We start from the raw sequence: 70,313 nt of genomic DNA, 5'->3' as shown, positions 1-70,313 counted from the left end.
TGGAGCGGTTTGGCTGGGTACCAAACAGCTCGGAGCATCCAAGAGCGGATGAAAGCATCTCGCGTTGGGAGGAGGAAGAAGGGGCTGACATCGGGAGGGATCTAGGAGTGTGGGCAGAGTTCCCACAAAAGGGGCCGGGCTTGCTGGTTGCCCCAGCATTGCCCCAGGAAGAGGGACAAAGACAACGCTGGTACCTTCTGGGGCGGCGGCCATAACTGTCTTTAGCATCGGAACCAGGAAAAAACCGATTCCCTTATTTGAGAATATAGAGGGGAGCAGACATCGATACCGGCAGGTGTGCAGTCCCAGAACAACTCCACAGAGATCGAAGTGTGGACCAGAGATAGCCACTGTGTGCGCACAGAGCAAGGACCTGAGAGTTGGCTATGGCATGAACCAGTGGCCGGTGGGACTCAAAGACAATCTACCATCCCAGGACAGAGGGAGTTGGTTTCCATGGTTACCTCAGCCTGGCTGTTGCTTTCCAAGGCAATTTCTTCGAGTTACTCTGGGTCCTACAGACAGTTTCTCCAAATCTTTCCGAGACCCGGGTAAACTGAGTCAGCCTTGCACATCTTCATTACCAACATAGTTGGGCAGCTTGGCCATATCAAGATAATTATCAAGATAATTTACACATTCTTTATATCCCCTGGAGGAATCTTCATCCAGGTCACATCCACCAACTCTCGGACCATGGATGTCCCAGAGGGTTCTGCTCTGGGTCCTCTTCTCCCTCTAGACTGCTTCACTTGTGGAACTCATTATGTGCCGTGGACTTTATGAACATCTGTATGTGAAGGGTCCTCTAATCTATGCATCCAGGTCTGCTGACCTTCAGTCTCTTGTCTTTGAAGTGCCTGTTGGACATCTCTAATTGGATGTCCCGTTACCATCTTAAACTCATGTCCAAAACTGAACTCATCCTATTTTCCCCAAACCATCCCTTCTTCTGAACTTCCCTATTGCCACCATCCTTCCTTGGGTGCCATCCTCAACTCCTCACTCTTCTCTGCCCTCCCCCCCCCATCCTTGCCTTGTATGCAAGCTATTTTCCATGCCTGTCCACTTCAGCTCCTCAGCATTTCTCCAGTAGCCTCCTTGTGTCCCCTTACTCTGAGTTCAGGCCCTCATGACTTCACACCAGGACCATTGCTATAGCTGCTGGGGAGTCTGTCTGCCTCCACTCTCTCCCCTCTCCAGTCCATCCTCCAGTGTCAAAACCATCTTTGGAAAACATCTGTCACCACCCTATGCAACAGTGACCTCCTATTGCCTATAGGAGCAAGTACTAAATCAGTTTGGCATTCAAAGCCCTTTGTGACCCCCTCTTTCTTTCCAGGCCCAGCCCTCTTACCCCAATGTAGTTTTTGACCCACTGAAATTGGGGACCTGACTTTTCCTCATTCAGCATCCTCCATCTTCCAACTCTAGGCATTTTCTCTGCTCATCCCCCTTGCCTGAAACACTCTCCTTCATCTTTGCCTCCTGACTTCCTTCAAGGTAATATTCCACCTTCTGCAGGACCCCTTTCCTGATGCCTTATAATTCCAGGGCTTTCTTTTTCTTGGTTATCTCCAGTTATATATAGCAAATGTCACAACAGAAATGAACAATGAAAGTCATTATATCTAAGAAATGGAATGTCTTCAAAATTGGCAAACAAGAAAAAAAAAACTACCAATATTTGTCTTTTTATTTTAAAATGTACAACCATGAAAAACAATGAGCACATTTATACATATATGCACATACACACATGCATATATATGCACATACACACATATATAAATCATAAATATGAAGAGAATTGAAGGTGAAATCATTTCTAGTACTTACTGCTCAATTTTCTTTTCCAGATAGTAAAAATTTAATGTCACTTTGAGAAGTGACTTTCCTTCTGGTCTTTCTGCTGTTCTGTTTTCTGAGTATTGAAAACAGCCAACAATTTCCTTTTCTTTTTTGTGTAGGGATGTGGGACAGAAGGACAATTATATTCCAAATGTCCTCAAAATGCCAACTTCCCTCTCTGATCTGACATCCCCTGGGTGAAAAGGAGAATACATAGTTACATATATGCCCACACATGACTCTTGAAACTTATGTCCAGTCAAAGTAAATAAGTTCCCTAAATTATTTGACAGTGTTGAAAATGATGCATTGTAAGAAATGATGATGGTAAGGGTTGCAGAGAAACCTGTGAAGACTTCTATGGACTAATAAAAAGAGAAGTCTGCAGAACAAGAACACTTTACAAAGAAAAACAACATCAAAATAAAAAATAAGTCCAAAAACACTTAATTGAAATGATGTCCCGGGAAGGGTCTGAGTGATAATGTCAGGAGGGATACAGATTGGCTTTCTAGACAGAGTCTGCCTTTTGGCTCACCCGGCTCTTCTGCATCGCCATCTCTCTGCTCACTCTGTTTTGCCACTTACTAAAAGATCCCGTAGACAATGAAGTAAAAAAAAATTATGGCAAATTTTATCATCAAATACATAAGAAACAGAGTCAAATGTATAAAAACAGGAGCCATTCTCTAATCAATCAATTGTCAAGAAATATGAACAAGTAGCTTTTACCACTATTACATGAAATTGCAAATTAAAGCAACTCTGACTTACTGAGCCAGTACAATTAAAAATGCCAAGAGACAGTAATCCCAGGTTTTAAGTCAATGACTGATCAATACAAATTAATTTGATCAAATGGTCCTCTCAAGAATCAAAGGACTTTGGGTTCCCACATGATATATACAATGAATGAGTGTACTCTTTGCCCTCCCCTAGCTTTTTCCAAGATATGTCTAACTGGTGAATAGCCAATGGGAAGGTGGTCCGTGAAGCCCTTCTCCTCTTCTGGAAGAGGTTGGCAGGCATCCTTTTGTTCCCATGTTCCCCAACTGGGCTGAGAAAGAGAGTTTTGCCCAGCCAAGTTTGACCTCTGTAATGATTCTTAATGAGGAATTGAAAGTCATTGTGCTAAATGTAAGTGCATCTGGCATAAGCTGGTTCTACTGGAGTAGATCAGACCTTATATACTTTCTCTTCTATACTTAAAATTCATAGGCATGAAGAATCAGAGGTCACTTAAATGATGGGAGCCTTTACCTTGAAGCCTGGGAACAGAAGTCATTCCATATATTAAAAATAAGTCCTTTCAACCTCTTACGTATCTGAAATGACACACTGCAGGGAATGGGGAGAAACAGATCCACTAAGGAATTGTTGGTGGAGTAGTGAGCTGGTTCAAACATCCTCAGAAACTATCCGGATTTATGCCCAAAGGGCTATAAAACTTCATACCCTGTGACCCAGGAATAGTACTACTCGGTCTATGATGTTGAAAAGTTCAAAGACAAAGGAAAAGGATCCATGGGTACAAAACTATTTTTGGCAATCCTTTTTGTGGTGACAAAGAATTGGGCTTGAGGAGATGCCTATCACTTGGGAATTGGCTGAACAAGTTGTAAAACAAAATTTGAATGGAGTGCTATTGTATTCCGTTACATTGTGTGGAATGTAATGACAAGGAACAATGAAGGGAATGTTTCAGAAAAACATGGAAAGACCTACATAAACGGAAGCAAAGTGAAGTGTGCAGAACCAGGAGAACACAGTACCCCATAACAGCAACACTATAATAATGTGATGATCGATGCAATGATGCAAGAAAATTCTGAAGGACTCATGATGAAAAATGTTATCCACCTCCTGAGAAAGAAATGCAAATTCCAGTACAGTTTGCTTCCTTTTTTCACTTTGCTTCCTTTTTTTTTGTCCTATGGCTAATATAGAAATGTTTTGCATCAATTCATATGTGTAACTGATATGTTTCTTGACTTCTTTGGGGGGGAAGGAGAAAAGAAGAAAATTTGGAATTCAAAAAAGGCTTTAAGTGCAAAGAAAAAAATGAAAAAGATCTAAAAGCTGATGGCAGCACCAAGCTCATGAAGTGAACATCTCCATCATGCAAAAGATGAAATGACTGTAGAAACAGTGTTCCATCTCCTGAGCATGTTGAGTTGTAAAGCAATGCATGGCAACTGCCCCACAAATCGGGACCAAGTTCCTTTCTCCATTAGGAATCAGACCCTGAATACAAGGGAGACAGAGATTTATACAGTGGAAAGAATGGATCAAATACGAGCCGTAATGATTGACATTGTCTAGAAACAGCATTTCTTAATTTTAAAAGACTTTATTTGATCAGTTGAGATATCATAATTGAGGGGAAATGACTCTTTCAACCATCATAAGACAAATGGAAACTCCTGGATGGATTTGGTGAAAGGGGAGTTGTTTGGGCCAGGAAGTGTAGATAGGAAGACTGCAGTGGTCATGGGGATAAGAGAATCTTGTACTCCATGTGTCTGTTTGGTGGTGGGAGTGGGAGGGAGTTGGAGGAAGAGACAAGACCTAGGCCTTTCAAAGCTATGTTATTTCTTGATCTTCTTCCCTCCCTCCCTCCCTCCCTCCCTCCCTCCCTCCCTCCCTCCCTCCCTCCCCCCCTCCCTCCCTCCTTCTCTCCCTCCCTCCCTTCCTCTCTCCCTCCCTCCTTTCCCTTACCTTCTGTCTTGGAATCAATACTGTGTATTGGTTCCAAGGCAGAAGAGTGGTAAGGGCTAGGCAATGGGGGGGAGGGGGTGTCAAGTGACTTGGCCAGGGTCACACAGCTGGGAAATGTCTGAGGCCAGATTTGAACCTAGGACATTCCATCTTTAGGCCTGGCTTTCCATCCACTGAGCCACCCAGCTGCCCCCTTGATCATCCTTTCTTATGAGGGTCCAGAGAAAAGACAATGGACCAGTGTCCCAGGGATCAGACTATCTCAAGCACTTGGAACTAGTCTGACTCAGTCTCCTCCTCTCAATCCATACATCTCCTTGTCCAACTTCCTTCATCTGCTCAAGCAGGGTTTCAGGGCTGGCCAGTTCCAGACTGACCATGATTGCCCTGAGCAAAGCCATCCTGGATAGGGTGCCCTAAGAGCTCCCCAAGGACTCCCAGAAGGGAGCAGGGGCTGGCCAGGACAGGAGTAGAGAAGAGACGTCTCAGGACATTGGCACAAAGTGGAGATCCAGACCTTGTGTGCTGACCAAGTATGGCCTCCACATGGATGAACAGCCTCAGAGCCCCTGAAAGGGTTCCAAGGAGTGAGCCCTCATTGGCCAGGGCTTGCCATGCCCCCTCCCCCACCACACTCTCTAGAGTGACCTCAGGGGCTGTGAAGAGGAAAGTGAGGCAGTCCCTGGGCCAGGAGCTGTCCTGGTCTCTGCCTGCACAGTCCTCTCTGCTTTCAGCTGTCCTGGCTGTTCTCCTCCCTGGTGGCAGGGTGGGCAGAGGGTCGGGGCAAGCCTGTGAGTCAGGGGGAGGGAGACAAAGCAGAAGCCCAAGGGAGGAAGGGAGGCCGGACCAGGTGCCAGGGGCCGGGGTGACCCCTCTGGTGTTGGCAGAGCCATTTCCTCCAGACTGGTGACTGCTGGGGGTCAGCATTCCCTGAACTCCAGCTCTGCCTTCCTGTCTATCTAGACTGGCTGCTTAGACAGGGTCTCCCCAGGGGGGTTTCTCAGGGTCCCCTCCGGCTGGTCCAGGCTTCAGCCAGCAGGACACCCAGGAGGAGGAGCACCAGGCCAGCCAGACTGAGGCGGATCACGTTGCCCACAGTGTAATCCTGGGAGGCAGCACCTGAGGGACAGAGGCTGTCACTGAGATGGAGGCGGGGCCTCCCTTTCCCAGGCCTCCCCTCCCTGAGTCCCAGGATGCCACTCCCAGGTTCCTCAGACCCCCAGGCCAGGCTGCTGACCTGAGAAGCCTTCAGTGCTCATTAGTCTGGAGATATGGGTGAGCGCTGGGTCCCCCCAGGCTCCAGGGGCCCAAGTGGGCTCTCCCAGCCCCATCCCTCAGGCCTTCCTCTCCCCTAGCCTGGCTGCCCTGTGACTTGTGGCTTCCAACACTCTGTGGCTCTCCTATGTGTGCAATACTGCTTCCCATCCCCTCCACTGACCTGGGGGTTCCTGGGAACCAGGATTTCTGCCCTTCTGTGTATCTGCAGCACTGAGCACAGTGTAGGAGCCTGCACATAGTAGGAGCTTCAGTCAAAGAGGGAACTGACTGTGCTCTGACACTTGGTGGCTCTGCCATTGTGACTCTTCCTGTTGTTTCACAGGGGAGGGAAGAGGCTGAGAGCACCCAGGAGGAGCTGGGGGGGAGGAGGGGGAAGGGGGACCCTCTGAATCCTCCTCAGGGCCTCTTCCCTGGCTCCAGAGAGCTGAGGGCCAGTCAGGGCCTCAGGACCCGAGCTCAGCATCCTGGATGGGTCCCTGGGACCCGGCGCTAGACAGAGGAGGGGGGGGGGCACATCTCTCCAGCGCGTCCAGCTCCTGGAAATTGGGCTGAGAGGAGCGCAGAGTTCCCTCTCCTGCCAGCCAAGCCTGGAGGACGGGAGGGAAGGGATGGCAGGAACAGGGGCTCTTCATCCGGGCCAAGGCCTGGGATCCCTCCGGGGCCTCTGCTGGGAAAGAGTCAGAAAGCGCGGGGGCTCCTGGGGAAGGGGAGAGAAGGGGCTGCGGCTCCCTCCCGCCTTCTTCCCTGGGCAGCGGCCGCCCCCCTTCCACGTCCCCTGCCCACCATCCTCACCTTCTTCCCTAGAGGGAGACGGGAGGGACGGGAGGGAGGAAAGCTGTGGCTCTCGGAGGGTCCCCAGAAGAGCCAGCAGGGAGGGATCTGTAGGGACCCTGGAGAGGGCCGGGGGAGGGAGAGGCACCAGCCCCGAGACCGCAGCCTTCCCGGGCCCTTCTCCGGGCTCCCCCTTCTAGGACGCAGCTGAGGGAGGACTGACCCGGGGCTGACGGCGGGGAAGCAGAGAGGTCGGGGGAGGGGAGGGTCTCTGCGTTTGTCCCCGGCCTCAGCGTCCCTGCCCTGCCCATCCCATCAGCCTCGCCGGCCTTCACTTACCCATGAGCCCGAGCGCCAGGGGCTCGCTGGGGGCTGACCACTCATAGGGAGAGCCGCTGTGGAAGCTGTAGCAGCTGTAAGTCCCTCCGCGGGCCGCGGAGCCGGCGGGGAGGGAGAAGTTGGTCTGAGACCCCGTTTCCCGCCTCCGGGCCACGCCGAAGGCCACCGGGCCTCCGTCCTTGTACAGAACCGCCCTGTCGTGCCGCTGCTCCGACTGACACTGGAGCGTCACCTCGTGCCCCGAGGCCTCCTCAGGGCTGGGCAGTGCCCACAAGGAGGGTTTGCCGAATCGGCCTGGGGAAGGAGACGCTGGGTCACGGCGGAGAGCCTCCCTGCCCTCCCTGTGCCCAGGCCAGTGCCGCGCCCTTCTCTTGGCTCGGAGCGGGGCAGACACGAGGAGAGCCGCCGCCCGCCCCAGCCCCAGGGAGCCACCGCGTGCCGGTCCCCTGAGATCAGAGCCGGCTCTCCCGCCTCCCGAGGGGGAAGCAGCCCCAGAGGAAGCACGCGAGGGAGGGGAGGCAGGGAGGACCGAGGAGTCGCCGCCGCCTCTGGCCGCCTGCCTGCTCTCACCTGTCACCACCAGCTGCAGGGGCTCACTGTCCTCGGAGCCGCCCGATGGGCTCCTATAGCAGCACTTATAAAGCCCCCCATCGCTGGCCGTGACAGACGAGAGGAGGAACTCGGCCTCCATTCCAGAGTCTGGAGGAATGACCACGTATATGTCCGCGTACCCGCCGGGTCCTGCCTTCCTCAAAGTGAAGAGATGAGCTGTGGGAGACCCCCGACACCACAGCCGCACAGGGGTTCCCTGGGGGACCACAGAGGAGGGCTCAGCCCTGAGGGAGGGTCTGAGGAAGGTGCCTGGGAGGGAAGAAGAGACCAGAGTCCCGGAGGGTCCCCCTGCCTAGCTGACCGGCCCCTCCACACCCGCACTCGAACCCCTGGGCCCTCTCAGAGTCTTTGCATCTCACCAGCCCACACTCTCCCTCCCACACCTGTGCTCCCCCACGGCTGCCTTGGAGGCAGTTGGCCGTGCTGGGTGGGTTTGGTGGGGAAAGGACTCACCCTCTTGAGCCTGGGCCCTCTCTTGCAGACACAGCCCTAGAGGAGAGGCTCTGGGTTAGACGCAGCCCTTTAGAACCCTCATCCTTACCATGAAAGTGGAGGGGCCACAGCCAGACCCCAGGAGCCCCAGCTGCCTTCCCTCTGGCCTTAGTGCTCTTTTCTGTAAAGTGGGCTGAGGGGGCTGGACTCAGTTTGCCTAAGGTTGCCTCCAGCTTTGAGAATCTTCTAAAAGGCCTTGAACCTCTTCCCCCAGGACTCACACAGATACAGCAGGACAGAGAGTGTGGAGGCCATGGTGTCCCAGGTGCTGGTGGGAGAGCAGACCCAATGCCAGAGGCAGAATGAGGCCAGGGCCAGCCCAAACCAGTCTCCAGCCTCTGGTCAAGGGGGCAGCCCCTTCCTCCTTGTGGTTTTCACATCATCCCAGGGGTGGAGGGTGGAGTTCCTTGGGAGTTGGAAGGGGAAGTAAAGTCAGAAAAATCCCAAAAAGGAGATGGAGGAAGCCTCAATTTGAAGGCAACCTCTACCCCCTACTAGTCTTGTGACCAAGCCCAGTCTCTGCACCTCCCTAGTTCTCAGTTTCTTCTCTGTATAATGGGCAGGAGGTGGCTTCATTGACTCTGTCTCTCTCTGGCTCTGTCTCTCTCTATCTCTCTGTCTCTCCATCTGTCTCTCTCTTCCTCCCTCTCTCCCTCTCTTTATATCTGTCTGAAGTAAATTTCTCTCTTTTCTGTGTCACTCTTGTGATGTCATCTCTCATCACCTGGAGTGGAGGCCAGATACCACCAAGTAAATTGAGGCTGGACCAGCCATTGGAAAGGAGTCAAGAAATTCACAAGATCAGGAGGGCAGGACGATCTTCCCTGTAATACCCCTTTGACTGCCTCCATTGGTGGCCTAGACAAATTAAGAAACTGTGGATGACATGTAAGAGTTAGTGGCTGGAGAAAAGACTGTAATAAAGTGAGACAAGGAGGAAATGGGGATCTGGGATGTGCTGTGGATGGTGCTGACTGGACCATGGTGGAATGTAGTGTGGAGGCTCCACAATGTGGAGGCCACAGATTTACCAGCTGAGTACCTATTTTCCCCTCTCCTGCCTCCTCCTCCTCCTCCTCCTCCTTTTGAATTAATAAAATTATTAAGCTACAAACAGCCTCACAATTTTTCATTCTTACATATCTGTTCATCTTCTCTAGCTCTCTGACCCACAAACTCCCCATTGCCTCCAGGATCAAAGATAACTTCTTGGTTGAGCTTTGAAGCCTCTCAGAAAGCCTCCTTCCCTCCCTCCCTTCTCATACTCTCCTCTCCTTCACATATGCATCTTACCTGCTCTGACCTCCTTAGACTTCCTTGCAAGGAGGCTCCATTTCCCATCATTCTATATTCTCACTGACTACCCTCTATGCCTGAGAATCTCTTCCTCCTCTTCTCTCCTGCCTCACTTCCTCAAGACTCAGCTAAAATGCAGGAAGGAGGCCTTTCCACTTCCCCACCTGCTAGTCTCTTTATCCAAATCAATATGGGATAATGAGACTGAGGCCCAAAAGGTCCACCTTTGTCTGTTTACTGGCAAGGCTAGCAATCACCAAGGATGGAAATCAATGGTCCCTCAGTAATGAAAGGTCCGTGACACAGACTGGCTCTTCTAGACAGTTGAGGGATTTGACAAGGTCCAGAAATGTGCCCCCCCCCCCCCCAGCTAAGATTGTGATTGATTCTTAATTTTGCTTAACTACAACTGATCATGAGTCTTCACCAGTCATGGAGACCATAGAACTCGTATTAGGCCAATGTCCTTTTTATATTTAATTTTTAATTTTGATTGTCATGCCAAACACCCTTCCATATTAGTCATTGTTGTAAGAACACACTCAGACATAGACAAAATCCCAAAGTAGAAGCATAAATACACTGATGTGAAAGACGATTCCAACAATCTTTCTCTGGAGGTGGATAGCATTCCTTGGTGTAAGTCTTTCAGCAATCATCCCAAGTCATGGCTTTGTCCAGAGTAGCCAAGTTTTCACACATAATCATAGCCACATATTGCTGTTATTGTGTACAATGTTCTAGTTCTGCTTATTTCATTGCATCGGTCCTTGCATATTTTTCCGGCTTTTTTTGAAATCATCTTGCTCATTATTCCTTTGAGCACAGTAGTATTTCATCACCAACATGCACCACAATTTGTTCAGCCATTCCCCAATTGAAGGGCATCTCCTCATTTTCCAATTTTTGGCCACCACAAAGAGCTGTGACAAAAAAATCACTTTAAAAGACTGATATATATATATATATATATATATATATATAGTAATTTAAGGTCGCCAAGAAATTCAGCTATGTAATTCCTAAATGAAAACTCAAGTCAGCAGTCATCCTTTTATGGAGTTTAATTACAAACAGGAGGACGAAAGGTATTAGAGATAGAGAGAGGGAGAGAGAGAGAGAGAGAGAGAGAGAGAGAGAGAGAGAGAGAGAGAGAGAGAGAGAGAGAGAGAGAGAGAGAGAGAGAGAGAGAGAGAGAGAGAGAGAGAAAGAAAGGGGAGAGAAGGGAATAGGGCTTAAATAGCCCTTCTGTTTAGGCTGGGCCAAAAGGCCCAAGCCCTTAGATAGCTGAGGCAAAGAAAAGAGATCAGTCCCTATCACTCACGTGACCAAAATGGAGAAACAGTCTCAGGGGCCTCCACCTCCAGCTTCCTTCAGAGCAAACTTCTCAAAGCACCACCTCTCAGAGCAAAAACCTCTCCAACCAACCCCTCCTCAGTCCTCAGACCCCTCTATCTTTAAGGAAACCATCCAAGTTCCCTCCCCTCAGTTCTCACATCTACCAATCACTGTCCATGTCTTTCCTGTGCCAATGGTGGCTGTAGCTTAACCCAGGACTGCCCAGAGGTCTGTGGCTTTGCACATATCTGTTGAAGGTCATACTCTCAAATAATTAAATCTTGATCCTTTGCTGCAGCCCTTTCCTAAATCCTGTTAGGGCTGAGTGGGGTGGAAATTGTATTTTCCAAGACCTGGTTCTGTCATTCCAAGTATCTCTATTGTATCAATTCTAAAATCAATCATGACTCAAAGAACTTCCTGTTCTATGCTTAAGCATAGGCCAAAGCCCTTTCCATTGTTCAGAAAAAGGTTTCTGTCCTAAAGTAATCTTAAGAAAGGAGGAGGAGGAACCTCCCATGCCAATGGGGTTTACATTCCAATAGAGTTCCCACTATCAATAGGAAATTTTTCAAGTATGAAATTTCCCAATGGTGAAATTTCCAACATTTATAAGTCTAAGAAATTTTAAGGTTTACAGAGCGCAGCTATGAATATTCTTGTACAAGTTTTTTTCCTTATTATCTCTTTGGGGTACAAACACAGCAGTGCTATGGCCGGATCAAAGGGCAGACACTCTTTTATCACCCTTTGGTCATAGTTCCAAATTGCCCTCCAGAATGATTGGATCAATTCACAACTCCACCAGCAATGAATTAGTGTCCCTACTTTGCAGCATCCCCTCCAGCATTCATTACTTTCCATAGCTGTCATGTTGAATAATCTGCTAGGTGTGAGGTGATACCTCAGAGTTGTTTTGATTTGCATTTCTCTGATTATAAGAGATTTAGAACACTTTTTCATGTGCATATTAATAGTCTTGATTTCTTTAACTGAAAATTGCCTATTCATGTCCCTTGCCCATTTTTCAATTGGAGAATGGCTTGATTTTTTGTACAACTGGTTTAGCTCTTTATAGATTTGAGTAATTAGACCTTTGTCAGAGGTTTTTGTTATGAAGATTGTTTCCCAATTTGTTGCTTTCCTTCTAATTTTAGTTACATTGATTTTGTTTGTACAAAAACTTTTTAGTTTGATGTAGTCAAAATTATTTATTTTGCATTTTGTGACTCTTTCTAAGTCTTGCTTGGTTTTAAAATCTTTCCCCTCCCAAAGGTCTGACATGTATACTAATATATGTTTACCCAATTTACTTATGGTTTTTTTCTTTATGTTTAAGTCATTCACCCATTTTGAATTTATCTTGGTGTAGGGTGTGAGATGTTGATCTATTCCTAGTCTCTCCCACACTGTCTTCCAATTTTCCCAGCAGTTTTTATCGAATAGTCTATTTTTGTCCCAAAAGCTGGGATCTTTGGGTTTATTGTATACTGTCTTGCTGAGGCCGCTTTCCCCGAGTCTATTCCACTGATCTTCCTTTCTGTCTCTTAGCCAGTACCAAATTGTTTTGATGACTGCTGCTTTGTAATATAGTTTAAGGTCAGGGACTGCAAGGCCCCCATCATGTGTTTTTTTTTCATTATTTCCCTGGATATCCTTGATCTTTTGTTATTCCAAATGAATTTTGTTATGTTTTTTCCTAAATCAGTAAAGAAATATTTTGGGAGTTCAATGGGTATGGCACTAAATAGATAAATAAGTTTGGGTAGGATGGTCATTTTTATTATATTGGCTCGTCCTATCCATGAGCAGTTAATGTTTTTCCAATTGTTCAAGTCTAGTTTTAGTTGTGTGGAGAGTGTTTTGTAGTTGTGTTCATATAGTTCCTGTGTTTGTCTCGGGAGGTAGATTCCTAGGTATTTTATTTTGTCTAAGGTGATTTTGAATGGGATTTCTCTTTCTAGTTTTTGCTGCCGAGCTGTGTTGGAGATATATAGAAAAGCTGATGACTTATGTGGGTTTATTTTGTATCCTGCAACTTTGCTAAAGTTGTTGATTATTTCAATTAGCTTTTTGGTTGAATCTCTAGGATTCTTTAAGTAGACCATCATGTCATCTGCAAAGAGTGATAACTTGGTCTCCTCCTTGCCTATTTTGATGCCTTCAATTTCTTTTTCTTTTCTAATTGCTACTGCTAGTGTTTCTAGTACAATGTCAAATAGTAGAGGTGATAATGGGCATCCTTGTTTGACTCCTGATCTTATTGGGAATGCATATCTAGTGTATCCCCATTGCAGATGGTATTAGCTAATGGTTTTAGATATATACTGTTTATTATTTTTAGGAACGACCCTTCTATTCCTATGCTTTCTAGTGTTTTTAATAGAAATGGGTATTGTATTTTATCAACGGCTTTTTCTGCGTCTATTGAGATAATCATGTGATTCTTGTTGGTTTGTTTGTTGATGTGGTCAATTATGTGGATGGTTTTTCTAATATTGAACCAGCCCTGCATCCCTGGTATAAATCCTACTTGATCATGGTGGATGACCCTTCTGATCACTTGCTGGAGTCTTTTTGCTAGTATCCTATTTAAGATGTTTGCATCTATTTTCATTAGGGAGATTGGTCTATAGTTTTCTTTCTCTGTTTTTGACCTACCTGGTTTTGGAATCAGTACCATGTTTGTGTCATAAAAGGAGTTTAGTAGAACTCCCTCTTTGCTTATTATGTCAAATAGTTTGTATAGTATTGGGATTAACTGTTCTCTGAATGTTTGATAGAATTCACTGGTGAATCCATCAGGCCGTGGGGATTTTTTCTTAGGAAGTTCTTTGATGGCTTGTTGGATTTCATTTTCTGATATGGGATTATTTAAGAATTCTATTTCTTCTTCTGTTAGTCTAGGCAGTTTGTATTTTTGTATATATTCATCCATATGACCTAAATTGGTGTATTTATTGCCATATAATTGGGCAAAGTAATTTTTAATGATTGCCTTAATTTCCTCTTCATCAGAGGTGCTGTCCCCCTTTTCATCTTTGATGCTGTTAATTTGCTTTTCTTCCTTCCTTTTTTTAATTAGATTGACCAGTACTTTGTCTATTTTGTTTGTTTTTTCAAAGTACCAGCTTCTTGTCTTATTTATTAAATCAATAGTTCTATCACTTTTGATTTTATTAATTTCTCCCTTAATTTTTAGGTTTTCTAGTTTGCTTTTCTGCTGGGGGTTTTTAATTTGATCTCTTTTGAGTTTTTTTATTTGCATTTCCAATTGATTGATCTCTGCTCTTCCTAGTTTGTTAATATATGCACTCTGGGATATGAATTTACCTCTGATTACCACTTTGGCTGCATCCCAAAAGGTTTGAAAGGATGTCTCGCCATTGTCATTTTCCTTGATAAAATTATTAATTGTTTCTATGATTTCTTCTCTAACTAAATGATTTTGGAGTATCATATTGTTTAATTTCCAATTAGTTTTTTATTTGGTTTTCCATGTACCTTTACTGATCATTATTTTTATTGCCTTGTGATCTGAGAAGGCTGCATTTATTATTTCTGCTTTTCTGCATTTGTGTGCTATGTTTCTGTGACCTAATGTATGGTCAATTTTTGTGAATGTGCCATGTGGTGCTGAGAAGAAGGTGTATTCCTTTTTTATCCCTATTTATTTTTCTCCATATGTCTATTAATTCTAATTTTTCTAAGATTTCATTCACTTCTTTTACCTCTTTCTTATTTATTTTTTGATTTGATTTATCTAAATTTGATAATGGTTGATTTAAGTCTCCCACTAATATGGTTTAACTGTCTATTCCGTCCTTCAATTCTCCTAGTTTCTCCATTAGAAATTTGGGTGCTATATTATTTGGTGCATACATGTTGATTAGTGATATTTCCTCATTATCTAAAGTCCCTTTTAACAAAATATAATTACTTTCCCTATCCCTTTTGATCAGGTCTATTTTTGCTTTGGCTTTGTCAGATATTATGATTGCAACCCCTGCCTTCTTTCTATCAGTTGAGGCCCAGAAGGTATTACTCCATCCTTTAATTCTGACCTTGTGGGTGTCAACCCACCTCATGTGTGTTTCTTGAAGACAACATCTGGTAGGGTTTTGGATTCTAATCCATTCTGTTATTCGTCTATGTTTTATGGGTGAGTTCATCCCATTCACGTTCAAAGTTATGACTGTCATTTGTGGACTTCCGGGCATTTTGATATCCTTCCCTAATTCTAACCTTTTCTTCTTCGGCTCTACCTTTTAGTCCAGTGATTTACTTTAAATTGGTCTCCCAGTCCCCTCCCTCGATATGTTTCCTTTTTTAGTCCCTCCCTTTTTGTTCCCTCCCCCTCCCCACTCTCTTTCCCTCCCCTTTTGTTTTCCCTCTCCCCCTCCCCCCCCTGGTTTTCCCTTCTCCCTACCCTTGTTGGGTAAGATAGAATTCAAGATCCCAATGGATCTGGGTGTTTTTCTCTCTCAGAGTTGATTTCCCTGAGAGTAAGGTTTAAGTAAAAACTCTCTTCCTCTCCTTCTTATAGGAGTTTTCTTCCCCTCCCCTTCCCATGTGAATCTTTGTGTGAGAAAGATTATTCTATTTGGTCTTTCTTTTCCCCCTATTTACACATTACATTTTCCCCACAAGTTAGTATACATAGATTGATATAAATGTAGTCCTTATAGAAGAGAGTTTGAGTAAACGAAGAAGATAACATTTTTCTCCTTTTCCCTTTCCTTCATATTTACCTTTTCAGGTATTCCATGCTCTTTGATTTTTGATATCAAACTTTCCACAGAGCTCTGGTCTTTTCTTTGCAAAAAGTTGGAAATCTTCTATTTTGTTGAATGCCCATACTTTCCCTTGGAAGTATATAGTCAGTTTTGCTGGATAGCTGATTCTTGGTTGAAGACCCAGCTCTCTTGCCTTTCTGAAGATCATATTCCATGCCTTACGATCATTTAAAGTAGAACTTGCAAAGTCTTGTGTGACCCTGATTGGCATTCCTTTATATCTAAATTGTCTTTTTCTGGCTTCTTGTAGGATTTTTTTTTTTGTTTGAGAGTTTTGGAATTTGGCAATTACATTCCTGGGAGTTGTCTTTTGGGAGTTTAGTGTAGAGGGTATTCTGTGAGCTTTGTCAGTGGCTATATTGCCTCCTTGTTCTAGAATCTCTGGGCAATTTTCTTTGATTATATCTTGTATTATGATGTCGGGTTTGCGGTTTATTTCTGGCTTTTCTGGAAGTCTAATTATTCTTAAATTATCTCTTCTCCCTCTATTTTCCAAATCTGTCACTTTGTCAGTGAGATATTTTATGTTCTCTTCTAATTTCTTGGTCTTTTGGCTTTGCTTTATTAGTTCTTGCTTTAAAGCCTGGTTTTCTTTTTCAGTTTGGTCAAACTGGTTTTGTATATTTCTTTTGCATTATTTCCCACTTTTCCTCCCAGAAGGCTTCCAACTTTTTGATCATTTCTGATTCAAATTCTTCATGGGTTTGTGGAAAGTTTCCATTTCCTTTGGAAGGTTTCGGAGCATTTTCTTGTGTTTCCTCTTCTATCTCCTCTGTGTTTTGTATTTTTGCTCCATAAAAAGTGTCCAAAGTCCCCCCTTCTTCTTGTTTTTTTTTCCTTTTTTTTGGAATTTTCGGGCTTTTGTGCTTCTATGGAGTTTGCCATCTCTATCTGAGTGGGGAGGACTAGCTTTTCTTATCTCTGTCTGGCATTCAGAGGTTTTAGCCCTAGGCAGATTTTCCATTCTATGCAGTTGTTGTTCTGTCTTTCTGGGAAGCCAGGAATTGCTGGTGTTTCCCTGTTACTGCCGTCCCCTCCAGATGCTTCTCAGTTGCCTTTCTTCCACGCCCTTTTCGTGGGGTGTTTGTTTCTGTGCCTTAGCCGGCCAGAAGTGCCAGCACTCTGCGGGGGGAGGGGCCATGGCTTCCCGGAGCTCAGAGGGCTCCTGATAAGATTAGCTTTCCCTGGGTTGAACTGAGTATGCCTTGAGACAGGGACTTTTTTCGTGAGATTCGGATGGAAGGATCCAGCCAGGGGGTTACAAGCTCCCCTGTCTCTCTCTGTTTCCCTGCTATCTGGGTGCCCCCTCAACCGGGTCAGGTTGTTTTCAGGAAGTGGCCTTCAGAATAGCCGGCTGGAGGCTCTGAGGTTGCCTCTGCTGCCTCGGGCTCGGTGCTCTGGGTTGGGGGGGATGGGTCCTGGGACCTTCCTCCTGCCTACCCCTTAGGTCCGAGTGGTCTCGGGTTCTGGCTTTTGGGGGGGGGAGTACCTTTTGATCCAGGTCCAGGTCCAGGAGGAGGACTCCCAGGGTCTATGCTGTTGATTGTTTTGAATTTTGGTGCCCTAGGAGCATATAGTTTGAGGGGAAGGGTTTCAGGAGATCTGAACTTTAGCTTTCTCTAAGCCTTCATCTTGACCGGAAGTCGTCAAAGGCTTTTTCTGCATCTATTGAGATAATCATGTGATTTTTGTCAGTTTGCTTGTTAATATGGTCAATTATGTGGATGGTTTTCCTAATATTGAACCATCCTTGCATTCCTGGTATGAATCCTACCTGATTGTAGTGGATATCCCTTGTGATGACTTGCTGGAGTCTTTTTGCTAGTATCCTATTTAAGATTTTTGCATCTATATTCATTAGGGAGATTGGTCTATAGTTTTCTTTCTCTGTTTTTAACCTGCCTGGCTTTGGAATCAGTACTATGTTTGTGTCGTAAAAAGAATTTGGTAGAACCCCTTCTTGGTTTATTCTGTCAAATAGTTTGTATAGTATTGGGGTTAGCTGTTCTTTGAATGTTTGATAGAATTCATTTGTGAATCCATCTGGACCTGGGGATTTTTTTCTTAGGGAGTTCTTTGATGGCTTGTTCAATTTCTTTTTCTGATATGGGGTTGTTTAGGTAATTTATTTCTTCTTCTTTTAGTCTAGGCAATTTATATTTTTGTAAGTATTCATCCATATCACTTAGATTGCCATATTTTTTGCCATATAATTGGGCATAGTAGTTTTTAATGATTGCCTTGATTTCCTCTTCATTAGAGGTGAGATCTCCCTTTCGTAATAATTAAAATAGTTGAGGTTAAAAACTGTAGTGATTAAAATAGTGGAAGACTGAAGTTGTAGTACATATAAGAGTGAATGAGTAAGTTGTGACCAGAGGAAATATGTTTTCACTACAATGTTTTGTTTCAAATCAAATATAAGGTGGTCGCCAGGGAAATATTCCCAATTATTCAAATATACCCAAGTCACCTGGGTTTTATAGAGATTTTAATTAATACAAATGAGGAATTAAAGAAAGGAGAGAAAAAGGGGAATAATGAGAAAAGGATAGGCCAGCCCAGGGCAGCCCTGGTCAACCCAGGCCTAAGCCCTTAAGAGAAAGATCAGTCAGTCCTTAATCACTCGCCACAAGATCTGTCCAAGCAAGGATTCTAGTGACACCAGGCCAGCATCATCTCAGCTGCCTCCACCAGCTCAATCCTCAATCTGAATGTCCTTCTGAATGAATCTGAGCTCCTATTTAAAGGGCATTTTCTCCTATGTCACCTCCCCTAAGTCCTTATATCTACCAATCACAGTAGACAGTTTTCAAAGGACATATCATTCTTAGTTTACACCTAAGAAGCTGTAAATTTTTTAGTAATTCACACCAGGAAAGGTCTGAGTAAGTTTCTCACCTCTTTGTTCTTTGTAAAATTCACAAGTTGCTTGACCTTTATAGGTACTTAGCACCCCTTTGTATTATTCCTAAAATAGGCATGACCTAAGAACTTTTTTCCTACTATAAGTATGGGTTTAAGTATCTTCATTGTTCAGGAAGGAGTTTCTTCCCCTAAAGCAGGCTTAAGTAGGGGTGGAGTAGAGTTTTCACATTCCTGATCTAAGTAGAGTTCTCATATTCTTTATCTCAGTTACTTTCACTGACCAAATGGAGAATGGTCCCAATGGGGAATTTTTTTAACATTCACAAGTCTGAGAAATTTCAAGATTCACACATTTCATCTTGGATACTGTCAATTTGTTTTTTTCTTTCCTTTTTTTAAATTAGACTGACTAGTACTTTGTCAATTTTATTTTTTTTTCAAAGTACCAGCTTCTAGTCTTATTAAGTCAATAGTTCTGTGACTTTCAATTTTATTAATTTCTCCTTTGATTTTTAGGATCTCTAATTTAGTCTTCATCTGAGGGTTTTTAATTTGTTCACTTTCTAGTTTTTTAATTTGCATACCCAATTCATTGACCTCTGCCCTTCTTAATTTGTTTATATATGAACTCAAGGATATCAATTTCCCCCTGAGTACTGCTTTGGCTGCATCCCATAGATTTTGAAAGGATGTCTCACCATTGTCATTTTCTTCAATGAAGTTATTAATTGTTTCTACAATTTGTTCTTTAACTAGCTGGTTTTGGAGAATCATATTGTTTAATTTCCAATTAATTTTTGATTTATCTATCCATGTACCCTTATTAATTATTATTTTTATTGCATTGTGGTCTGAGAAGTTTGCATTTATTATTTCTGCCCTTTTGCTCTTGTTTGCAATGATTTTGTGCCCTAGTACATGGTCAATTTTTGTGAATGTACCATGTGCTGCTGAAAAGAAGGTGTATTCCTTTTTGTCCCTATTTATTTGTCTCCATATGTCTACTAACTCTAATTTTTCTAAGATTTCATTTGCTTCTCTCATCTCTTTCTTATTTATTTTTTGATTTGATTTATCTAGTTCAGATAGGGGAAGGTTCAGATCTCCCACTAGTATAGTTTTTCTATCTATTTCATCCTTGAGCTCCTCTAGTTTCTCCTTTAAAAATTTGGATGCTCTGCCATTTGGTGCATACATATTGAGTACAGATATTTCCTCGTTGTCTATACTGCCTTTTATCAGGAGGTAATTATCTTCCCTATCTCTTTTAACTAGATTTATTTTTACTTTGGCTTTGCCTGATATCATGATTGCTACTCCTGCCTTCTTTTTATCATTTGTTGCCCAATAGATTTGGCTCCATCCTCTTACTTTCACCCTATGCATATCTACCTTCCTCATGTGTGTTTCTTGCAGACAGCATATGGTAGGGTTTTGGATTCTGATCCACTCTGCTATTCCCTGGTGTTTTATGGGAGAGTTCATTCCATTCACATTCAGAGTTATGATTACTAGCTGTGTATTTCCCAGCATTTTGATTTCTACTCCTGGTCCTGCCTTTTCTTCTTTCACTATTTCCTTCTATACCAATGTTTGTTTATAGTCAGTGCCCCTAGTTCCCCCCCCTTATTTTACTTCCTTTTCTACCCCCCTCCCTTCTTATTCCCTCCATTATTTTCCCCTGTAGTCTTTTTAACCCCCCCCACCCTCTCCCTCCCTTGTATTGCTTCCCTCCCCACCAGTCCGTTTTTTACCCTTCTACTCCCCTATAGGGCGCAAATCTATTCTCTTCCCCAATGGATTGGATTGTTCTTCCCTCTTTGGGTCAGTTTCAATGTACGTAAGAGTTGAGTATTTCCTATCTCCAACCTCTTTACCCTTCCAGTGTATCGATGTTCTCCCCCCTCCTGCCATGAGCTTCTTTGTGACATATAAATTTGCCCCCATTTGTTTCTTTTTCCATTTCTTTTAGTCATAATCTCTTTTTCAGCTCTAGTCATGTATATATATACATACACATGCATATGTATTTATGTATGCATATATCTATATACCTATTTATGTCTTGTCCTTTCATCCTATACAGTTTGTCACTGTTCCCTCTGAGTGTAATTCTTCTAGCTGCTCAGGTGATCGCAACAGTTTTTAAGAGTTGCCAATGAACTTTTTTCTTATAGGGATACATATCATTTTAACTTATTGAGTCTCTTAAAATTTTTTTGTTGTTTTTTTGTTTGTTTTTCCCCCCCTCTTTTTAAATTACCTTTTGATGATTCTCTTGAGTTCTGTGGTTGGACATCAAATTTTCTGTTCAGGTCTGGTCTTTTATTTATGAATGCTTGGAACTCTTCTGTTGTGTTGAATGACCATACTTTTCCCTGTAAGAATATAGTCAGTTTTGATGGGTATTTTATTCTTGGTTATAGACCTAGTTCCCTTGCTTTCCAGAATATTGTATTCCATGCCTTTTGGTCCTTCAGTGTGGATGCAGCCAGATCCTGTGTTAACCTCACCGTGTTTCCATGGTATCTGAATGGCTTCTTCTTGGCAGCTTGTAATATCTTTTCTTTCATTTGATTGTTTTTGAATTTGGCTATAACATTTCTTGGTGTTGTCAGTTGGGGATTAAATACAGGGGGTGATCTGTGGATTCTTTCAATCTCCACTTTCCCCTCTTGTTCTAGAATCTTGGGACAGTTTTCCTGGATAATTTCCTCTAGTATTATGTCCAGCCTTTTTCTTTTGTCGTGGTCTTCTGGTAGTCCAATTATTCTTAAATTGTCTCTTCTTGAACGATTTTCTAAATTGTCTGTTTTGTGAATGAGATGCTTCACATTTTCCTCAATTTTTTCATTTTTTTTGTTTTGTTTTATAGTGTCCTGCTACCTTGTGAGATTCTAGTTGTTTTATTCTAGTTCTTAAAGATTGGATTTCATCTCTGGCCTTTTGGTCATCCTTTTCCTTCTGGTCTGATTTTCTTTGAAGATCGTCTTTCATCCTCTTTACCTCGTCTTTCATCTCCTTTGCCTCATTTTCCAGCTGGTTGATTTTGGCTTTCAAGATGCCATTTTCTCATTTTAGTTCAAGTGCCTCTGTTTCCAGATGACTTATCTTAATTTTTAAGTTCTTTTCCCAATTGTCTTCAGCCTCTCTTAGTTGTGTTTTGAGTTCTTCCACAGCCTGTATCCAATTTGCTGGGGTTTCTGATTTATCGTTTGCTGATCTCTCTCCCTCTGTTCCATTTGCTGAGTAGTAGCTGTCTATTGTAGTTTCTTTCTTCTTTTTCTGTTGTTTGCTCAAATTCACCCCTTCTTTACTCCCTGTATTTGTCTGTGCTCTTGTTACTCTCATTTTTTTGTTTTTTGGGGACTTCTATCAGTCTCCCCTCTTGGAGCTTTAACAGAAGATCTCTTGGTGTAGTCTCTGGGGGAGGATTGTTGGGGGTTTGAGCTTCCCTGTCCTCTGGAGGCTTTTGATTGGCTTAAAGTCTAGCAGTCAGTGAGGATGGGTGGGGAGCTTGGGCTTCCCTGCATTCTGGAGACTTTTGATGGGATTAAGTTCAGCTTGGTTGGGCTGGGTTTGCTCTGAGTTCTAAACTTCCTGGATGGCTGGAGCAAATATGGAGGATCTCCAAAGCTCTGGCCAGGCTTCCAGGTCTATGCTCTTTCTAGGTTGCCATCTTGACTCCACCTCTAGGTTTCTGTTTTTTTCAGAAGACCCTGCTCTCTAAGGGGGGAGGGGTCGTGGCCTCCCTGGGCTTTGAGGGCTCCTGATGGGATTAGGTTCAGCTGGTTTGGGCCAAATGAGCCCTGAAGCAGAAAACCTCCTCCTCCACAATCTGTGTTGAATGCCGGGAGACTGGCCCAGGTTGCTTTCAAGGAATGCCCTTTGGAGCAACCCCTTTGTCGGCCCTGAGGTTTCTGTTCTTTCCAAAGACCCTGCTCTCTAAGTGGGGAGGGGTCCTGGCCTCCCTGAGTTCTGAGGGCTCCTGATGGGATTAAGTTCAGCTGGTGTGGGCCAAATGATCCCCAAACCAAAAACAAAAATCTGCTCTCTTTGTCTTAAAGATTCGTAACTGATGGTAGGGATCAAGGAGAAGAAGAGGGGGAGAAAGAGGAGGAGGAAGCAGAGGGGGAGGAGGAAAGCAGAGGAAGGGGGAGGGCTGGGTTGCCAGGAAGGAAAGTCAGAGCCAGGCTCCTGGGCATATAGAATTGATGTGCTGGCCCTTCCTCTCTCCAGGCTAGGCAGAACTGTTCCCAGATACTCAGTGACTTGTAAGAGTCCACCTGTGCCCTAGCCTCCAGTTTTGCCTTCCTGCTTTATGAGGCCAGGACTGCTCCTTGGTACCTCCTTCCAGTGTGCCAGGCATCTGCCAGCAGGACTCCCAGGATGAGAAGGATGAGCCCAGCCAGGCTGAGGCGGATGAGATTGCCCTTGGTATAATCCTGGGAGGTAGCATCTGGGGAGGGGAAAAGCTGTCACTGACAGTGGAGTAGGGGCTCGAGGGGTGGGGGTGGGGATCAGAGGACGTGGGTCAGCATGGAGGGTGGGTCTCTGGAGTGGCCCTGGAAGGGAATCAGAGCCCAGAGGTGCAGGGGCTTCAAGGGGAGCTGAGGAGCCTTAGAGGCTGGGGCTTTTCACCTCCATGGCCAAGGTAGAGCCTCAGGGAGGGAGAAGAGGGCCCCGAGGTGCCATTTCACCCCCGACTCTGCTAACTCTGTGCTCCCTCCCTCAGAGCCCCTGGGGACCAAGAGTCCTCCCCTCCCCAGACTTCCTGGACTCCCAGCAGCAAGGGAGGGTCCTAGTGCCAGTGGAGAGGGATGGGAGACAATGGGAAGAAAGGGAAGAGAGGGGTTCCCTCACCTGTGACCCTGAGCTCCAGGGGGGCGCTGGGGAGCGACCAAGTGTGTGGATGTTGACTGTGAAACACGAAGCAGCTGTACTTTCCCTCATGAGGGGTGGCCACAGCTGGGATGAGGAAGTCAGACTGAGACTGCCGGACACCCCACGGAGAGCTGTTGGCCCCTCCCTCTCTGTAGAGCACGAAGCGGTTAAATGCCCAGGAAGAGTGACACCGGAGGGTCACATTGTGTCCCCAGGTTAAGTCTTGGCTTGGCTCTGCTGACAGCTGGGGCGGACTGTAGTAGCCTGAATGCAAAGCATCAAGAGGAGAAAGTGAAGAGTTTGTTGGGAAAGTTACGTTTGGATATACAGAGACAGAGAGGGATGGAGGGAGGGAGGGAGGGAGGGAGGGAGGGAGGGGAGAGAGAGACAGAAACAGACAGTGGCAGAGAGGGAGAGACAGAAAGAGAGAGACAGAGACAGAGACATAGAGAGACAGAGAGGGCGGGATGGAGGGAGGGAAGGAGAGAGAAACTGAGTGATTGAGACAGAAAGACAGGAATAGAGAGAGGGAGAGACATCCAGACAGACACAGACTGACAGACCACACACACACACACACACACACACACACTCACACAGAGCTGAAACAAAAGTCACACACTATCAGTGGGGCCTTCACAGCCTTACAGCTCGGTGGTGCAGTTGGTAGAGCATCTTAGAAGTGATACTAAATTGAAGGCTGGCTTTAAAGCAATGACAAACACAAAACCTCTCCTTCTGTATCAGTATCATTTCTAAGACAGAAGAGCAGCCAAGGATAGGCAGCTGGGGTTGAGTGACTCCCTCAGGGCCACACAGCTAGGAATTGTTTGAGACTGGATTTGAACCCAGGACCTCCTGACTCCACACCTGATGCTCTAAGCATTGTACTACCTAGCTGCCCCCTAACACCTCATCTTGACTAGAGACGCTAAGAGTAGCTACCTTGCCCTCCGTGTTGACCCATTGAATCCCACTGATTGCACTGATGCCCGGTTCTTTTCTGGTTCTCCCCCTGCCTGCCTCTGCTCCTCAGGCTCTGGCTGTATCCCCATCAGTAGTACCCTTGACCTTGGCTATCCCACCCCAGCAGGCTCTATGCTGGGGCTGCTGCTCTTCTCCCTCTCTGATGCTTCACTTGAGGAGCTCATCACCATGGTTTCAGCTAGACTCTGGCAGCTGGTTATCAGATTTCTTTGTCTAGCCCTGATCACCCTTTTTAAGTTACTAAATGGATTACCGGTAACTCCAGCAGCTCCCTCAGCCCCTCTGTCAATGTGGTGCTCACTCTGGCTTCTACCTAGCCCCCATCTCCCAAATACACTTCCTTCTCCCTGGGGCTGCCACCCTGCAGTGCAAGCCCTCCTCACCTCATCCCCGGATCACTGCAATGGCTGCTGGGGGCTCAGGGGGGCTCTGCCTGCCTCCAGTCCATCCTCCCTTGAGCCACTAAAGCAGAGGATTCACGGCGTCTCCCTGCTCTCCAGTAAACTCCAGCAGCTCCCTATTACTTCTAGGACCAAAGGTAAAACCTCTGCTTGGCATTCAAAGCGTTTCCTAAGCAGCCCCTTCTGTCTTTAGGATCTTCTCGCCCATCTCCCCCTTCCTCATGCTCTGGGACCCAGTAAGCTCCCTGCGGCTCCTCGAACCAGACACTCCACCTCTGGACTGTGGGTGTGCCTTGGCTGTCCCCTGGGCGCCGACTCTCTTTGGCTTCCTTCAAGGCTCCCCTAAACTCTGCCCTGGAGGAAGCCCGCTCCATCCTCCAACTTCCAGCCCCTTCCCTCCCCCTATTTCTCTTCTCTCCAGCTTGCATGCTCTCCCCATTAGCCAGTCAGGGCTATCCTGTGCCTTCCTCTGTGCTCCCACAGCTCAGCACTCTGAACAGCAGCACGTAGTAGGTGTTGAATAAATGGTGGCTGATTGGCAGGAGCCCCTGGAGGGCCTGGGCAGCCCCTGGCCCTGGCCCTGCTCTAGTCTGGGAGCAGCCATGGGGAGGGCTCTGGGGGCTCTTCCTCCCTCCCTCCAGGCATGGAAGCCTGGCCTGGGGCCTGGGAGATGCCTCATTCACCCTTCACAGAGGGAGCAGCTGTCTGCTGGGCTCCTGACCCAAGGCTCCTTCCTTCCTCCTCTGGGGCCCCAGGGCTGAAGAGGAGCTCAGGAGGAGGGGCCAGCTGGAGAGGGGATGCCAAAGGAGGGGGCAGGAGCCCAGCGCCAGAGGTCCGGAGTCCAGGCTGGGGTGGGGGGCCAGCTGGAGGCTCCAGGAGTGCTCAGGATCCCCGGTGCCAAGTCATCCCCAGGGCTCTTCTCGGCAGCCTTCCCCCACTGGCCCAGAGCCCCATCTGGGTTCCCCCTCTCCTGCCTGCAGGGATCCCCCCCAGGCTGTACAGCTCAGTTCCCTGGACCCAACACACACACACACACACACACACACACACACACACACACACACACACACGGACAGACAGAGAGACACACACACGGACAGACAGACACACACACGGACAGACACACACACACTGAGCTGTCACAGGCACTGAACAGAGAGTTGGGGTCCCCGGGGACCTGGGCCCAGGCTGGGCTATGGGCAGGACGCAGGGGGATGGGGTAGAAGCTGGGCTGGGCTGAGGGGCAGAGCCAAGCCTGGGGGGTCCTGACTCACCTGTCACCACCAGATCCAGGGGCTCACTGGGCTCACTGGGCTCTGACGAGGCAGACCCGATCCAGTAGAGGCAGTGGAAACGCCCTGCAGTGTATTTGCTCATGTAGGAGATGTTGAACTGCGCCTCTGCCCCAATTCCTTGATTACCCTCAATCGTAGTTTCTCCTTTCTTCAGCCTGTACCAAGTAGCCTCGGGATGTCCCCGGCACCTCAGGGTGACAGGTGTCTCCCAGGGGACCAGAGGGCCTGGGTCAGCATGGAGGGTGGGTCTTGGGAGTGGCTCTGGAAGAGAAACAGAGCCCAGAGGTGCAGGGGGTCTCCTCCATGGTCCCATTGCCCTTCCCCTCAGCCTTACCCAGACTCCAAAGTCCTTCCTCCCCAGCAGCCCAGGCTGGGCCAAATGGGGAGCAGGTTCAGAAGGGCTTGGGGTAGGGACAGGGGCTTACCTGCCAGAGCCCTGATCCCTTGGCCCAAGCACAGTCCTGTTGGAGGAGACCCCCATTAGACATGGCTCCCCACTTCCTTCCTACCCAAGCCCAGAGAGGAAAGAAAAAGGAAGCCAGAGCCTGGACCCAGAGGGGTCAGGGGAGTTCCAGGAGCCCCTCCTCTCCCCTCAACCTTGCTCACTAGACCCTCCAGAACATCAGTTTCCCCTCTGGACCTCAGGCCCTCCTTTGTAAAAGGCATGGATGGGCTGGAATGACCACTGAAAAAGCTGCAAGAGCCCCCCCTTCAGGGCCCTCATGGACCCCCCCTCCCAGCACTCACCAAAGCACAGCAGGGCAGTGACTGTGGGGGCCATGGCACCCCCGGGTACTGGCCAGATGCTCAGGCAGGGAGGCACCAGCCCAGTAATGACTCCCAATGCCCTAAAGGGAACAAGCAGCTTCTCCTTCCCTTGTGGTCTCCGGTTCAAGGCAGATGGGGTTTTGTGGGCGTGGGGGCTAAGAATCAGGTACAAGAAGAAGGAAGAAGGCCAGGTCAGGCCCAGGGACACACAGGGCACACAGAGTTTGGATGGGGAAATGCATTCAGCTGGACCAGGAAGCAGGGGGAGAAGAGGCTACAGGGAGAATGCAGAGGAGGGAGGGAGAGTCACCAACAAAACCCACTTGACCTGGGAGGGCAGATCAGAAAGGGAGGGATCCAAGAAGAGAAAGGAAGAAGTAGAAGAGCCAGTGACTGGGGAGAGGGGTGGGGGCCTGGGAGCAGATCCCTCCCATGATGGCCTTTCCTTCCTCTTTCTTCTTCTTTGTAAATAGTGGGAGAGAGGAAGGAGAGGAGAAACCACAGAGGCAATGATGGAGGAAAGAGCACTATTTCCTGCATAATGGAGGATGTGAAGAAGAAGAAACAAGGATTAGAAAGGAAATGGAGAAAGTCCTTTTGTTGGGGTGAGGGAGGCTTTCGCACTTTAGCAAAAGCTTGAGTCAAGTCAAGAACCAGAGGCATTGGGGAACTAGTCCCTGCTCATCCACCTTTGGTGTCCACCTGGCACTCAGCTCTCACCTGTGGCCCCAAGAAGCTGGAGCATGAGCAGCATCCACCCCCCAGGAAACTGGCTGTGTGGGCAGGAGGCTAAACAGGCTGAGGGTAAGCAAGGGGCCACAAGGTGAGTTAGGGGGTGTCTACCCCAAGCATGGGAAGACTTCCCAGTGGAATAGACAAGTGTGAACGATTTGTTGTGACAGCCATGAAGGCAGCTGAAGCAGGAGCTGTGGAGCCCTTAGAGCTTGGTCAGACATCAAAGAAGCCAGGGTCACCTGCTGCATGCAGATGATGCCCAGCCATCTTGGCTCTTGTCCTGCCATTGGACTTGGATGACTCTGGAAGAGAGAGTGAGCCTGATGACTTGGTGCAGAGCCATAATCTTCTCTGCCTTACGGGGAACCATGAATCTAAATACTTTCCTCACTTGGGTCAGCCATAAAGATTATTACACTTGTGCCAGGACTTGCCAGAGTACCAGTTCATTTTGAAATGGCAACTGCAAAACAGTCATTGTAACATTGCCTATATAATCTATAGTGTCCACTACCATCTGAGTTAGTTTGCCATACAGTAAGTGGTATACCCCAAAACAGGCGATGGCTGCCACAATCCCAACTCCTCAAATAGCTTGGCTGAACATTTTGTCTATCTCCTTTAATAGGGATCTGCAGGGTTCAGTCCATCTTGAGGTGCCAAGTGTAATAAAAATAGATGATCTTTGGAAAACTATTGCTGGTTGTGGTAACTGGAATGTACTCTGGCAGACTAGATAGCTGCTACTAGTATGGGGACACTTGAGGGCTGCTTAGTTATAATGGAGCTAGAGGAATTATTTCAGAGAGAGGGATGCTGCTCTAGGGGAATGCTCTGGAGCTGCCTATAATCTCTATTGATGGCTGATAGATCAATGTATTTCCTAACCTCCTCCTCCCTTTTGCCCCTCCATTTCACCTCCCTTCACCTCCTAGTTTCTTCTTTTTTTTCCACTTTAAACATTATTTTATTTGGTCATTTCCAAACATTATTCATTGGAAACAAAGATCATTGTCTTTTCCTCCCCCCACCCTTTCCCCACCACCTCTCCCATAGCCGACGCAGGATTCCACTGGGCATCACATGTGTTCTTGGTTCGAACCCATTTCCATGTTGTTGGTATTTGCATTACAGTGTTCATTTAGAGTCTCTCCTCAGTCATATTCCCTCAGCCCCTGTAGTCAAGCAGTTGCTTTTCATCGGTGTTTTTACTCCCACAGTTTATCCTCTGCTTGTGGATAGTGTTTTTTAGATCCCTGCAGATTGTTCAGAGACATTGCATTGGAGAAGTCCATCACCTTCGATTGTACCACAATATATTAGTCTCTGTGTACAATATTCTCCTGGTTCTGCTCCTCTCGCTCTGCATCACTTCCTGGAGGTCGTTCCAGTCTCCATGGAATTCCTCCAGTTCATTATTCCTTTGAGCACAATAGTATTCCATCACCAACATATACCACAATTTGTTCAGCCATTCTCCAATTGAAGGGCATCCCCTCATTTTCCAATTTTTGACCACCACAAAGAGTGCAGCTATGAATACTCTTGTACAAGTCTTTTTCCTTATTATCTCTTTGGGGTACAAACCCAGCAGTGCTATGGCTGGATCAAAGGGCAGGCAGTCTCTTATCACCCTTTGGGCATAGTTCCAAATTACCCTCCAGAATGGTTGGATCAGTTCACAACTCCACCAGCAATGAATTAGTGTCCCTAGTTTGCCACATACCCTCCAGCATTCACTACTTTCCTCTGCTGTCATGTTAGCCAATCTGCTAGGTGTGAGGTGATACCTCAGAGTTGTTTTGATTCACATCTCTCTGATTATAAGAGATGTAGAGCACTTTTTCATGTGTTTATTAATAGTTTTGATTTCTTTGGCTGAGAACTGCCTGTTCATGTCCCTTGCCCATTTATCAATTGGAGAATGGCTTGATTTTATGTACAATTGATTTAGCTCTTTGTAAATCTGAGTAATTAAACCTTTGTCAGAGGTTTTTATGAAGATTGTTTCCTAATTTGTTGCTTCCCTTCTGATTTTAGTTACATTGTTTTTGTTTGTACAAAAAATTTTTAATTTGATGTATTCCAGATTATTTATTTTGCATTTTGTGACTCTTTCTAAGTCTTGCTTGGTTTTAAAGCCTCTCCCTTCTGTAATAATTAAAATAGTTGTCTGCCATAAACTGTAATAGTTAAAATGGTTGATGGCATAAACTGTAGTGAGTAAAATAGTGGAAGATATAAATTGTGATAGATATAAGAGAGGGTGAGTAAATTTGTGTCCACAGAAAATATGTTTTACTATAGTGGCTTCGTTTTAATTCAAATATAAGGTGGTTGCCAGGGAAATATTCCCAATTATGAATATACCCAAGTCAACTGGGTTTTATAGAGAATTTAATTAATAATACGATGAGGAATTAAAGAAAAGAGAGAAAGAGAGAAAAAGGAAATAAGTTTGAAGGGCCGTAAGCCAACATGGCCTAGACCTGAGTCTTAAGAGAGATCAGTCAGTCAGTCTTTTATCACTCACCACAAGGTCTGTTTAAGCAAGGATCCTAGTGACAGAGTCTCCTCAGAGAGAGTTCCAGCCAGAGTCCTCCTCAAAGAGTCTTCCAGAAAGAGACTGTTTCAAAGAGCCTCTCTCAAGAGCCTCCAGAGGGACAGAGTCCCCTCAGCGGAGCTCCAGCGAGACCTCCTTAGAGATTGTCCTCCAAGAGATTCCCTTCTCCAGAGCCTTTCTCAAGAGATCTCCAAAAGGATCCTCTTAAGAGATTCTGCTTTTTCTTATATAGGAGGTTTTCTCTTATGTCACCTCCCCTAAGTTCTTCCATCTACCAATCACAGTAGACGTTTTCCAAAGGACAGCCCATTCTGAATTCACTGCTGGGTCGACTAATCCCTTTAGTAAATTTGAATCAGAAAAAACACTGCTGGGTCGACTAATCCCTTTAGTAAGTTTGAACCAGAAAAAAACTTTTGAATAAGTTTTCACCTCTTTGGTCCTGGCAAGTTTACAAGCTGCCTGACCTTTAATAGGTACTTAGCATCCCTTTGTATTTCTTCTAAAAATAGACATGGCTTAAAGAACTTTTTGCCTCATTATAAGTATGGGTTTAAGTACTTTCATTGTTTAGCAAGGAGTTTTCTCCCCTAAAACAGTCTTAAGTACGGGTGGAGTAGAGGTCCTCCCATTTCTGATCAAAATAGAGTTCTCACTGTCAAAATGTGGAATGTTCCCAGTAGGGAATTGTTCCAATGGAGAATTCCCCAAAGGGGAAATTTTTAACATTCACAAGTCTGAGAAATTTCAAGATTTACACGTCCCAAAGGTCTGACATGTATACTATTCTGTGTTCGCCTAATTTTCTTATAGTTTCCATCTTTATGTTGAAGTCATTCACCCATTTTGAATTTATCTTGGTGTAGGGTGTGAGGTGTTGATCTAAACCTAATCTTTCCCACACTGTCCTCCAATTTTCCCAGCAGTTTTTATGAAATAGTGGATTTTTGTACCAAAAGCTGGGATCTTTGGGTTTGTCATATACTGTCTTGCTGAGGTCACTTACCCCGAGTCTATTCCACTGATCCTCCATTCTGTCTCTTAGCCAATACCAAATTGTTTTGATGATCACTGCTTTATAATATAGTCTGAGATCTGGGACTGCAAGGCCTCCTTCCTTTGTATTTTTTTTTCATTATTTCCCTGGATATCCTTGATCCTTTCTTCTTCCAAATGAACTTTGTTATGGTTTTTTCTAGATCAGTAAAAAAATTTTTTTGGAAGTTCCATGGGTATGGCACTAAATAGATAGATGAGTTTGGGTAGGATGGTCATTTTTATTATATTGGCTCATCCTACCCATGAGCAGTTAATGTTTTTCCAATTGTTCAAGTCTAGTTTTAGTTGTGTGGAGAGTGTTTTGTAGTTGTGTTCATAAAGTTCCTGTGTTTGTCTCCGGAGATAGATTCCTAAGTATTTTATTTTGTCTAAGGTAATTTTGAATGGGATTTCTCTTTCTAGTTCTTGCTGCTAAGTTGTGTTGGAAATATATAGAAATGCTGATGACTTATGTGGGTTTATTTTGTATCCTGCAACTTTGCTAAAGTTGTTGATTATTTCGATTAGCTTTTTGGTTGAATCTCTAGGATTCTTTAAGTAGACCATCATGTCATCTGCAAAGAGTGATAACTTGGTCTCCTCATTGCCAATTTTAATGCCTTCAATTTCTTTTTCTTATCTAATTGCTACTGCTAGTGTTTCTAGTACAATGTCAAATAATAGAGGTGATAATGGGCATCCTTGTTTCACTCCTGATCTTAATGGGAATGCATCTAGTTAATCCCCATTGCATCCTAGTTTCTTCTTGAAGCCTTTGGCTTCTTCCCTCCCCCCTGAGTGGACTATGAAGATACTCTTGTTTTCTTTCTCAGTTAAGGGGTTTATTGGGAAACAACAGGATAGAGAACTGAGGAAAGAGGGATGAGGGTTTCCCTAAAGTATAAGGAGAATTTTGAGGGTTTGGGAAATCAGTCCAGTCACAACTGTGTCAGAGGGACAGTCAGAGATATGGAGGACAACTGTTATTCTTCTTTTCTTCTCCACAAAACCACCACAGTCTCTCAACCTAATTTCAGAACCCCCCCTCAAGCGTCCTTCAGCCTGGGACAGAAGTTAATAGTATTAATTCTCAGCTTCTTCCCCCTTCAGCCAGGCTTGCCTCCTCTGTCAGAAAAATCCCAGGGAGCCAAAGTCTTCTGGTCAGTCAACCCAGAGAGAGAGAGAGACGAAGTCAGTTCCTCTCCTCCTGGTCAGCTCAACTGCCTCCTCCTGGGAATATTCCATTTGGAATCTTCACCTTGATTTTGCAGATGAGGTCCCCACCTTGGTTTCTTGCATGACTTGGCTTGTCATTCTTCTGTCTCTTCATGCCTCTTACATAAACATCTGGGTAAAGAAACAACCAATTACATTACCACTTATATTACATTACTATATTACTATATTACCATACATGTTATTAATAGACACATACAGAGAGGTGAAGCTATGGAGTAAGAGGCTGTGTTCTTGGCTATGCCCTCACAGTAGTGGGGTACGGTTGGTGGTATCAGCCTCCATGTCTTTTTTTTCCCCTTCCTTATTATAAAGATACTTTATTTTACCAATTACCTGTAATCATACATTCCTGAAGTTATATGACCCAAATTGTCTGTCTCCCTCCCTTCCCTCCCCACTCCCTGAGCTGGCAAGCAATTTGACATGAGTTATACATGTATTATCATGCAAAACATAGTTCTATATTGTTCATTTTGTAAGAGAATTATCCTACAAAACTAAAGCCCCCAAATAGAAAATTAAATAAAGTAAAGTGAAAAGTCGCATGCTTTGACCTGCTTTCTGACTCCCACAGTTCTTCCTCTGGAGGTGAAGAGCATTCTTCGTCATAGGTCCCTTAGAATTGACCTGGATCATTTTATTGCTGAGAGTAGCTAACTGCAGTTACTGTGTACAATGTTCTCCTGGTTCTGCTTATTTCATTCTGCATCAGTTCATGGAGGGCTTTCCAGCTTTTTCTGAAATCATTCTGTTCATCATTTCTTACTACATAATAGGAGTCGGTCACCACCATACACCACAATTTACTTGACCATTCCCCAATTGATGGCCATCCCTTCAGTTTCCAATTCTTTGCCACCACAAAAAGAGCAGCTATAAATATTTTGTAAAAGTGGGTTCCTTCCCATTAAAAAATATCTGGGATACAAACCTAGTAGAGGTATTATTGGATCAGAGGGTGTATTTTGTTTTATAGCCCTTTGGACATGGTTCCAGATTGCCCTCCAGAATGGTTGGATTGGTTTACAACTCCACCAACAATGCATTTGTATCTCAATTTTGTCACATCCCCTCCATCATTTTTTAAAACCCCTTGTGCTCCTATTTGTTGTTGGATAGTCACATCGGACTCTTGGTGATCCCATGGATCATAGTGTCTCTGAGGGTTCCTTCTTCCTTCCTTTACTCCTTTTTCTTTCCTCCCTTCCTCCCTTCCTTCCTTCCATCTTAGAGTCGATGCTACATATTGGTTCTAACATAGGAGAGTGATAAGGGCTAGGCAATGGGGGTTAAGTGACTTGCCTAGGGTAACACAACTAGGAAGTGTCTGAGACCAGATTTGAACCCAGGATCTCCCATCTCTAGTTCTGGCTCTCAATCCACTGAGCCACCTAGCTGTAACCCCTCTCCCCCCCCGCCAACATTTATCATTTTCCTTTATTATCAGGTTAGCCAATTTTATAGGGGTGAGGTAGTACCTCAAAGTTGTTTTATTTTGCATTTCTCACATCAAGAGGGACATTAGAACATTTTAATATGATTATAGTTCTGACCTCATCTGAAAAATGCTTATTCATATCCTTTGATCGTTTGTCAATTAGGCAATTTATAAATTTGACTTAGTTCTCGATATAGTAGTAGTCTCTCAGTAACCGAGGATGAAGATTGTCTTTGTGCGTTTTAATCTATGGTGTATAGATGAGTGTGCACAAAGACACTTGTGCGTGACGGAGATTTAAGTGGAAGAGTCGGTGCACAGAGACAGTCCCACTCTCTCATGTTGGAAGCCTGGGTCCAGTGGCACGAAAACTCGTTACGCCTGGAGACTTCCTCAGCTGCATTGGGTGGCCGTGTTGTCCTTGGTGCTCCAACATGCCCTGAGCACTCCACAGTGCCTTGCTGCATTGCCCTCTCAGCCGTTGAACCTTCTTTTTGGTTTCTTCCGTCTGTTTGGCCGAAGCAGTCTTCACATGCTGGGTGAGCAAAGCCCTGGTTCACCAGGGGTTGATGGCCCGATGGCTACCCTCACAAGGTTTAGCTGACCTGTCGAAGCCGTTGCCCAGGGTGTGACTGCTGCCTCATGCTAGCAGCTACAAGCCACAAGGGAGAGCTGGGTGTCAGGTGGTGGTCAGAGGCTGGAGAGCTGCCCTAAGAGGGCACGACAAGCCCTCCATACCAGAGATACTACCCCTCCCTGAGCACCCCATACACCCTTGTTCTCTATATATTTGTGAAATAAGACCTTTATCAGAGGAATTTGTTATAAAAATTTCCCCTTGTTTGTTGTTTCTCTTCTAATCTTAGTTACATTAATTTCATTTGTACAAAACCTTTTTAATTTAATATAGTCTGCATTATTAATTTTATATCTTTTAATGTTCTCTAATTCTTATTTGGAATAAATTCTTCCATTCTCCATAGATTTGACAGGCAAATTCTTCTATGTTCTCCTAATGTACTTACAGTATCCCTTTTTAGGTTAAAATCTTACACCCATTTTGACCTTCTCAAGGGATAGGGTCTATACCTAGTTTCTCCCATATTGTTTTTCCATTTTCTCAGCAGTTTTTGATCTTTGGGTTTATCAAACACTAGATTGCTAAAGTGCTTTACCCCTAATCTATTCCAATGATCCACCAATTGATGTCTTACACAATTCCAGATTATTTTGGTGATTACTGTCTTATACTACAGTTTGAGATCCAGTACTGCTAGGCTACTATCCTACACTGAAAAAAAATTAATTCTTTTGATATTTTTGAGCTTTTGTTGTTCCAGATGAATTTTTGTTATTACTTATTTTATAAAATAATTTTTGGTAGTGTGATTAGTATGGCATCAAATAAGTGAATTAATTTAAGAAGAATTGTCATTTTTATTATATTAGCTCATGTATTAGCTATATATATATATATATATATATATAGTAGCTCATGAGTAATTAATGTTTTTCCATCTGTTGGAATCTGACATCATTTTTGTGAAAAGTTTTTTGTAATTGTGTTTAAATAATTCTTGTTTGTCTTGGCAAGTAGATTCCCAAGGATCTTAGATATTTTATGCTGTCTAGAGCTATTTTAAATGGAATTTCTCTTTCTAACACTTGCTGCTAGAATTAACACTTTTTGGTAACATATAGAAATGCTGATGATATGTGTGGGTTTATTTTGTATCCTGCAACTTTGCTTTATTCATTATTTCAACCAGTTTTTTAGTTGTTTCTCTAGGATTAATCATATCATCTGCAAAGACTGAGCATTTAGTTTTCTCATTACCTACTTTAGCTTCTTCAATTTATTTTTCTTCTCTTATTGCCAAAGTTAGCATTTCTAGAACAATATTAAGTACCAGCAGTGAGAGTTGGCATCCTTGCTTCACTCCTGATCTTATTGGGAAGGTTTCTACCTCATCCCCATTGCAAATGATGCTTACTGAGGGTTTTAGATGGATACTTATGGTCCATTTATTCCTATGCTTTGTAGTGTTTTTAATATGAATGGATATTGTAATTTGTCAAAGGCTTTTTCTGTATCTGTTGAGATAATCATGTGATTTCTGTTAGTTTAGTTGCTGACATGGTCAATTATGCTGATAATTTCCCTTATATTAGACCAGCCTTGCATTCCTGGTATAAATCCCACTGAGTCATAATGAATGATCTTTGTAATATATCATTGTAGTCCTGTTGCTAGTATTTTATTTAAGATTTCTATACCTATATTCATTAATGAAATTGGCCTATACTTTTTTCTCTTTTTGTTCTTCCTGGCTTAGCTTTCAGCACCATATTTGTGTCATAAAAAGAATTTGGTAAGATTGCTTCTTTGCTTATTTTGCAAAATAGTTTGTATAGTATTGAGATTAATTGTTCTTTAAGGGTTTGATAGAATTCACTTGTCCATCTGTCTGTCCCTGGGGATTTTTTCTTAGGGATTTCTTTGATGGCTTGTTCAATTTCTTTTTCTGATATTGGATTATTTAAGAATTCTATTTCTTCTTTTGTTAATCTCAGTAATTTATGTTTTTATAACTATTCATCGATTTTACTTAGATTGTCAGATTTATTGCCATATAATTAGTCCAAATAACTCCTAATGATTGCTTCAATTTCCTCTTTTTTGGTGGTGAATTCACCCTTTTCATTTTTGATACTGGTGATTTGATTTTCTTCTTTTGTTTTTTTTTTTAAATAAAATTAACCAATGCTCTATCCATTTTAATTGATTTTTCATAAAAACTAACCCTTAGTCTAGTTCAATAATTCTCTTGCTTGCAATCTTATTAATTTCTCTTTTGATTTTTAGACTTCCCAATTTAGTATTTGAGGATTTTTAACTTGTTCTTTTTCTAGTTTTTTTTTTGTTTGCATGCCCAATTCATTGATCTACATTTTCTCTATTTTGTTGATGTGATAGTTCAGAGATATAACTTTTCCCCTATGCACAGCTTTGTCTATGTCTCATAAATTTTGAGGCGTTGTCTCCTCATTGTCATTCTCTTTGATGAAATTATTTGTTACTGTATTTGTCCTTTGGCCCACCCCTTTTTAAGAATTAGATTATTTAATTTCCAATTAATTTTTAATTTGTCTTTCCATGAATCCTTATTGATTATAATTTTATCGCATTATGATCTTAAAAGGATGCACTTATTATTTTTGCCTTTCCGTACTGGATTGAGAAGTTTTTATGCCCTATTATCTCGTTAATTTTTGTGTACATACTATGTGCTTTTGAAAAAAAGATATATTTCTTTTTCTTCATCATTTTATTTTCTCCAGATATTTATTAAATCTAACTTTTATAAAATTTCATTCACTTCCTTTATTTCTTTCTTATTTATTTTTTTGGTTATATTTATCTAGTAATGAGAGGGGAAGGTTGAGGTCCCCCCTTGCCCCCCCAGTATAGTTTTGCTGTCTATTTCCTTCTGAAACTCATTTAATTTCTGCTTTAAAAGTTTGAAGACAATCTCATTTGGTGCATATATCTTATATATTGATATTACTTCATTATCTATAGTACCTTTTATCAAGATGTAATTTCTTTCCTTATCTCTTTTCATTAGATCTATTTTTGCTTTAACTTAGCCTGATATCATAACTGTTACTCCTGCTGATTCAATCTCCTCTAGGAACTGCTGATAGCTTAAAGGGTTTAGAGTACTCTGAGTTATCTTGTGGTGTGATTTAGTGCTTCACTGTGGTGTTATACAGGCTAGGGACATTGCACACTGGCTTGTACTGGCACTTGGAGCCTCACCACAGTCTTAGTATTATCTGATATTTTCTTTTCTTTTTTGTATATTTTCATTAATAGTGCCTTGTTTCATTGCCAGGTAAGTAAACTTTGGTAACTTGTGTTGGGTTTTTAGATTTTGTGCTTTTACACAAAGAAGCTGGTCTGAGAACCTGCCTGTTGCAGAGGAGATTCCCAGAAGGCCTTGATAAGTGAAATCTACTCCTAAGGGTAAATTTTAGGGTTGAGACTGAATATAATTTTAGTGGTTGCCAGGGATTTAAATTCTAAATCCCAATGAAATTCTCAAGTCAGAATGGAATTTTATGGTGGTTTATTTACAATGGAAGGAAGAAATTAAGAATGAGGGAGAGAGAGGAAGGGAAAGTTCTTCTCTGACCTGGCATGAGCCAGGGGGAGTTCAGAGGCATTAGCCAAGGGTCCTTCCCAGAAGATGAAATCTAGCTTGGCTTCCAGCCACGAGGCTTCCTCCAAGATGAGGGGCCTCCTTGGAGGCTGGTGCCTTCAGAAAGCCAGGGAAAGAGGATTCAGCCTTATCACTCGCTACATGGTCACCTAAGGGAAGCAGTCTGAGCTCCCGCACTGGAGCTCCTCCAAGTCCAGTAATACTGCCAAAGACTGCAAAAGTCTCTCTCACAGGAACTGATGTAAAATATAAAGGCAGTTCTTTATATCACTTCCTGTGTCTCACATGTACCAATGGTGGCTTAACTTGGCTTAGGACAGCCCAGGAGGTCAGTCAGTTTCTTCTGATTTGTCACTTGCTAGCACACTTGGGCCATAGACCTTCCTCCCCCACACTCAATCCTTAAGTGGGGGTGTATACATTCCTGGTTGCTAGAATTCTAAAGACTAAACAGGGTGGAGTAAGTCTAAAATCCACACTACCACAGACCCCTAATCCATGATGGACTGCTTAAATCGAATATGGGAAATGGGTTAGTCTTTCTTTTATAAGACTTCTTTGCTGAAGAAGCCTGTCCCCATAGACTTTTTGTCCATGTATTAGCCCCTGTCAACCTCCCACCTCTGGTGAATTGGCAACCTCTTCCAGGCCCTCCTGGACACACCAGCTTTGTTCCTTCTTTATTTTGCAAAACTCAAACAATGGCAGTATGTCTGACTTTACAGCACCTCCTCATGGAAGATGGCAGAATTGCCTTGACCATCAGAGGGAAATGGCAAATAATGATTGAATTAATTCAGAATTAGTCTTGCTTCTTTCCCAGAACTAAACTAAAGAGGACAATGGGACCTAAGGAAGTGGCTCCTTCCCAATCCCCTCAGCCTGTGACTATTGTTTCTTTCTCAACCTTCCGTAAATTCAATTTAACTTAGCTGTTGTTCTTAGCCCCCTTTCCAAAAATCTTTTTAATCAACTCCTTTTCTGTAGGTTAGTGGAAATCCCAGTGCTACAGCTCTATGCAACTGCCTAGATTGTGATTCCAATGTTATAGCTGTGTGTGGTTTCCAAGATAATAATCTCCTTGTCCTGATTAGAGACCCATTACTATGATAATTTTGGTAAAAAATAAGTAATGTAATTATTATAATACTTAGATATTTGAGTATTGTAATGTGATGCAAATATAAAAGACCAGATTGTTTTTATTTATTTTTGCTATTCAGAAAGCAGTGGTCACCATTTCTTTCAATTTCTTAACCTAAGAAATTAAGAAAATAAATGCAGAGACTTGTCATCTTACTCCTCATTAAGAGTTATGGATTCATATGTGTCCTCTAGTTTGAGGAGTGCCACCTTTTTTCTAGATAATCTGATGAAGCTGTGTGTGTGTGTGTGAGGGGGAATAGGACAAAGATGTGATGTGATAAATCTGGAAAAGTTTTAATGTAATAAAGATATACAAATTTTATGTTTTAGGTCAAAATTTGAATGGAGTAGCAAACTTCATTTTGAGAAAAGCAACAAGATTAGGCTGTTTCCCCTGAGAACTTGAATGTGATTGATTTCCAAATGTTTCTCTTAAGAAGTGACAAGTCAAGAAAACATGATGATATGTAGTTAATGTTTTTTTATTCTGGAGGTAACAAAGTACCAGTCTGAAATACAGACTAAAGTACTGACCCTTGTAAAATGGAGACTTGAACCCTGGACTTCAATCCCCAGAAGTCCTTGGTACTTCCCAGAATGCCCTATAATCTCACCTGAGTCCTCACCTGAGTGTGAGCACACAATTTAGTATTTAAAGGGCTCTCTGCATCCCCAGAGCTGCTCTTCTTCTGCTTCTAAGCACACGAGTCTCTCTACTCAGCATGCAAGATGTAGTAAGTAAATTGTGAATGGGCACGTGCCCTAGGCATGTACTTTTCTTATTTTGTATTTTCTTATTTCCTTGATTTCTAATAATCTTAAGAAACCTCATAAAATATAATATTTTATTACAAGAAACTAATTTAACTGTTACATCTTCTTGAAGGTGTAAACCTTAAAATTTCTTAGACTTATGAATGTTGGAAATTTCCCCATTGGGAAATCTCATACTGGAAAAAATTTCCTACTGATTGTAAGAACTCTATTGGAATGTGAAACCCCTTGGCATGTGAGGATCCTTCTCCTCCCTACCTAAGACTACTTTAGGACAGAAACCTTTTGCTAAACAATGGAAAGGGCTTTGACCTATGCTTAAGCATAGAACAGGAAGTTCTTTGAGTCATGATTGATTTTAGAATTGATACAATAGAGATACTTGGAATGACAGAACCAGGTCTTGAAACTACAATCTCCACCCTACTCAGAGTAAAAGGATTTAGGAAGGGCTGCAGCAAGGATCCAGATTTAATTATTTGAGAATATGACCTTCAACAGACATGTGCAAAGGGGCAGACCTCTGGGTGGTCCTGGGTTGAGCTAGAGCCACCATTGGCACAGGGAAGACATGGACAGTGATTGGTAGATGTGAGAACTGAGGGGAGGGAACTTAGATGGTTTCCTTAAAGATAGCAGGGTCTGAGGATTGGGGTTTTTTGGAGGAGGTTTTGCTCTGAGCGAGGTGGCTCTGAAGGAGGACTGAGGAGGTTGCTCTGTGGGAGGACCAGGAGAGAAGGCTGGCTCTGCAGGAGAAGAATTCTCTGGAACATTTCTTGAAAGGAGGCCCTCTTGAAGGTGGAGCCTGAGGTTGGCATGAGAAGCCTTACCTAGAGAGATCTTGGGTGAGTGATAAAACCAACTGACTGATTTATTCATTCTTATTCCTTTCTTACTTTCTCTCTTTTTCTATTGATTAATCAGTGTATTATAAATTAAATTTCTCTATAAAACCCAGTTGGCTTGGGCATATTCATAAATTGGGAATATATTCCCTGGCGACCATCTTATATTTATATAAAACCAAGACACAGTAGAAACATATTTCAGCGGTCATAATTGTTATATATTTCCCTTGCTCCCAAAACATTTTAATTATCACAAGGTCCAATGGACTCAATGGGGCAGGGGTCTTGGTTGCTCTCTGTTAAGGCTGATTTATAGTCCCAGCAAGTTACCTTCTCTAAGTTCCAAGAATAAAACACTTGAAAGAATATCTGACCCTAAATAAAAAGTTTAATGGACTATGGTTATAAGGCAAGTTGGGCTGTTGGAGAGAGGGAGTTGGGGTCCCTGATTTGTCCCCCTAAAATACAGTCTATCACTCAAGCAGCCATCCAGCCAACTTAAGTTTCTCCATCCCTTCCCATTATACTCTCAAAACTATTTATAATATTATAGGGCTAAGGAATAATGAGAACAAATGCTAAGAGGTTAATGGAGAGAACCGGGCTCTCGGGCATAGAGTCCTCCACCCTCTCAAGTCTGAAGAGTCTGACCCACTATTGAGATGGTCCTTGAGGTATCAAATTGATGAAATGACTTGGCAGAATTAATTTCTGGACAATGAACTGATGAATCCTTTTATGGCTCTTGGCGAGGTCCCCAGCAAGGAAAAGGCTTCCTGCTTGTTTGAGGTTTCTCCTCAAAAAGCCTAGAATTCTCCAGAGATCTTTGGCTCATTTCTCTTCTTTCCCAGCATCCTCTGATTCCAACTGTCATTGCTGTCACTCAACTCTTCCTGCAAAATTCCATTTTCCCCCGTTTTGCAACCCACTCTTACAATTAAGTTAGCATTAACAAATAGATTATTTGGTCAACATTTTCTCTGGATGATCAAAGATCGGTAAGTTCCATTGAGCAGGTCCATAAATGCAATTTGGTAGCTCGTTATTCAGCCCCTCCTTTGTACACCCCAAGATGATGCTTAATTGGTAAACAGCCAATGAGGCGGTGATCTGTCCAAACTCTCAATCCACCCCACACTTCCCTTGTGTGGTGGTGGGTAGTCTCATATTCATTGTTCGGTCATTAGCAACAATTCCTAGTCTAAACTAGTTCTTATTTACTGAGCAAGATGAGTTTCTATATCCCCACTTTCTATGTACCAGACCCTTGTGAGGACAAGGGAGTGGACATATTCTTCGGAATTCCTAAGTACAAAGGAATGTGTAGAAAGGTGAAAGAACTGGTTTAAGCCTTTAATTCCAAAGTCAGTGTTATTATTAAAATGAATCTTGGAAATTGGGATTAGATTTATAATTATTTTTTTTTGTAAAAGAAAGAGGAAGAGGAAGGATGAGTAGTCTATTTAGAAAAGTCTCCATTTGGCTTTCTCAGGGCTTGTTGGGCTAGGCTCCCAGTCTTGCTGGCCCAGTGCTATGGCTTCAACCACTGCTGGCCAGAGATGGCTTACATAGATAAGAGTAGGACTGCTCACCTGAGAGATGGAGCTGGATTGCCAGAAAAAATGGCAGAGAGAGAAGTGCTTGACTTACTGGCCTTTTCAACTTAGTCTAAACTCTTCCCCTAAGATTTCTAATTGGCCAGGTTTCAGTTCAGTCTTCATCCCTTGATTTCTGCAGGTCAACAATCTCACCTGCCATGCTGGGAAACTAAAGCTCAAGACTGTATGGCATTCTACTTAACAAGATACATTTTTCTGGAATTGGAGACTCCAAAATATTTAATTCATATACCAGAGATTTTTATTCACTACATTTTCTTATGTGAATTAATCTGAGGGACCTCCAACTCAGTCCTTCATACCCTGTGACCCAGGAATAGCACTACTCGGTTTATGTTGTTGAAGAGTTCAAAGAAAAAGGAAAAGGATCCATGGATACAAAAATATTTTTGGCAATCTTTTTTGTGGTGACAAAGAATTGGGCTTGAGGAGATGCCTATCACTTGGGAATTGGCTGAACAAGTTGTAAAACAAAATTTGAATGGAGTGCTATTGTATTCCATTACATTATGTGGAATGTAATGACAAGGAACAATGAAGGGAATGTTTCAGAAAAACATGGAAAGACCTACATAAATGGAAGCAAAGTGAAGTGCGCAGAACCAGGAGAACACAGTACCCCATAACAGCAACACTGTAATAATGTGATGATCGATGCAATGATGCAAGAAAATTCTGAAGGACTCATGATGAAAAATGTTATCCACCTCCAGAGAAAGAAATGCAAATTCCAGTACAGTTTGCTTCCTTTTTTCACTTTGCTTCCTTTTTTTTTGTCCTATGGCTAATATAGAAATGTTTTGCATCAATTCATGTGTGTAACTGATATGTTGCTTGAATTCTTTGGGGGGGGGGAAGGAGAAAAGAAGAAAATTTGGAATTCAAAAAAGATTTTAAGTACAAAGAAAAAAATGAAAAAGATCTAAAAGCTGATGGGAGCACCAAGCTCATGAAGTGAACATCTCCATCATGCAAAAGATGAAATGACTGTAGAAACAGTGTTCCATCTCCTGAGCATGTTGAGTTGTAAAGCAATGCATGGCAACTGCCCCACAAATCGGGACCAAGTTCCTTTCTCCATTAGGAATCAGACCCTGAATACAAGGGAGACAGAGATTTATACAGTGGAAAGAATGGATCAAATACGAGCTGTAATGATTGACATTCTCTAGAGACAGCATTTCTTAATTTTAAAAGAATTTATTTGATCAGTTGAGATATCATAATTGAGGGGAAATGACTCTTTCAACCATCATAAGACAAATGGAAACTCCTGGATGGATTTGGTGAAAGGGGAGTTGTTTGGGCCAGAAAGTGTAGACAGGAAGACTCCAGTGGTCATGGGGATAAGAGAATCTTGTACTCCATGTGTCTGTTTGGTGGTGGGAGTAGGAGGGAGTTGGAGGAAGAGACAATTCTGAGGCCCTTCGAAGGTATGTTATTTCTTGATTTCTTTGTTTGTTTGTTTGTTTCCTTCCTTCCTTTTTTCTTAATAAACCCTTACCTTCTGTCTTGGAATCAATACTGTGTATTACTTCCAAGGCAGAAGAGTGGTAAGGGCTAGGCAATGGGGGTCAAGTGACTTGGCCAGGGTCACACAGCTGGGAAATGTCTGAGGCCAGATTTGAACCTAGGACCTCCCATCTCTAGGGCTGGCTTTCCATCCACTGAGCCACCCAGCTGCCCCCTTGATCATCCTTTCTAATGAGGGTCCAGAGAAAAGACAATGGACCAGTGTCCCAGGGATCAGACTACCTCAAGCACTTGGAACTAGTCTGACTCAGTCTCCTCCTCGCAATCCATACATCTCCTTGTCCAACTTCCTTCATCTGCTCAAGCAGGGTTTCAGGGCTGGCCAGTTCCAGACTGACCATGATTGCCCTGAGCAAAGCCATCCTGGATAGGGTGCCCTAAGAGCTCCCCAAGGACTCCCAGAAGGGAGCAGGGGCTGGCCAGGAGAGGAGTAGAGAAGAGACGTCTCAGGACATTGGCACAAAGTGGAGATCCGGACCTTGTGTGCTGGCCAAGTATGGCCCCAACATGGATGAACAGCCTCAGAGCCCCTGAAAGGGTTCCAAGGAGTGAGCCCTCATTGGCCAGGGCTTGCCATGCCCCTCCCCCACCACACTCTCTAGAGTGACCTCAGGGGCAGTCCCTGGGCCAGGAGCTGTCCTGGTCTCTGCCTGCACAGTCCTCTCTGCTTTCAGCTGTCCTGGCTGTTCTCCTCCCTGGTGGCAGGGTGGGCAGAGGGTCGGGGCAAGCCTGTGAGTCAGGGGGAGGGAGACAAAGCAGAAGCCCAAGGGAGGAAGGGAGGCCGGGCCAGGGGCCAGGGCTGGGTGACCCCTCTGGAGTTGGCAGAGCCATTTCCTCCAGACTGGTGACTGCTGGGGGTCGGCGTTCCCTGCACCCCAGCTCTGCCTTCCTGTCTGTCTAGACTGGCTGCTTAGACAGGGTCTCCCCAGGGGGGTTTCTCAGGGCCTCCTCCGGCTGGTCCAGGCTTCAGCCAGCAGGACGCCCAGGAGGAGGAGCCCCAGGCCAGCCAGACGGTAATCCTGGGAGGCAGCACCTGAGGGACAGGCTGTCACTGAGACGGAGGCGGGGCCTCCCCTCCCTGAGCCCCAGGACGCCACTCCCAGGTTCCTCAGACCCCCAGGCCAGGCTGCTGACCTGAGAAGCCTCCAGTGCTCATTAGTGTGGAGATATGGGTGAGCGCTGACATACAGACAAGGACCAGCTCACGTCCCACGTGAAGTGGGCCGGCAGGACACCAAAGCCGCTAGAACGCGCTGCCTCGGACAGAAGCCGCTGGCGAGCCCACACTCACCAGGCCGCCATCTTTGAAGATGAGCGACGTCGACGTCTTGCCGCTGCGCGTGACGTCAACACCAGGCCACACCCACCCCTCCCGTCACAGCTGGCGTCCCAGGCCCGTGTGCCACACACTGGGCGCCTCGGCCTGTGGACTCCAAAGCCACACGAGGGCACACCGTGGATGAAACTGCACAGAGACCATCGCCATTCTCGGACACCCAGACGCTACCGCTCAGGGTCACACGGCTAAGGCACGTCAGAGGCCAGATTGACACCCGAGTCCCCCATCTCTGGCTCTTCATCCACTGAGTCCGCAGCTGCCTCCTTATAAGGTGGATCTACATTATGGGTATTTTATCCGTCACGTTCCCAAGTCTAGACCACCAACTCATGCCCCAGTTTATAGAGGTATAAATGCTTACACTGAAATGTAACAACTGCCTCCAGTATACCCCAAAGAGGTTTTCAAAAACAAGGGCAGGAATTCATACGTACAAAATACTCATAGAGGCTTTTTGGTTGCAGCAAGGAGGGAGTAGTTGGTAGTTAGTAACCACGCATACAGGGCTTACTAGGTGCCAGGCATGAAGCTAAGGACTTTACACATGTCTTACTTGACCTGAGAGATGAGTGCTGATATTATCCCCATTTTGCAGATGAAAAAACTGAGGCAGGCAGTGGTTAAGTTAACTCACTCAGGTCACACAACTCAGAAGTGTTGGAGTCAGGATTTGAACTCGGGCTTAAAACGCTGTCCACTCCAGACATCTATCTACTTCCACCATTGTGGAATGGCTGAATGAAGACAGCCAAATATGGAATTAGATAGAAGTCTGGATTAGCGTCTGCCTCAATTGTCTCAACTGCAAAATGGAGGCAGTGATAACCCCCAGGTTTTGTTTTAAGAATAACATTGTATATCGATGTAATAAATATCATATAATAATATATCACATGGTAGATCTTAATAAATACTTGGTTCCTTCCACCAAATGATTATGGATGAGTAAGAGAATATTATGGCATCCTAAGGAATAAGGGAAGGCATGGATTCAGAGAGAGCTGAGAAGAGCTTGTCTGAACAGAGGCAGAGGAAAAGGAGGCAAAGCTAGAGAACAATCGACATAATGACACACCTGGTAAAAGAAAATGTTCCTCAAAGACTTCAGAATTCTATTCAAGGCAATGACCCAGTGGGACGTAGAAGCTGATAATGAAGCCTTCCCCACCTCTTGGCTCAGAGGGATGACCTAGAAGTGTCCAGAAAGAGTCATGTTTTCAGACTCGACCAACACAAACCCAAGTGGCTTTGCTTGGCTACATTTTGGTTAGAAAGAAGACTTTGTATTTGTCAGGAAGTAGAGATGGGGAGAGAAGGAGATCAGGTGGGAAGTGGACAATAATGAGAAAAAGAAGAGAGGAAATAATGTCAAAGAAGCATTTCATTTATTTTAATACCCAGAAGAAACCTGTAGGAAGTCCAAGAAGGAACAACAGGTCACTATTGGCTCTAAACATAAAATTGAATGTATATTAATTCATAACAATTCATGAATTGAATACAAATTAATTTATGTACATAGTAATAAGGCAATTGATAAAATTTAATGGATTTTCAAATAAAACAAACTATCTGCAGTACCTTGACAGTTTCACAGATTTCCCTCCATGTTCAGAAATGTGTTTGTTTATGGAAGTTTTTCCAATTCTGATTCTTTTAAAAAAGACATGGCTTCCAGGCCTGAGGAAGCCATTGGAGGTCCATTTTCTTCCTCATCAGACCACCTGGAGAGCATGTGGTGAGTTCTGAGCTCAACAATTTTGGAAAAATATCAGTTAACTGAAGAGAGGCCAAAGAAAGACAACAAGATCAGTGAAGGGTCTTGAACTCATGCCATATTGGGGACAAGTGGGAGAAACTGGATGTGGTTAGCTTTCAGAAGAGGAAACAAGGGAACATAACTGTGTCCAAATCTCTAAAGACTTGGACACATGAAAGAGAGGCTCCACTTGGTCCAAGTAGCATTGGGTAGGAATTAGAAAAAGACAAATTCAGGTAGGACTTCAGAAAGAACCCCATTGACCATTAGAATTGTGAAGAATTGAGGGAGGGTGTTCCCCACCCCTGGAAGTAATTAGAAGGGACTGGATGACCATTTGTCTAGTGTATGCAGGGGATCATGTTTTTAGCTTCATATCAGACCAGATAGACCCTGGAGTGCCACTCATCTCTAAAAGTCTTACATTCTAGGATTCTGGGACTTGTTCTCTGCTAGGAGTTCCCCTTCATCCCAGCTAGAGCACACTCCCCATGAGTGGCTGCTGGGTCCAGGATCAGAAGTCTAAAGTTCATGAGTTGAGGTAGCTGAAAGCTACAATCTAGGAGGGCTTCTTCCACCACAGTGGAGAAGACAGCTAGGAGCCTGTTTGTCCTTTTTCCTGCTATCTGAGAAGAGGTGCAAAGCCCTTAGACTCAGAAAAGCCAGTAGTGGACTTGAACCCAGGGCTAAGAGAATGAGGTCCAAGGGCAGGTGGTAACTGTGTTTCAGGGACAGATTCTGTCTTCTTGGGAAATGCTTGTCTCTCTGTTTTCTGAGATCATCATTACTACTCCTCGTTTTTTGGGTTTTGTTTTACTTTAGATGATGCACAATATATTTTGCTCCATCCTCTTACTTTTACTCTGTGTGTGTCTCCCTGTCTCAAATGTATTTTTTGTAAACAACATTTAGTAGGATTCTGGTTTTTAATCTGCTCTCTTTGTCTTAAAGATTCATAACTGATGGTAGGGATCAAGGAGGAGAAGAGGGGGAGAAAGAGGAGGAGGAAGCAGAGGGGGAGGAGGAAAGCAGAGGAAGGGGGAGGGCTGGGTTACCAGGAAGGAAAGTCAGAGCCAGGCTCCAGGGCACATAGAATTGATGTGCTGGCCCTTCCTCTCTCCAGGCTAGGCAGAACTGGTCCCAGATACTCAGTGACTTGTAAGGGTCCACCTGTGCCCCAGCCTCCAGCTTTGCCCTCCTGCTTTATCAGGCCAGGACTGCTCCTTGGTACCTCCTTCCAGTGTGCCAGGCATCTGCCAGCAGGACTCCCAGGATGAGGAGGATGAGCCCAGCTAGGCTGAGGCGGATGAGATTGCCCTTGGTGTAATCCTGGGAGGTAGCATCTGGGGAGGGGAAAAGCTGTCACCGATAGTGGAGTAGGTGCTCCAGGGGTGGGGGTGGGGATCAGAGGACCTGGGTCAGCATGGAGGGTGGGTCTCTGGAGTGGCCCTGGAAGAGAATCAGAGCCCAGAGGTGCAGGGGCTTCAAGGGGAGCTGAGGAGCCTTAGAGGCTGGGGCTTCCCACCTCCATGGCCAAGGTAGAGCCTCAGGGAGGGAGAAGAGGGCCCCGAGGTGCCATTTCACCCCCGACTCTGCTAACTCTGGGCTCCCTCCCTCAGAGCCCCCGGGGACCAAGAGTCCTCCCCTCCCCAGACTTCCTGGACCCCCAGCAGCAAGGGAGCGGTGGGAGACATGGAGAAGAAAGGGAGGGGAGGGATTCCCTCACCTGTGACCCTGAGCTCCAGGGGGGCGCTGGGGAGCGACCAGGCGTAAGGGTGTTGACTGTGAAACTCATAGCAGCTGTAATTTCCCTCATGAGGGGCAGCCACAGCCCGGATGAGGAAGTCGGGATGAGACTGCGGGTCCCTCCACGGAGAGCTGTTGGCCCCTTCCACTCTGTAGAGCACGAAGCGGTCAATTCCCTGGACTGAGAGACAGCGGAGGGTCACATTGTGTCCCCAGGCCACGTCTTGGCTTGGCTCTGCTGACAGCCGGGGCCTATTATAGTAGCCTGAATGCGAAGCATCAAGAGGAGAAAGTGAAGAGTTTGTTGGGAAAGTTATGTTTGGATATGCAGAGAGACAAAGAGGGAAGGAGAGACAGACAGACAGACAGACAGACAGAGAGACAGAGACAGAGACAGAGAGAGAGAGGGAGAGAGAGAGACAGAAAGAGGGAGAGACAGAGAGGGAGAGAGAGAGAGAGAGAGGAAGGGAGACAGGGCTAGAGAGAGGGAGAGACATCCAGACAGACACAGACTGACAGACCACACACACACACACACACACACACACACACACACACACTCACACAGAGCTGAAACAAAAGCCACACACTATCAGTGGGGCCTTCACAGCCTTACAGCTCGGTGGTGCAGTTGGTAGAGCATCTTAGAAGTGATACTAAATTGAAGGCTGGCTTTAAAGCAACAACAAACACAAAACCTCTCCTTCTGTATCAGTATCATTTCTAAGACAGAAGAGCAGCCAAGGATAGGCAGCTGGGGTTGAGTGACTCCCTCATGGCCACACAGCTAGGAATTGTTTGAGACTGGATTTGAACCCAGGACCTCCTGATTCCACACCTGGTGCTCTAACCAGTGTACTACCTATGTACTAGTAGTAGTCTCTCGGTGTCCAAGAATGACTATTGTCTTTGTGCAGTTTCATCTACGGTGTGCCCTCCTGTGGCTTTGGAGTCCAAAGGCTGAGGCGCACAGTCTGTGGCACATGGGGCCTGGGACGCCAGCTGTTACGGGAGGTGCGGGTGTGGCCTGGTGTCGGCGTTCACGCGCAGCGGCAAGACGTCGACGTCGCTCATCTTCAAAGGTGGTGGCGGCCTGGTGAATGTGGGCTCGCCAGCTGCTTCTGTCAGAGGCAGCGAGTTCTAGTTGCTTTGGTGTCATGCCAGCCCACTTCAAGTTGGACTTTAGCTGATCCTTGAATCTTTTCTTTGGTCAGCCTTGTTTCCTGAGTCCAGCTGACAGTTCACCATAGAATACCTGTCTTGGTATTCGCTGTGGGTCCATGCGGATGACGTGTCCAGACCATCGTAGCTGGGTTTTGAGGACCAGGACTTCGATGCTGGTGGAGCTGGCTCTGTCGAGGACTTCCTGATTGGGGATTCGTTCCTGCCATCGGATCCTCATGATTGACCGGAGGGAGCGTTGGTGGAATTGCTCCAGCTGTTTCATGTGCTTCCGGTACAGTGCCCTTCTCTTGGCTCGGAGCGGAGCAGACACGAGGAGAGCCGCCGCCCGCCCCAGCCCCAGGGAGCCACCGCGTGCCGGTCCCCTGAGATCAGAGCCGGCTCTCCCGCCTCCCGAGGGGGAAGCAGCCCCAGAGGAAGCACGCGAGGGAGGGGAGGCAGGGAGGACCGAGGAGTCGCCGCCGCCTCTGGCCGCCTGCCTGCTCTCACCTGTCACCGCCAGCTGCAGGGGCTCACTGTCCTCGGAGCCGCCCGATGGGCTCCTATAGCAGCACTTATAAAGCCCCCCATCGCTGGCCGTGACAGACGAGAGGAGGAACTCGGCCTCCATTCCAACGGCTGGAGGAATGACCATGTATATGTCCGCGTACCCGCCGGGTCCTGCCTTCCTCAAAGTGAAGAGATGAGCTGTGGGAGACCCCCGACACCACAGCCGCACAGGGGTTCCCTGGGGGACCACAGAGGAGGGCTCAGCCCTGAGGGAGGGTCTGAGGAAGGTGCCTGGGAGGGAAGAAGAGACCAGAGTCCCGGAGGGTCCCCCTGCCTAGCTGACCGGCCCCTCCACACCCGCACCCCTGGGCCCTCTAAGAGTCTTTCCATCTCACCAGCCCACACTCTCCCTCCCACACCTGTGCTCCCCCACGGCTGCCTTGGAGGCAGTTGGCCGTGCTGGGTGGGTTTGGTGGGGAAAGGACTCACCCTCTTGAGCCTGGGCCCTCTCTTGCAGACACAGCCCTAGAGGAGAGGCTCTGGGTTAGACGCAGCCCTTTAGAACCCTCATCCTTACCATGAAACTGGAGGGGCCACAGCCAGACCCCAGGAGCCCGGGCTGCCTTCCCTCTGGCCTTAGTTCCTTTTTCTGTAAAGTGGGCTGAGGGGGCTGGACTCAGTTTGCCTAAGGCTGCCTCCAGCTTTGAGAGTCTTCTAAAAGGCCTTGAACCTCTTCCCCCAGGACTCACACAGATACAGCAGGACAGAGAGTCTGGAGGCCATGGTGTCCCAGGTGCTGGTGGGAGAGCAGACCCAATGCCAGAGGCAGAATGAGGCCAGGGCCAGCCCAAACCAGTCTCCAGCCTCTGGTCAAGGGGGCAGCCCCTTCCTCCTTGTGGTTTTCACATCATCCCTTCCTTGGGAGTTGGAAAGGGAAGCAACAACTTTGAAAGATTTCACAACTGATTATTGTAAGGACCAACCATTATTCCAGAGGATTTACAAAGGGCTGGGCTACCTGCCTTCCTTGTAAGTCGTGATAGATTGAAGATGTAGAATTCAACGTTAATTTGAGGAACTTGGCGAAAGTGGAGTTTATTTTGCTTGTCTGTTGTTTCCAAGCCATGATGAGGGTTTGATTTCATTTGATCCCCCACCCCCAGCCCAGTGATTTGGGAGGAAGACCGTAGCAAATAAGATGGCCTTCCCCCAAAGGAAAAAAGGACAGAACGAATTTCATGGACTTTTTTTTTTTCATACATGGAGAAGAGGAGGAAGGCCAGAGGAATCAGGGCAGCTTTGAAAAGGCTATATTGAATTTAAAATTATTGTTATGATTTAAATTCTCTGGAGACTACATCTTAATAATTATTTATTAAATAATTTTTAAATTAAATACATTTATAAATAAAATTTATTTTATATAAATATATACAAATTTAAAATTTTATATAAAAATGTAAATAAAATTTTAAATTAAATATTTATTAAATATAAATTTAAATTAAATATTTTTAAATTAAATAATTTTTAAATTAAATAAATTACATAATTTATTCAATAAATAATTAAAAGATGCGGGCAGAGGAAGAAAAGGCACCAGCCACAATGAGAAGGGCTGCTTCCCTTTCCAAGGCAGCCCTTTTCTGAACTTGATGTGAGATCTCCCTCTGGTTCCTGGTCCAGAAAGAGAAAGAGAACAGTCTCTATCCAAAATGTATACCATCCATAATGTCAGTTTTCTGGGTCTTTCTGATTGGCTGGACTTGACCTTAGTCCAGTTCAGAGGCTGGTCTTCCATATGGGACAAGAGGCAAGCTTTCTGGGTACCAAGGTTCCACAAGATCTCTGACAGTCCTCCCAGAGTACACCCTGCTCATGTGTCTTCCAACCAAGGGATGGAAGTCTAACCTTAACCCAATTCACTAGAGAATAGGTTTTCAAACTCAATATGAAAATTTCCTTTTGAAATCCCAAGAATTATCTTGAGATACCAAGAAATACAGGTGTAAACTGGTGCTAAATTCTTATATTACTTTAAAAAAATCAAGCTATACATAAAAATTGTTTCAGAAGTTCTCTTTTTATTTTGTACTTATGATTTCAAAATTTTAAAAAAGAAATGCTTTACTCTTTGTCATTTCTGTCAGTTTCAATGCTTGATGAATTATGTTCAAATTATTTTAATATGACTCTCCTACTCTTGGTTCTTTGCAGCACATTTTCATGTGATCATTTATAGTTGTTAGTACTTTGGAGACCACCATGTTCTTTCAGTACTCATGGATTTAAGTGGCTCAGAGTACCCAATGGTTTCAAATTCTCTCTATAGCTTGGATCTAAAAGCATTTTCTTGATTATATTTCTCATTTGATGTATTCTCCAATCTATCTTCATTTATTTTATTCAAATTTTTTTACATTTTATGTAGTTAGAATGATATTTTTAAAAAATCCATATATGTTGGGTCAAGGAATCTCAGAGCCAGAGTTGGGAAAATGTACCTAAATGTGATTTCTTCTCATATGAAAATTCCATTTTTTTCTAGTCAGCTAACACTTCCCCTCCCTTTCCCACCTATCTCAAATTGAGAAAGAAAGGAACACAAATTCCCTGTTACAAACATGTATAATAACCAAGGACAATATTTCTGCACTATCACTCACTGCAGGGGCCATCAGACCAGCGACTCCCTTGAGGTGGTGGGTAATTGCCTGGCGGACAACATGGAGCAGGCCATGGCCTTTCAACCAATTTCACCCATATAAGCCTTACCAACGGGAATGCCACATGATCCCTAACTCCTTCAGTACTCTCCTGACAATTGAGATCAGGGCAAGAGATTGGGAGCCACCCCTAATTCAGATGGTTGGCTTGACCTGTCAGATGTCAGGCTGGACCCTTTTAACAGAAGCAGTGGGGAGACAACTTGCAAAAATAATAAATGAGACCACACATATGGGAGGCACAAAACTGAGTGATCTGCTGGACAGATACTTTTATTTTTACAATAGGCACTGAGTCTGCAAAGATATTACCTCCAGATGTGAAACATGTGCATGAGTTAATCAAAAAGGGAGGCTGAAAGAACTGGGGGATTGGTGGGAGGGGAGGTGGGAACAGATTGAGAGGGTTGGAGCCAGGAGAACAGTGGGAAATAGATTCCACAGAAATTAAGATAGGAAAGTATGGGTATAAGCATCTTTTGGTCCTGGTGGACACCTTTTCAGTTTGGGTAGAGGCATATTCAACAAAACGTGAGACTGACCCAGTGGTGGTGAGGAAATTGATGTCAGAAATTATCCCTAGGCTTGGGCTTCCTCTTGGAACACAATCAGGCAATGGACCTGCTTTCATAGCAAAGGAGACTCAACAATTGGCTAAGGCCCTGGGTATGAATTGGAAATCACACTGTGCATTTTGACCCCAAAGTTTGGTTGAGAGAATGAACCACACATTGAAAGAAACCTTGACAACGTTGGCACGAGAGTCTGGTGAGAATGAGTAAGCCTCCTCCCCTTTGCCCTCCTGAGGGTCCATTGTACTCTCTATGTACAAGGTTTCACCCCCTGTGAAACTTAAAAATTCCCAGACCCTACTTGATAAGGTTGGATTGTGAACCTTAAAAATTCCCAGACCCTACTTCTTAAGGTTGGGTTAAGACCATTCCCCATTGGGACCATTCCCCATTTGGGCAGTGAAGGTACTTGATCAGGAATGTGAGAACTCTACTTCACCATCCTTAAGGATGCGTAAGGGGGAGATAAAGTTGTAAACTCTTTGCTGAACAATGAAAAGCACTTAAACCCATACTTAGAGTAAGACAAAAAGTTCTTAAGCTGTGCCTATTTTTGGATCTAATACAAAAGGGTGCTAAGTACCTATAAGGGTCAGGCAACTTGTGAACTTACAAGCAGCAAAGAGGTGAGAAACTTACTCAGAGATTCTAGTCTACTCAGGTATGAATTATTCAAAAGATTAGCCTTCTTAGGTGTGAACTAAGAATGGTCTGTCCTTTGAAAAACGTCTACTGTGATTGGTAGATGGGAGAACTTAGGGGAGGTGACATAGGAGAAAATTCCCTTTAACAGGAGGAGAGAAACCAAGAACAGGGACAGGCTCTTGAGAAACAGTCTGTTGAAGACAGTCTGAGGGAGGCTGACTCTGGCTGGAACTCCCTCTGAGGAGACTCTGTCCCTCTGAATCCTTGCTTGGACAGATATTGTGGTGAGTGATAAAAGACTGACTGATCCCTCTCTTCCTAGACTGGCTCATGCCGGCCTAGGCTGGTATAGCCCTTTTCTCATTATTTCCTTTTCCTCTCTCTCTCTCTTTCTTAATTCCTCATTTGTATTAATTAAAATCTCTATAAAACCCAGCTGACTTGGGTATATTGAATAATTGGGAAGTTTTCCCTGGCGACCACCTTATATATTGATTTAAAAACAAGACACTGTAGTGAAAACATATTTTCTGCCGTCACAATTTACTCATCCACTCTTATATCTACTATAATTTAAGTCTTCCACTATTTTAACTCTTACAGTTTATGACCTCAACTATTTTAATTATTACACCCCTTTGAAATTCTATTTGGACAATCCCCTCTTACCCTTTCTAAACTAGGGCTAGAAAGTCTGGTCAAATATGATAATCAATATTTGTTCTCTTCCCAGAAGGCTTTGGATAAACTCAGGAAAATTATTAGCCAAACTGTCCAAGCTGCCTACCCTTCACCCCCTGAATGTAACCTGCTCCCTTTTACAGATGAACCAGGAGACTTTGTATGGGTCTAAGAAATCCTGGCCAGAACTTTTGAACCAGGGTGGACTGGAGCATATGTGATAGTATTAACCATCCCAACAGCTGTAAAAGTATCAGGAAAGAAGCACTGAATCCATGTGTCCCAACTGAAACCAGTTAAGCCACAGGTAACAGTACAGGAGGCAGAACGGTGGACAGTTACTAAGACCTGTTCCTTTAGTCCTTTAACTAAAATCCACCTATGCTGATGAACATGGGGAAGGGAGGGTGGGTTGGGGTTATGGTTGGGCTCATACTTCTGGGGCATTGGGAGGTTGGTTTGTCCTTCCAAATAAGTCATTGCTGGGTGATTTGTAGAACTAGGGATGGTAAGGAACTGGTCAGTGACCACCCAATGGAGGCCCATCAGGCCTTGAGAATTCATTTTGATCTTTGTGCATTGTTGGGGGAAAATTGGGGACACCGCTCACAATCTTTCTGTTGTGGGACCATGATGGGAAAGCACTGGTTGTCCACAGTCCCCCTCTATGTATGTCCCTCTGCGGGGCCATCCCATTGTCATAACCCTGGGACATTTCATTATGCTTTATGGGGTTGTGAAACTATTGCCTCATGGCACCAGGCAGATCCTGATATCAAGCTTTTCAGAATTGGGGAGTCTGGGGACACTGTCGGTTCCTATAACCCATTTGTTTTAACTTTTAAGAACTTGGCAGATGTGGGCTGGATGAGGGGATTCTGGCTATATATCTCTGGCAGCGATCCAGAGATAGAATTCACAGTGCAGTGACTGACTGATAGGTGACTGCCCTTGCCCATTGGTAGGAAGAGGAGAATCCTGGTGGGACTCACCCCTGCAGTCTCCAAACCTGAACAACTAATTGGGACTGTGGGGTGAAGCCTCCGCCATCAGCACCCCCTCCTCAATATGCTCTCAACAGTCTTCAGCTTCTTGAATTCCAGTGCTCCCCAGATATCTTCTGACTGTTGGCTCTGTTTGAACTCTCAACCCCCTCATTATACTGGTGTTGGGACATGGGGGTCTGTGGGTGCCTCGCATCCTCCTGACACTCTGCATGTTGATTTCATCACAGATGCTGAGGCCAAGACCCAATGTAAATGGGGACATGAGCCGATCCTCTGGAACTTATGGGGTAATGGCACCTGTTTGTGAATTCTGAGGCAGACCTCAGCAGCTCGTGTCTTGCCCTTCACTGTGTCAGCATTATTACAGCCCCTCACAATGATCCCCTGAAGACCTGGTACTGGAAAGCCCCTCTGGGTACATGGTTTGCTTGTACTATAGGCATTACACCTTGCCTTTCCCCTAAGACAGTAGAGACACCAGATGCTGAAGGTAAACCTGCAATTTTCATCCTGGTCCATATGATTCCCCAATTTTACTATTATTCAGGGGAAGGAGGTAGAGCACATTTTGAAGGAACACAGACCGAGGGACATCTCCCTGGGCTTGTTCGAAGATGCAGAGTGCCCATTCTTATCCTGATCCTGATAGGGCTGGGGATTGGAGCAGCCTAAGCACTGCTGCCCTGATTCAAGGTGGTCAAAATTTCCTGTCTCTCTCCCAACAAATTGATCTAGACCTCAGTGAATTAGAAAATTCTCTTACTTTCTTAGAAAAATCATTGTCTTCTCTGGCTGAAATGGTTCTTCAAAATAGGCTGGAGCTGGACCTTCTTTTCTTTAGGCAGGGTAGGCTCTGTGTGGCTTTGGGAGAATCCTGTGGTTTCTATGCCAACGATTCTGGGGTTGTACTGGAATTCCTTGCCATGCTCCATGGTAGGATTCAAGACAGGGAATGAACCAATGCCCAAGCCTCTAATTGGATTCAGGCCTTTTCTCTTGGTCCCCTTGGTTGACCACCCTGCTCACGACCATTGAAGGACCCCTTTTATTGCTTATTTGAGCCCTAATAGGTCCCTGCCTAATTAACTGTCTCACATCTCATGCCCAACAGCATCTACAGCTGTCAAACTTCTGGTCTTGCATTCTAATTACCCTCCTGTTCCCACTAAAGTTGAGAAAAGGGTTTGACTCATGCACAAGAAAAGGAGGGATTGAATTGAAGTAAACTAAGTCATTGATCCATTGGATAAGGTATTAATAAGAAGCCTGCTCCTCTCCTGTAGACAGCAAACACCAGGAATGTGCTTTCTCCTGGGAAAGCTCAGGGACCAGTGTCCAAAACAACATATGGTCGATGTACATGAGGAAATGACCCCTTGCTAACAATGAAGAACTAAATCCAGTATAAGTTAAGATATACAATGTGAAATGTCCTCTACTCAAATGATAACGGCCCATCTGGCTTCTGTAAAATAAGGCTGGCTTGCCCCTGTCATTTTGCCCCAGTCATTAGGGCTCTATCTATTAGTGGCATTGTTTAAGGCAATATATCATCCATGATGTTGTTTAAGTTTATATTGTATCTTGCATGTATGAAACCCTATAAAAACTGCCTGTAACTTCAGTTTGGCGCATCTTTTACCAGCAAAGACTGCCTTGGCCAGTAGCTACCTTTATTGATCAATAGATTAATCAATAAATATTGGGTCCAATAATTGAACTTCTGGGTGTCTGGATTTGTTTTATGAAGCACCTCACGTCAGTGCATGCTCCTTATTCCCTTTCTGGTGTCCTCAAGTTCATCCACAAAACACTCTGAATTTAGACCCTCTATCTCTGCCATTTTCCTGGCTTTCCTCCTGTAATGCCCCAGAATGCTCAGGGGTGGGCTGCTCTAAGAAAAAGTGGAGATTTTCCTGGAATGGGAGGGACAAGCCCCCAGACTCTCAATAAATATACAACTCGTAAGGTACCCCTTAGGCTACTCCGTCATGGGGTGGGTTGAGGACCCATAGGGTAGTCCATGACTCCTTAGGCAACTCAACTAGCCCCGGGGCCATTTCACCAGCCAAGGCTAATTGCATTATCCCTCTTCTTCACCTAAAATTCTTTCCTACTTCTGGATTAAACGGAGTTTTGAGCCTCCCGTTCTTGGGGGAGGCCCTGCTACATACTTGGGTGTGTTTTCCCAAAACAGTGAGTCACTGAGTTGATCAGAGCTGTTGGTCTTCACATCACTGTGATTGTGGAAGCTGTTCTCCCGGTTCTGCGGTTCTCCCCTTTGCCTCGCCCCACCGGGCTCTTCCCAGCTTCTCCGAGGCCCTCCCCTCCTGGCTCCTTCAAGGCCACCAAGTTTCTTGAGGTCCAACAACACCCCCCCCGCCCCCCACTGTAGTCCCCTTTGCTCAGCCTCAACGTGAAGAGTCCCGGGGTCCCCCGCTCCTCTCTGGAGGGGCCTGGGCCTAGGAGAGACCTGGCTGGGGGCAAGGCCACTTTCGGGGGCCAGTGCCACCCCCCCACAGGGCCTCCATCCGGACGTGTGTCTCTTCCCTCCCCCTCTTCAGGACCAAGCCCTAGGGTCCCCGGGATCAGCGCCCAAAGGGGCTTTGGCCGTGAACCTCGTTAAGACAATTTAGAACATCCACCCGCACCGCTGGTTCCCTTCCCCTTCTCGGGGAGCTGGGCATTCCCAGGAGCTTGGCAACAGCCCAGTCCCCAACGCTTCGGCAGCTCTCGCTTCTGGGCATGCGCGGACCCCGGGAACTCCATTTCCCAGAACTCCCCGCACATTCCTTCGCGGCCCCTTTCTCCTGGTTTCTCCCCTCTCTCTTGGCCTCTTTGTGACAACAGTTCCACTCCTCACTTCCCTATGAGTCTGCGTGGGCTTTATGTGAATCCGGGAGGCCAAAGCACGCCAAAACCCCACCCCCGCCTCGGGACCAGCAGTCATCTGTCCGCCCCCCCAATCCCAAATTCTACCAGACCTGGGATCCTAGAGGCTCCCCTCCCCCAACGCCCCGAGCCCCCCTCACAGGACCTAGGTAAGCTCCGCCTCCGCAGCCTCCCTTCGGCTCCTCCCACGTGTCTGACTCATCCTTTGTGGATCCTCTTCCAGCCCCTCCAGCCCCACCCCCTCCTCTGCTCCGGGTCCTCTTCTCCTCTATGGGGCTGGTCAGCTTCTCTGTACTCGCCCAGCTTTGCTGACCCTCTGGCTCCCCTCTCTGAGGCACCTCTTGGGGATCTCCTAAACTCATCACGTCCCCCAGCCCTCCCCTCTACTGCTCCTCCCTTTTCCCACCCTCCTCCCACCCTCCCAGGCTCCCAACCCCGGGGCCGTGCTTACGGCCTCGCTCCTCCCTGGCTCCCCCAGTGCCCGTAGCCGTGCTGTTGCCCGATGCCTGCCCGCTTCACCCTGGCCTCGTCTCTCCTGTAACCCCGTTCGGTTCTCTGACGCTGCCCTCCCCCTGGGGCAGACTCTCGTCCCCTCCTGCCTCACTGGTTCTCTAGCTGCTGGGGGAGGGGGGGGGCGGATGGCTGTCTCTTCTAGTCCCCCCACTGTCTCCTCCATTCAGTCTCAAAAATGATCTTCCTAAAACATAGATCTGCCCCCCCCCCCCCCCCCGCCCAACTATGGCTCCCTATTGCCCACAGGGACAAATACGAAATCTGTTTGGCATTCAAAACCCTTTCTAACTCCCTCTATACCATATACCTGAAATCGCCCCTCCCCCTAATGTAGTTTTGGATCCAGTGACGCTGTGGTCCTGGCGGTTCCTCTCTCAGCATCCTCATCTCCCAGCTCTGGCCACCCCCCCCTCCCTTGCCCGAAATGTACCCCTTCATCCTGGCCTTTGGCTTTCCTGCAGCTTCAACATGAAGCCTTTTCCATGCCCTTCAATTGTAGGAAGGGCCTTCTTCCGGGATAGCTCCAGTGATGGCAAATGTCACATCAGCAATTAACAGTGAAAGTCATCCTGTCCAGGAAAGAGAACGCCTGCAAAACTGGCAAAGAGGCAGCTATAAAGATTTGATTTTAAAATTCACAGCCATGAAATACAATGAGCACATTTATAAATATATACAGATGTGTACACCAGGCAGCGAGGATTGCAGGTGGACATCTCCTATTACTTACTGTTTGGTTTCCTTCTCAAGGTAGTCAAAATTGGATGCCACCTTTTAGGAGTCCCAATTCCCTCTGGCCTCCGGTGGTTCTTTTTTTGAATCTTAAAAATAGCCAACAATTTTAGGTAAAAACTTCATTTTGAATAAAGCAACAAGATTAGACCATTTCCCCTGAGTTGTCTCTATTGAGAATAGTGCCAAGTTAATGGTCAAGTAAACACCATGATACAGATTAAAACACATTTTTTTTGATCCAGAAAATAATAAAGCACCAGACTAAAAAAATGAACCCAAAGCACTGACCATCCTAAAGTGAATACACAGATGAAAAACATGAGTGCATGTGTGTATGTTTATATGTATGTGTATGTTTTGTGTATGCACATATCTGTGTCTCTGAGAGATCAGGTTGGGCTCCTGTGCAGGAAAAATGATGATGATAATGCACAGAGTAAGTGCTAGACACTGTACTAAACATCTTCCAATGATTATCTGATTTGATCCTCACCATAACCTTAGGAGGTAGGTCCTGTTATTATACTAATTTTAAGTAAACTAAGTTATCAGTATAAGTAAACTGGGACAAACTTTCTTTTTCCCTTAAGCCCTTATCTCCCATCTTAGAATCAATTCTGTGTATTGGTTCCAAGGCAGAAGAGTGGTAAAGGCTAGGCAATGGGGGTTAAATGACTTGCCCAGGGTCACACAGCCTGGCTCTCAAACCACTAAGCCATTAGCTAAATCAATTCATGCAAGTCTTTCCAGATTTTTCTGAAGTCCTCCTATTCTTATTATGCTTACAGCATAATAATTTTCCATTACACTCATTCACCATATCTTTTCCAATCATTCCTTAATTGATGGACATCCCTTTAGTTTCTAATGTTTTGCTGTCAGAAAAATAGCTGCTAGAATGAATTTTGTATAAATAGGTCATTGCTCCCTTCTTTTTGGATTGCTTTGGATACAGACCTAGTAGTGGTGTTGCTAAATGCTTTTCAAATATTATCTCATTTGATCTTCTCTATGAACCTGGGACATGTGCCATTACTATTTCTATTTTATAATTAAGGAGTCTCAGGCTAAGAAATGTTAAGTGATTTGCTAAGGGTTGTATGGCTAGTAATTTCCTGAGATTGGATTTGAACTCAAGTCTTCCTGACTCATAGCCCAGCATAGCTCTGTAGATTTGCCATGCAGATGCCCCTATCTTAACATCTAACACCAGCAGTAGGATAGTTTTTCCTTAAAAATGTATTAAGGAAAGAGATTTCATAATTAGAAGAATGTAGAATATATTACCAGATTTGTAGATAGGAGAAGAATTTATGAATAAATATAGATAATTTATGCATAAACAGAGATAAAGAAATGTGAGATGTAAAGTGAATAATTTTGATTGCATGAAATTTTTAAAAGGTTTTATATAAATACAACTAATGTAGTAAAGACTGGAAGGAAAACAGAAAATTGGAGGGAAGGGAAATGTATAGTTTCCAAGATAAACACCTAATCTCAAATATGTAGAGAATGTTATCAAATTAATAAGAATATGAGTAATTCTTCAGTTGATCAAAGGTCAAAAGATATGAGTAGAAAGTTTTTAGAAAAGGAAATTGAAGCTGTCATCATTTAAAAATGCTTTAAATCATTATTAATTAGAGAAAAGCAAATTTAAAACTCTTCCAGATGCCATCTCAAACCTCTCAGATTGGCCAAAAGAAGGAGGAAATGACAGATTTTGAAGAGGATGTGGAAAAATTGGGACCCTAATGAAATTGGTAGAATTGTGCACTGATCCAACCATTACATGAAATAAAGAAGTGAAACAAGCAGAGCCAATAGAACTTTGAATACAGTAACAATTGTATTGTTCAGAGAGTAACTGTGAACAACTAAACTATTCTGTGTTATATGAATATTTAAATCAATCACAAAGAACTTAAGAAGGAAGATGCTATCTACCTCCAGAGAAAGAACTGGTATATACAACTATGTATTATATAGTTCACATATCTAACTAACTGTGTCAACTTTTGGCTTTTTCTAGTTAGGAGGGAAAAAGAGAGGGAAACAGCTTGAAATTCAAGTGTAATAAAAAAACCCCCCAACACAAAAAACTATTTAAAAAATATATTGAGGACCATTCTCCAGGCTTGATTAGTTCAGGGCTACTGATTTTACTTGAGGTGACAGGAAATAAGATCTAAGAAGAGTGGAATGCCTGGTGATGTCTAGATCATGACAAGCTGTTGAGAGAGGTTGAGTAAAAATTAGAAAAGAAAAATAATGTAAGAAAATATAGAAAATTATGATAGAAAAATCAATGAGTTAGAAAAAAATCCAAAAGCTTGCCAAAGAAAATAATTAACTAAAAATTAGAATTGAGCAAAAAGAAGCTGATAACTTCTTAAGTCAACAAGACATAAGTCTAAATTAAAAAATAAGAAAAAATGGGGAAAATAGGAGACATTTTATTACAAAAACATCTGACCTAGAAAACAGATTGAAAAGAGACAATCTAAGAATTCTTGAACTATCAGAAAGTTATGATCAAAAAAAGAGTCTAAAAGTTATCCTTTGAGAAATGGTCACTTAAAGAAATAAAAGATTTTCAAATATTCTTGAAGAAAATATTAGAGCTGATTGGAAAATTTGATCTACAAGGATGGGGAGAAACAAGGAGATAACATGAAAGACTTACTATAAAGGATTTAATTAGGTCAAAGTGTTTACTTCTTATGTGGGAAAATGGTATATTGAAACTTTAAGAATGATATTGGGTGTCTTGAAAGAGCAAAGTGATAGACACTTCAAGGTTGAATTGAATATAATAAAATGAGTTAAAAATTAAAATTGGATGGGGAGGGATAAATTGGAAGAATCATCTCATATAAAAGAAACATGGATGAAAGAAATGTTATAATTAAAATAAGGAGAGGATGAAGGAATGGTAATGCTAGTACCCTATTTTCATCTGATCTGGGCCATAGAGAGAATAGTATATATAAAGGGGTAAATTAAAAAAAAATTATGGAGTTAAGAGGGTGAAGGATGCAAATTAAAAGAGGGAATCTTAGAAGGGCATTTGGATTAAGAAAAAGAGCACAAGTTCTTTATATTAATAAACAAGATGATAAGAAAGTTAATCTAGGGATTCATAGGTTAAATAGATTAACAACTAGGAGGATAAGGACGGGAGAAAAGGCAGGGAAGCAGAAGGGTGAGGGAGAAAAACATGTGGAACTTAGAAAGAAATGGAGATTAGGGAAGTAGTGGTTAGAAGAAAATTAAATTTCTGAAGAGGAAGAAGATAAAAAGGCAAAGAAGAAAAAACAACAAAGAAAAATATAATGGCGGGAAATACATAACAAATAATTATAACTTTGAATGCAAATAGAATGAATTCACTGGTAAAAGAGAAATGGAATATAGAAAGGAATAAAAACCCCAAACCAACAATATGTTGTTTACAAGAAACATTTAAAAATGAGACATATATATAGATTAAAAATAGAGGGATAGAGTAAAATATGTTATGTTTCAGTTAATCAGAAAAAAAGCAGAGGTAGTAATAATGATCTCAGACAAGATTAAAGCTGAAATAGATTTAGTTAAAAGATAGAGACATTACATTATATTAAAAAGGTAACAGATAATGAAGCGTTATAAAAATTAAACATATATACCCATTGTTATGGCATCAAACTTTTAAAAAAGAAAATGCTAATGGAGCTATAGGTAGAGATAGGTAAGAAAATCAGAATACTGGGGGACTGAAACCATCTATCTCCTCTTAGAACTGTAATGCCAGAAATTTGCCCAATCTGCAATAAAACAACTGAGGCAGAGCTCTAAGAGATTACTTATTTATTAAAGGGATCTGATCCTCTCCAACAAATGAATCTCAGTCTTTCCTCATTTCCTACCTTTTTCCAGAGTTTATCTGTTATACTCTTTAGTGCCCAGCCCCATCCTTCTATACCTGGTTATTCCAGACCAGGTATTTCATTCATTCCAGCAAATTATCTCATTGGTAGATTCCAAATTCTTGGTATACCCCTTGCTACCAAACAGTGAGGTGAGCATATAGCAACCAAGCCATCTCCAATCCATCCTTATAGCAACTAGCTCATCTACATCCCATCCTCATGCCAACCAATCCATCTATACCCCATTTTCAGGACACCCACTTTAACAATGGGCCCTGGGCATCCTAGCAATTGAGTCCTAAACTGGCATGGTTGGATATTTGGTCAAACCTCTTGTTCAGTCCTATCTTGAATGGGTATTGAGAAGGAAGAGGTACAGGATGGAAGAGCTTTTAATGTACCTTGGTGCTTTTCATGGAAGCTTGTGTCATCTGGATGGAAGCCCCCTGTAAGCTAGTCTGACAAGTTAAAGTTTAGCATAAAGTCTGACACAAGAGGAAAGATTCTTATTATAGCAAAGAACTTACTTAACTATAACCTATACCTAGTTACTTCTGGTTTCCTATTAATAATAAATATCTAATTACCAGCCCTATGGAATCATAGTAAGCTAGATAATACTGATTAGAACTAATTATAGGAATAAAATTATTGATTTAAGATGGGCAGAGGGTCTACTAAAACAAGATGAGGGTCAAATTATTGCTCACAGAATTAGATAAACCTAATCAAAAATATAAACAATGAACTTAATGAGATAAAATCACAGTATACAAAATGAATGAGCCCTCTCATCCGGAGTGAGATATCTCATCTTAGTCAAGTAGAAATTCTCCCATGGTATCTCAGCTGAGAAGAGGGACATAATCAAGGTAACAACCCCTCTACATGTCAGTTTCTTTCCAAAGTCTTTCCAGATAGTGTCTTGATACCTAAGGTCCTTATGGAGGGGGATACCTTTCTAAACAATAACCTTTCTCCCCCTTCCTCTCTGTCTTCCAGATGCCAAGAAGAGTCTTCAGAAAGGTAAATGCCATGTTAAATGTTCATTTGTTCTTTACATTAGTCTTTTATATTCATTTTACATTAATTTCTTATTGTTTTTAGTATTAAACACTATATTCTCTATAAAATGTGTTTTGGTATGTATTTTGGAGTGTCTAGAATGAATTAATTGTATTTACATTGGTTCGTATGTAAATAATTGCCTCAGTTTTCCTTGGTTTCAGATTTATGGGATTGTTTTTGGAGGGATTATCAAGGAAAAATGAGGTCTCATTGTATATTAAATTAAGGACCATAGAAACACAGAATAAAAATTAATTGGAAACTAAATAACTTACTCTTCAAGAATGAGTGCATTAAAGAATAAATCTAGAAGCAATAAACAATTTTATTAAAGAAAAAGATAATCAGCATTCCAAAACTTATGGGATACAGAAAAATGGGTAACTAGAGGAAAATTTACATATCTAAATGTAAATGTAAATCTAAATATCAGTAAAACAGAGAAAGAACAGATCAATAAATTGAGTAACCCCTCCAACACTTGCTTATTTTTGTCCTTGTCATTTTTTGCCAATTTGCATGAGAGGTGGAATCTCAGAATTTTTAAAATTTATATTCATCTAATAATAGTGATTTTGAGTTTATTTCCATACCCTTTAAAAACTTATTTTAAAATAATCATTTATTTCTCACTCTCTGAAAAAAGTTCCCTTCAATATTTGTTATTTCACTTTCTTATCACCTTTTTAAATTTTAGTTTTCCCATTATTGATTTGCATTCATGATAGCAGAGTTGGAACATTTTTCCATAATTATTGATCATTTGTTATTTCTTCATTTGAAAATTGCCTGTTCCTAGTTTTGGGTCATAGGTCTATTGGGGATTGGCTCATTTTATAAATCTATATCCAATCTTTATATATCTTGGATATCATATGAGAAATTGACTGTACATCTTTCTCCCAGTTAATTGCTTCCCTTTCAATTTAAGATGCATTGATATTTCTGGGTGATGAAATTTGCCCTTTTGATTTCCTATGATCCTCTCTATTCCTACTTAGGAGCCAAACACTTCCCCTATCCATAATTGCAAAATGTGTCTTCTTCATGGTTCCTCTAATTTGATTGAGGTGACCTTTTTTTAAGTCATGTTTCAGGAGCCAAATCACAATGAGATATTGGTCTATATTCAGTTTCTGCCAGATAGCTTTCATGTTTTCCTGGCATTTTGCAGGCCTAGTCCTGTAGATGGAAGTGTTGGATTTGTTGAACACAGGGTTACAAAACTCATTTAAAACTATTTATTTATTTTCAGCAATAAATTCAATTCCTTCCTCTACCTCTCCCCCACATATTCAGGTAGTAAAAAATACCATTATACATATGAAGTCATACAAAATATATTTATGCATTAACCATATTCTGAACAAAAAAGCAAGAAAAATAAAAGAAAAATTGTTCCAATTCACAGACAAGACTACCTTACATAAACTAAGCTATATATATATCTTGTTGTATCTCTGCTGTAACATTTTGAATCTCTTTCTCCATCTCCATAACTTCTCTCTAGTTTTTACTGATGTTTTCTTCCACACCTTCTTATAAAATGCTTATAGAACCCAAAATCACATTTATTGATACCTCCCTTTTGTCACCATTACCCCTTTTGTAATTTGTGTCTAGTCCCTCATGTTTCTTTCTCTTAACTATTTTCCAGTCTTTGCCCCCATATGAATTCTTTAGTTTTAATGAAGTGAGGTCCTGGCTTCATGCTGTGTATCTATGTCCTTTTGCAACCACATCTGAATAATGAAGTTTCTCCCCCTTATTAATAGCTGCCTGCATTGATGCTAAATCAGGAGTTCTTTCAACCTACAATGATCACAACGGTTCTTATTGTTCCTGTCATAATCCATAAATCCAGGGTCAGGGGTTATGGGGGACACTTGGCTCCCTTCAATAAACAATGGTCAGGAGAAATTCCAATTAGTTCATACCTGTGTGGTGCTCCCCAGGGGCACCTGTCCACCTCCTTAAGCTCAGCCCATGGGGGGTGGGGCAGAGCAGACTCATTTTTCTCTATAAAGCTCAACCCCACACTGCCCCAGGGCTCCACTTTCCCCAGCCCCAGCCCCAGCCACCTCTCCCTGCAAACCCCAATAAAAGCTCTGCCTCAGATGGACAGAGCTTAAGGTAACAAATTCTTTAGAAGCCAGACTGAGCCCCAACCATGACACTGGGAGCAAGAAGACAGGAATCCTGGGTCCTTATAGGGAGCCAGGGCAGTTGGTGGCACAGCCAAATATCTGCCCAGGAGCAGGGGGACAGGCCACTTGGGTCCTTATGGGGAGGCTGTGAAGGCAGGATTCCTGGGCCCCTGACCCTGAAGGTCAGGCAAGTGTGACCCAATGGTAAGTTTGGGAGGGAGGTGCTCCAGGACGTCTGGAATCTCATGGGGAGTTTGGACAAGAGATAAGGCTGAGGAGCTGGCCAGGAAGCCAGCCTTGGCAGAGAGGTCACCCAGCATGAGCATAGAGAAAGATGAGACCTGAGGAAAAGGCAGGAAACCCCTAGAAGAGGGTCCCAAAGGCATCTTGGCTTTGACCTACCTGGGACATGCATGCACAGATCAGACTTCTGAGAGGCAGAGTGATCTCAGCTCCAAGGGAAGGTAGAGAGATTTTTGCTCCAAAGAAAGAAGCCAGAGCATCAGCTCCTGGAGCTGGAGCTTCCAGTGTGCCCACTCTGGGCAGGTCTTCCCAGTTTCAAGAGCCCCACCCTGCCCTACCCAACAGAGACTCCAAGAGCTTTCCTTTCCTCCAATGGCTGCTGCTACAACAAGAGCTCAGAGCCTGCCTATTCTCCTCCCCAAGCCCTGCCCTCTATCACATGAAATTCCTAGACTCCTTTCAGGTCTCTGAACTCCACCCTAGAGCTAGAATTGCACCTGGGCCAGCACCCAACAGGCTGACCATCTGGGAGGGTCCTCTTCCCACCTCCTCCCTGTCCATTCATGCTCTCAGATTCAGAACATCCTCCTTCTGAACAGATTCTCTTGTCCTTGTTCCAGATCTCTCTCTGCTACACTCATCTTCCAAATCAGGCCATCTAGACCCTTCCTCCCTCCCAATTCTCCCAGACATTGCCCTCCCTCACATCCTCCATATTATCAGGCAGGTGTCCCAGTCCTCGCTGCCTGGGAACCCAGATTTAACCACCCCAATTTAACCCTCTCTTTCAACTTGGAACCATTTGCACACTTTGGGGACTTTTTTCTCAATGTTATTCTTCCCTAAAGAACATTTCCTTACCAGAGGACAAGTGGATTCTCTGGGAATGCTGAAGCTAGGAAGTCAGGACCCCTGGGACCCAGCTAGGTATAACAGGTGCTTCTGAAATGGATCCTTCTGTCTCAATATTATCAGGGAGAGATTTCAAAATAGGAAGGAAAATTTAAGAATTTATTCAGAATGTCTTAAAGCAATTTTATATGAAAAAGCCTTGACCCAATTTTGAGTTTTTATAGAAAATTATTAAAAGATAATAAAAACCTAAATATTTTGGTTAAAAAAGTCATAAAAATGCTATCTCTGCCTTATTCATTGGACATTTAGGAAGGTCAGTACTTTGGTCTGCTTTTTAGTCTCCTGCTTTGTTTACTTTCAGGATCAAAAAATAAAATAAAAAAATATCATAGTATTTACTTGACCTTTTGTCACTGTTCAATAGAAACATTTGGAAGTCAATTTTAGATATTCCAGTTATTGGGGACAATGACCTAATCGTCTTACTTTTCCCAAAGTGAAATTTACTATTCCCTTAAAATTTCAAACTAAAAATTTCCCTAAAATTTAAAACTTTTGTATCTTCATTATATTAAAACTTTCCCTTGTGGGGGCAGCTGGGTAGCTCAGTGGATTGAGAGCCAAGCCTAGAGACGGGAGGTCCTAGGTTCAAATCTGGCTTCAGACACTTCCCAGCTCTGTGACCCTGGGCAAGTCACTTCACCCCCATTGCCTAGCCCTTACCACTCTTCTGCCTTGGAGCCAATACACAGCATTGACTCCAAGATGGAAGGTCAAGGTTTAAAAAAACAAACAAACTTTCTCTTGTTTATCATTTCACATCTTTGTTGTCTTCCCCAACCCCTGTCAGATGATCTAGGAAAAAGGGGACACTGTTTAGACAGTATGGTAATATGAATTCATAACTCTTGACAAGAGGTCAGATGGCAAACTTATGAGCTTATTTTCTAGTTGATTAGGTGAGGAAATTGAAATAATGACTTTCAATTCAGAATAGTAAAAAGAAAAAAAAAGTCTTGCGTCCTTGTATGACATTATAGTAACTTCAAGATATTTAAGTATAATGCCACAACAGTAAGTCTGCTTATTGAAAAAAAAGTCCCAACCTTTACCATTCACATGATTGGGTTATAGAAATAGTAAATCTGAAAAACAAAGAACTACCAAAATAGGAAAAATACCATAATAAGTCTTTTATTGGGGCAAGGGGATTATACTCTTGGAAACCACATAGACCCAAGGTCCTGGGACTTTAACTAAACTACGGAAAAGGGGATGATTTAATAGTTTTTTTGAAAGAATGGCGGGGGATGTGAATTTTAGATTTATTCCACCTTGCTTAGTCTTTAGAATTCTAGCAACCAGGAATATATACACCCCCACTTAAGGATTGACTGTGGGAGAAGATGGCCTATGACCAGCATGTGCTAGCAAATGACAAATCAGAAACAACTGACAGACCTCCTGGGCTGTCCTAAGCCAAGCTTAAGCTACCATTGATACATGTGAGACACCGGAAGTGATGTAAAGAACTGCCTATATATTTCACATCACTTCCTGTGAGCAGTCTCTCGGTGGTATTGGGCTCTCTCCATGGTATTGGGAGCTCCTGGTGGCATTTTGGCATACTTGTGGAGTTTGGCTCTGTAGAGTGGTTTAGGTGAGGCATCTTCCCTGAGGAACCTTAGTGAGTGAAAGGCTGATTCCTCCTTTCCTTGACCTCCTGAAAGGCACTATCCTCCTAGGAAGCCCCTCATCTTGGAGGAGCCCTTGTAGTTGGAAGCTGAGCTAGATTCTGAGAAGGTCCCTTGATGAGGCCTCTGAACTTCTCTTGGCTTAGGCTAGGCCAGAGAAATCCTTTCCTTTCTCTCTTCTTCTTAATTTCTTCCTACTATTGTAATTAAACCACCATAAAAGTCCCAAAATGACTTGAGTATTTTATTG

The 70,313-nt window shown here is 43.9% G+C and overlaps 3 protein-coding genes and 1 long non-coding RNA gene across 4 annotated transcripts; all 4 read right to left on the bottom strand.

Annotated features, from left to right (window-relative positions):
- Positions 1-4,524: 4,524 nt before the first annotated feature.
- Positions 4,525-8,003, bottom strand: LOC103092626 (leukocyte immunoglobulin-like receptor subfamily A member 6). Its single transcript, XM_016422710.2, has 3 exons — positions 6,958-8,003; positions 6,008-6,076; positions 4,525-5,688 (listed from the first exon to the last, which is right to left on the bottom strand). The coding sequence occupies exons 1-3, from the start codon at positions 7,646-7,648 to the stop codon at positions 5,570-5,572; spliced, it is 879 nt and encodes a 292-aa protein (XP_016278196.2). The 5' UTR covers positions 7,649-8,003; the 3' UTR covers positions 4,525-5,569.
- Positions 8,004-20,108: 12,105 nt separating this feature from the next.
- Positions 20,109-27,199, bottom strand: LOC103097245 (platelet glycoprotein VI-like). Its single transcript, XM_007492461.3, has 5 exons — positions 26,674-27,199; positions 26,352-26,387; positions 25,906-26,187; positions 23,223-23,507; positions 20,109-22,818 (listed from the first exon to the last, which is right to left on the bottom strand). The coding sequence occupies exons 1-5, from the start codon at positions 26,705-26,707 to the stop codon at positions 22,679-22,681; spliced, it is 777 nt and encodes a 258-aa protein (XP_007492523.1). The 5' UTR covers positions 26,708-27,199; the 3' UTR covers positions 20,109-22,678.
- Positions 27,200-46,560: 19,361 nt separating this feature from the next.
- Positions 46,561-48,803, bottom strand: LOC130454004 (uncharacterized). The gene is made up of 2 exons (XR_008911679.1): positions 48,678-48,803; positions 46,561-48,294 (listed from the first exon to the last, which is right to left on the bottom strand). It is a non-coding gene; the product is annotated as an uncharacterized LOC130454004 (long non-coding RNA).
- Positions 48,804-48,865: 62 nt separating this feature from the next.
- On the bottom strand, positions 48,866-53,908 carry LOC103092799 (leukocyte immunoglobulin-like receptor subfamily A member 6). The gene is made up of 6 exons (XM_056826281.1): positions 53,837-53,908; positions 53,035-53,082; positions 50,858-50,893; positions 50,369-50,702; positions 48,927-48,962; positions 48,866-48,873 (listed from the first exon to the last, which is right to left on the bottom strand). Exons 1-6 carry the CDS (start codon positions 53,906-53,908, stop codon positions 48,866-48,868), a joined length of 534 nt encoding a protein of 177 aa, XP_056682259.1.
- Positions 53,909-70,313: the final 16,405 nt, after the last annotated feature.

This window comes from Monodelphis domestica, chromosome 4 (assembly GCF_027887165.1).
Source record: "Monodelphis domestica isolate mMonDom1 chromosome 4, mMonDom1.pri, whole genome shotgun sequence".
NCBI lineage: Eukaryota > Metazoa > Chordata > Mammalia > Didelphimorphia > Didelphidae > Monodelphis > Monodelphis domestica.
This window is presented reverse-complemented; position numbering and strand designations above follow the sequence as displayed.

Bases quoted from the DNA above. Each gene is read 5' to 3' on its own strand.
- LOC103092626 (XM_016422710.2), bottom strand. From the start codon at position 7,648: ATGGAGGCCGAGTTCCTCCTCTCGTCTGTCACGGCCAGCGATGGGGGG. The intron at 6,077-6,957 runs GTAAGTGAAGGC...TACTATGTGCAG, and splicing joins CCTGGCGCTCGGGCTCATGG to GCTCCTACACTGTGCTCAGT. The intron at 5,689-6,007 runs GTCAGTGGAGGG...TCTGTCCCTCAG, and splicing joins TGGTTCCCAGGAACCCCCAG to GTGCTGCCTCCCAGGATTAC.
- LOC103097245 (XM_007492461.3), bottom strand. From the start codon at position 26,707: ATGGCCCCCACAGTCACTGCCCTGCTGTGCTTTG. The intron at 26,388-26,673 runs GTGAGTGCTGGG...CTCCTCCAACAG, and splicing joins CACTGCCCTGCTGTGCTTTG to GACTGTGCTTGGGCCAAGGG. The intron at 23,508-25,905 runs GTGAGTCAGGAC...CTTTGCATTCAG, and splicing joins CCTGGATCTGGTGGTGACAG to GCTACTACAGTCCGCCCCAG.
- LOC103092799 (XM_056826281.1), bottom strand. From the start codon at position 53,908: ATGGACCCTCAGGAGGGCAAAGGGGAGGAGGCTTACTCATTCTCACCA. The intron at 50,894-53,034 runs GTGAGTGATAGT...CCTCTCCTCTAG, and splicing joins CTGGTCTGATGGCCCCTGCA to GGCTGTGTCTGCAAGAGAGG. The intron at 48,963-50,368 runs GTGAGAGCAGGC...CTTCGCATTCAG, and splicing joins CCTGCAGCTGGCGGTGACAG to GCTACTATAATAGGCCCCGG.